At 34.9% G+C, this 72,089-nt stretch overlaps 1 protein-coding gene across 1 annotated transcript; it reads left to right on the top strand.

Moving 5' to 3' along the window:
* The first annotated feature begins 14,359 nt into the window (after positions 1 to 14,359).
* On the top strand, positions 14,360 to 55,366 carry LOC149556476 (structural maintenance of chromosomes protein 2-like). Its single transcript, XM_089830795.1, has 11 exons — positions 14,360 to 14,603; positions 14,761 to 14,867; positions 16,217 to 16,443; positions 47,493 to 47,625; positions 47,892 to 48,040; positions 49,673 to 50,534; positions 50,618 to 51,084; positions 53,208 to 53,303; positions 53,390 to 53,944; positions 54,195 to 54,648; positions 54,784 to 55,366. The coding sequence occupies exons 1-11, from the start codon at positions 14,551 to 14,553 to the stop codon at positions 55,089 to 55,091; spliced, it is 3,411 nt and encodes a 1,136-aa protein (XP_089686921.1). The 5' UTR covers positions 14,360 to 14,550; the 3' UTR covers positions 55,092 to 55,366.
* Positions 55,367 to 72,089: the final 16,723 nt, after the last annotated feature.

Raw genomic sequence — 72,089 nt, 5'->3', positions numbered from 1 at the left:
TCACCGTCAAGCTGTGGGGTCATCCCCTATTATTATTATTTTTAATGATATACAAAAACACACAATATAAAATCTAATGCATACATTAGGTGGGAAATGTTAGAATATAGATTATTTTCTATTATTTTAACAAAATAATTCAAATTAATCTAGATGGAGATTAGTTGTAAATTTTATTAGTTATTAAACCATACAATATTTAGTATATTAGTTTTAATTCATTTAGGTGGAGAGTTAATGATATTAAGCAATACTTATTATAGATTCATTTATATAAGATTACTTGAAATTCAATAGTAGTTGGTTTTTTTACTCATTGAAAATTTGAATATCTTTTTTAATAAAGAAAATACCATATAAGTCAAGGCATAGAGAAAATTGGCGAGCAGAGAGGGCTCTACAACCTAGCGTCTATAGAGCCCTCTTCATTCTTCCTCGTACTGGCATTAAATGGACTCGACCTCTCCATGGATCAAGAAATCAGATCGTATTAGTCAATAAATTCCAACAACCTTTAAATGTAATAATGGTATTCATTCCTCTACGAAGGCTAACAACAATTGGTCTGTTTCCTACAGCCACACTGCCTTTCATGCTCATTCTGATGTTCGTCATGGAAAACAGGAAGAAGATGCAAGGAAATAGAAAGATGGAAGAGGAAAAAAAAGTCTCCTTCAAACAAGCATTACAAGGAATCCACCATGTCCTAGTTGAAGCCAGGTTCATCAAGGAATGTTCATCCTCAATCACTCAACCCATCAGAAATGGAGATGGAGGTAAGGACTTGTCTTCACCCTTTTTCATTATTAAACCTAATGACCAGACGAGGGTAGAGTTAGATAAAGAAAAGAATAGGTTAAAGAATGTCCCAATTTTCTTTGCTACAATGGACCCTCTCAATTTACCTTTAAGGAATTTCCTTAATGACTGATTTGAAAGAGTATGGGGTCATAAATTAGGGCAATATTTTTCTTTTTAGTGTATGTTGCAGAAAAGATTATTTATAGTGATATTCTACAACCTTGACTACCAAAAATTTTGTGGTTGAGAAACAATTATAGAAAGTTGGTAACAAAGAATTTAGGGCATTGTCATGGTCTCTTGAATCGGTTAACAATGAAGTCCTAACCCTTGCCAGCCCAAGATGGATTACTATTGGCAATCTCCCCCTTTTGTTTGGAACTTTATTCTGTAATTTCTTGAGCCTTTTGGAAAAGCCATCAAAATTGATCATTCTAATACCCTAATCCTCATTTCAATCCTCCCTAGTGTAGATGCACTTGATAATATCTTATTGGATGATAGTTTCTCTCCCATTTGTTGCCTCATAGTTTACATGGGAGGACTTACTGCATATTATTTGTGTAGAAGGGAAGGGTACAAAAGGAGGGACTACTTGCTTCTTGCTAGTAAAAAACCCCACAACCCTTTCTCTGTGCCTCCCCCATCTCCACCGAAACTCAAGTCTATCGTCTCCTCCACCTACAAAGATTCCACACAAATATCTATTGATCTATAGGCTTCTCAATGGCTAAAAGATTCTAACAATCTTAGCCTCACTGGATGCTTTGAAGGATTGGTTTGTCAAGCTTTTAGAAGCTCCTAAATTACCAGATGTGCAAGCCTCCTTAAAAGATCTTGCAACCCTGCCAGATGTTCAATCCTTAGACTTTGGACTCCACCCGAAGCCCTCTAGTGCCATCCCACACCCCTTAAATGCTTAGCAACTGGCCTTGAGATATTTGAAGGAAAAGGGTAAATTGGTTGTCAAAGATTTGTCCTCCTCAATTCTAAATCCCTCCCCCAGTCCAAACTAGATGAGAAAAGAGGTTGTTTGTCCTTCATCAATTATCCCTAGGGCTAAAATCGGTTTGGAGAACCCAAAAATTTTGGATGCAAAAGTCCCTATTACCCCAAAGAGGGACTCTTTGAATAGAGAGGAAACACTTCATGATTATTCCCTCATTATCATCCTAGTCACTTCCGGTTTGCCTATTAGAGGTATAATAGAGGTGGATGCTCCCAATCTTGGTAGTGGTGAATCTACGGACACTCAATCTTCCTTGGGGGATAATTGTCGAGCTAGGGAGGTGTAACCTATTATCCATCAACAAGTTTCAGTGGGGGAAGGCTCCAAAATCAACAATATTGTGGAGGAGGACACATTTGTCTTCAGTGCTAAAAAAAGTAAAGACAAGAGGAAACAAAAGAAAAATAATAGCCCTCTCATTGATAAAAATGGAGAATTTGTAAGGAGGAAAAGGGGTAGGCCCTCTTAGATGAGTAGTAATACAAAGGCCTTCAAGATGGTTGGAACCATAATGACAGAATGCTTTGAGGGCTTTTAGATCGCTATGGAGACTAATAAATAATCACTTTCATGGACATGTCAAAACTAGCTTTGTGGAATGTTAGGGGTCTAGAAACCTCAGATCGAAAGTATATTATTATGAGATTCCTAAGTGGGAAAAAATATTGATATCATGTTGATTCAGGAGGTCAAGGCAGTTGGTTTTGCACTTGAAATAACTCTCAAATGCATATGGAAGGACATAGTTACCTTCTCAACTATGCATCCTAAGGGGAAGGGGGGACTACCATTTTGGTAGGCCTTAAATGGAGGAAGAAAATCATTAACTTGAGGGATTGTAATAGAGCCTCATGGGTATATTTTAAGGCTGATAACTTTGAATTTGACATTTTCTCAGTTTATGCCCCTAATGATCACTCTGACAAAATCAAGTTATGGCAATGGTTAAGCTTTGTACCAAACATCCCTTGGATTTTAGTTGGAGATTTTAGTGGAGAGGTCCCAAGATAAGACTGGTGGCCTTAAGTTCAAATGGAAAGGGAATGAACAATACTTTTGGTCCAGAATGATAAACAAACTCAATCTCATAGACCCCCTTGCTAATTTGAGGTATCAATTCTTGGGTATCTGGTTCACCTGGTCTAATTATCAGTGAGGAGACAAGAGGATTTATTCTAGACTTGATAGAGTCTATTTTGATAATAATTCTTTTAGTTGGACCAAGAACTTAGATAAAAATCACATCCAGATCCACCCTTATTCTCTCTCTGATCATCATCCTATTTTGGTTGAAATATTTAAACTTGAAGCCCCCCATTCTGGTTTCAAAGTCCCGAAGTCCTTTGCTCTCAATGCCTCATTGCTAGAAGATCAAGACATGCTTCAAAATTATATAGTGGTACAATTCAACCATTTGTAGGCATGTAAACCCCATCTTGAAATGGAATTAAATTTTCAACACTTGGCAGAAAATATTCAAAACCGTGGGGGAAAAAAGCCAAAGATGGTAGAGCATTGCAACTCTATTTGATCAACTCCCTACAAGTAGTTGAATCCTCTCTTCAAAGCCAACCCTCCAACCCTCAAATTATTGAAACTGTTACTAAAAGTAAGCATGACCTGAGGATACTTCAAATTGAGAAGATTCAGGGGGCCAGAGTCCTTTCTAGAGCTAATTGGTTAAAGATGGGGGACAAAGGTTCAAAGTTTTTCTTCAAAGTTTTGAAATTTAATGAAGCAAAAGAAAAAATTGAGTGTGTGTGTGAGAATGGTGACACCTACACAGATCCAAAGAGTATCCTTTGTGCCTTCACCAAATTTTATAAATTATTATTCTCCTCAAAAGATGTTGGTGATAACATGGTTAGAGCTAGGAGTAAGATCCAATCTATTATTCCTAAGAAACTATCTGAGATGGAGTCCTAGCTGGAAGCACCAATCTCCCTTGCTTAGATCAAAGATGCCATATCGACATTGGGCAAAGAGAAATCCCTAGGACCATATGGGATACTTATGGAATTCTTTAAGACTAATATAGATTGGATTAGCTCCACTCTCCAATAATTATACTTATTTTCCCTAGAAGAAGGCTCTTTGGGAAAATACATCAATGTAGGACTCGTTAAATTAATTCATTAGGGAGGGGATAAAACTCTAATTAAAAATTGGAGACCAACTACACTCTTAAATGTGTTATAAAATCCTTGCAAAGATCTTGGCATCTAGGTAAATGCACATCCTGCGTAAGATAATTAATCAAACTTAGACAAGTCTTGTCAGAGGCAGATATATCCTGGAGAACCTTCTTACTTGCTATGAAACCATGGACTGGGATAGATGTTTAGAGCAAGATATTAGAATGCTACTTAATTACTAATAGAAGGTATATGACCGGATTGAGTGGAATTTCATCTTCATGATGTTGAGGGCCCTAGGGTTTCCAGAAACCTTTCTTCACATTGTAGGTATACTCTTGAAGGATGCTAATGCTGCAATTGAGGTGAATGGGGCTAGATCATAACATTTTGCACTCTCAATATCTATCAACCAGGGTTTCCCCCTAGCCCCAATATTGTTTGTAATAGCTACACAATCCTTGCATTTCATTCTTAGAGACAATTCTCTTTCCCCTAAAGTTTTAGGTCTCTTCTTACCAAATGAGAATAAAATTTCCAATATCTAGTTTGTGGATGACACTGCCATTTTATTTAAATTGGAAGAGACAAATAAGAAGCACATGATGGTTAAATTAGACCTTTTTCTTGTAGCCTCAGGGAGAAAAATTTCCATCTCTAAATCCATCCTTTTGGGATGGAACCCAAAGCCTCCTCCTTGGTGTGTAATGCCCTGCCAAGGGACCCAAAAGAATTAACCTAAAGTTTCACTAAGTTTGCTAAACATTTTTTTTTTTTTTAAAGTAAGAATGTATAACATACACATCAAACACATAGTAGCGGAAGCAATAACATGTAATCATCGATAACCATACTTTGCAAGTTACATTTCTTAAGGATCCCAAGACGTTGAGTCACGTTTAAATTTAACTAATTCTAAGTCTAACAACTATCACATACATATGAAAGAATAATCAGAAAGTCCCATGTCCATAATATACATTTGATCCGAATGCCTCTTGGCAAATTAATTCGGAATGCTCAATCATCCACTGTACAAGTCACAGGGTATGAAAGGCTTAAAAGAATATACATATGTAAAGATAAAGATACGACATCCTCAAATTCATGATACAAAGTACCATAAAAATATATGAAACTATTCACCATACATGATACATCCATACATCCATAATGATAAAACATCTATCATAAAATCTAACCATCCATCATAATAATCCAAGAACATAGTGAAGGTAAATGCCAATCACGAAAACTCCAGCCACGGTGACCACAGAACGGATCTCAATGGTAAGAGTAAAAGCACTACCACCCGACTGCGTGGAACCTAAATGGTCCACTCCCACCGCGCTGAGGAGATAGTCTCAAGTCCCAAACAAGGTATCAAAACACAAAACACAAGTACTCTCTAAGTCTGGAAATCCTAAAAGTATACTAACTCAAGGGTTCCAACATAGATAGACATCTAGACCCAGAGGCACCACAAAGACACATAGGAAACCTAATATGCAAGCGGGAAAGTGTCATCGCAAAAGTCACGTAGAAGTTACCCGAGCAATCCCTTAGGAATCCCGGGTCCCTACCGATCCCTGCGGCCACTAGTATCCTCTCGTACTGACAAGGCATACTATGGAATGCAAGGTCGTAACCAAGCGTTCTTTCTACCCCATCCTAGTCTATACTAGCACTCAAGGCATGGGAGAGAACATACAATTATCTTATTAGGTTCATTTTCCCTTATTTAGTGTAAATGTTTTCACTTATTAAAACAACTTACAATGGGTTACTCCAGGCAGCCTCTTAGGGCCCCGATCCCCATTGCAAGCCACTTCCCGACACTACACATAGATAACCTACCCTAGGCTCATGAAATCATAAATCAAAGAATCATAATAAAATCACCTCAGTCCTATACAAGCAACTGAAAAACATCATAAAAGATAAGCCACAAAATTACATCAGTTCTTCATGAGCAACAGATAAGCATCCAATAATAATCATATGATCACGACAGTTCTCTATCAGCAACTGAAGGCATCAATGATAAATCACAAAAATCCAATGGTTCTCCAATGAGCAACCAGAAAGTATCCCAAAATAAATCACAATACTAATCAAAGACTCCAAAATGGTCAAGTCAACACATGACATCATCAAGAACATAACAAACACTTCAGTCCTCTCAACCGACCGAAAGCAATCCAAGGGTAACTGATCGAGACTCAAAAATGGTTATCAATTATAACTGATCGATGACTCAAAAATGGTTATCCAATATAATTGATCGATGACTCAAAAATGGTTATCCAATATAACTGATCGATGACTCAAAAATGGTTAAGTCAGGTATCTTATATACATACACTTCAACTTCGCACCAGGAAACTAGAAAGCAATAACAAATAGTAATCACAAACATGTCATAGAGCATATCAACACATCACCAGGGTTGGTTTTAAAAGATCGAGATCAAAACAACATAACATCATATTCACATAATCCCCGAGCCTCTGGTAACAACCTAGGACTGGTCAACGCTAGGACACACTCCAAAAAACATAGACAATAAAATAAAATAGTACAGATACAAAATATAGGTTTCATATTTTAGCTTGATTGAATCACATAGTTAAGTTGGATATAAGGTTTCAATTTTCGTTTTAGTACAAGTTTTCGATTAGATAAAAAAATTACAATTTTACCCTAGTAGTTACACCCATTTTAATATTCGAATAACATGTACAATTATCCTGAATTCTTATCAGGTCAATTACTTAAAGATAATAAGTTCGAGGGTAATTATTTATTTAATTTTATAATAATCATAGATTATTAAAAATTAAATACCCGCAGTCCCAATCATAATATTCATTGAATAATTATACATCTTTAATTGATTCTTATCATTAATTCTGACTTAACACCCTTAATAACCCAAATTACCTAAATTTAATAATTAATAATTATTAAAATTATAATTCTCAAAATAAAAATAAAAATAAAACTAATATTTATTAATTATTAATTAATTAAAAAATCTTTAAAATTATTTAATAATTAATATTTATTAATTATTAATTAATGAAGTATTATTAATAAATTATCATATATATAAATATGTATATATATTAAAATTAATAATTAACAAATTATATTAAAATAATAATAAAATTACAACTAAAATTAATAACTTTTAAAAGTTACTAACAAAATAAACAAAACTACCCCGTGCCCTTATTAAAGGGGGCGGCTGCAGCAACGATTCTGCTGCTGCCGCAACAGAGTACGCTGCATCAGCAGTTGTACCTACTGCGTCAGCAGCAGGGTCATTGTGCGGCAGCCACACATAAGGAGAAGGAGGTGGGGGTGTCACGGCCCCGCCTCCAAATTCAATATATATTTAAAAACAAATAAACGTTTTTGATTAAATTTATTAAATATAGGTTTATGAAACAAACCACTTTATTTATTTATTTATTTATTTATAATTTATTTATAATTTATTATTTTTTTGTTTTGTTTTTTTTTTTTTTAAATTTTAATCTAAAATGCAACCCTTTCCGATTACATCCTAATTTTAATCTAACAAACGAGGATTCGTGATCACTTTTCTAAACACTACGTACGTTGAATATATTGACAAGCATTTTACAATATTAAAATATTTAAGCTTTTATCATAGAGAATTCGGATCTACAATCCACAGGCACGAAGAAGACAAGGAATAGAGAAATTGCGTAAATAATCAACGATCAAAACACAAGACCCTACCTGATCCTGATGCTAATACAAAACCCTCGAAAAACTAGGGAGAATTTGCTCCCCTTCAATAACTTTCCTCTGAAGAACTTTCTTAGAATTCTCCTTCTGAAATTCGCTGTCAAAAGATGTCTTCCAAAATTCTTGTCTCCAAAAATTCTTTCCCAAATTCGTTGTTCTTCAAAAATGAACCCCAAAGTTGTGATAAGGAGTCTTCTCCTCAAATCGGGGCACTAATTGTGCATTCACCTGAGATGACTCTTTGCTCAACTGAGTTAACTCAAAATTATCTTTTATTAATCTTTGCTTTATCTTTTTAATGCATATTAAATGAATCATTAAATAACTTTATTTAATTTTTCCATTTGACTTCTATTTTTAATCTATATTACTTTTAAACCCATGCGCACTTTATGAATTTAAAACAACATTATAATTTTCTCTTATTTTATCTTTTAATTTCTTTATTTTCAACACATGCTTGCATTATGCAATCTTACAACTTTTAATAATTAATATATTTTCACTTTTTAATTTATTTTAGAAACTTAATTGATAAAATATTTAATTAACTTAAATAACAATAATATTTAGCATTTATTTAAAATTGGACTCTAAATATATTAATATTAAATTAAATAAATATTATAATGTTCTAAATTATCCTTAAACTTTTATCTCCAAATTTAATTCTTTTTATTTAATTAATTTCTCAATTAATTAAATATAATCAAATATTAAATTATCATAATAATCTTCTATTAAATTAAATCATTAATTAATCGTTTTAATTAATTTCTTTTATATTTAAACTCATGCTTAGATTATGCGATCTAGAAACCTTTAATAATTTAATATCTTTTCCACTTTTAATTTATTTAAGAAACTTTAATTGATAAAATATTTATTAATTCAATTAATAATAATATTTAGCATTTATTTAAAAATGAACTCTAAATATATATTATTATTAAATTAAATAAATATTATCACATTCTAAAATTATACTTAAAACTTTTATTTCCAAATTTAATTCTTTTTATTTAATTAATTTCTCAATTAATTAAATATAATTAAATATTAAAATATCATAATAATTTTCTATTAAATTAGATCATTAATTAATCCTTTTAATTAAACTTAATTAATAGAAAATACATCAAGGACTCATAAAGCAACATATGAAAACCCATCATAGAAGAACACATACTAAATCAAACAAAAAGGGTTATAATCACGAAATAACATCATTTGATGCATTCAGAGGGTACTTAACTCAGATACTTGTCCTAATTATCAATTAGGACAATTGGCTAAAGGGTTTAGGATTTGGACTTAAGAGTTTATCTCCCCTCTCTTACCATTGAGATAATGCGATAGGGTACGCTCATCCTGGCAATTCAGGGAAGTCGATACCCAGTACCTGCAACCTGCATAAAATTCACGCATGTACAGACATAATATTCTAAGCTAAACAGACAATGGCAAGAAGTGGTGCATCGTGCAGATCCTGACTAGCAGGTGACTACGACTCCCTTCCTTAACCACATCAGAAACACCATACATAAAGAAAACAAACACGCACACCATACACATGCAGTATGGGGTAAGTATCCATAAGAAAGCACGTGTGATAATAAACCATATAACTAATCATCATTGATAATTGAAAATATTGAATAATCATCATACATGCATGAAATATAGAGTACCAAGTCATCTCATCATATAATAAATTGAGTGTAAAACAACATCTAATAATCTGAAAGTAATGCTACTAAACATCAAGTATAACACTGGCCTAAAAGAGTTTGGCAATGAAGACTAAAATGTGACTTAGGGGCAGGCACTACATGGTGTAGCCAATTTGGTATCAACTGAGCCGGTTTGAATCATGTTGTGAAGCATCTTGGCACTCCCTTTGCCATTAATGATATGTGGAATTGGGTTAGAGAGAAAATTAGTGGTAAACTCAACAAATGGAACTTTATGTACTTATTGATGACAGGGATGATTTAGGTTTGCTAGAAAAATTTTTCTTCTTACTCAATATACTTCTCCTCGGCATGGCTCTTTAATATCAACCAATTTGAATTTTTACAAAAGATCATTTGAGACTTCCTTTGGCCTGATGGGAAGGGAACATGTAAAACCCATGCCATAAGGTGGGATTGGTGCACTAAAAGAAAAAGAATTAGGGAGACTGGGATTGAAAGACTTGAGAACTCGAGGTATTGTCCCAACAGTTACATGGATTGCAAAAGAAACACAAGGGGATAAACCCTGGAAAATCCTTATTAGACATAACTTAAGTAGAGGACACTTGTGTGGAGAAAAATGCTAGAATAACTAGAATATTTTGGATTTCATTGCCTTGGAATGTAAAACAACAGTTAAGGTTCCAATGTGTTTAAATCACTCTGGAAGAGTTGGAAAAAAGTGAGACCTTTGCTTCGTACTATTCAAAGGCTAGAAAATGGTAACATCCGGTATGGCTCTAGCTTCATTTGGTGGAACTTGAAAAGAAAATCTAAGCATCTAGCCCTTGTGCAAGGATGTTCAACGAAGAAATGGTCCAAGGCTAGAATTAAGAACTTTAATGATATTCTTAGTAATGGAAGTCTAGTGGAATGACATGAGTTAAAAACTAGATTTACATTACAAGACTCCCAAAGGAGAACATTTTGAATGATCAAAAGTGCTCTTGAAGCGTCTGGGCTTAGATTTGAATGTTGCACTATTGATTCTTGTTCTTTTTAGTTGAGGTGGCCTGACTCCTCCCCTTTGTACCTTGTCAAATCTAAGTAGGTCTATTCCATCCTCTCCTCTAGTTTAGTCATCCTTGACCATCTTAATGCTTGTTGAAATCTTTCCCTCACCCACAATGATTGGAAGAAATTTCTTAACCAGCTTTGGGCCAGACCTATTGAACCAAAAGTCAGTGTGGAGCAAAATGCTAGAATAACTAGAATATTCTAGATTTCATTGTCTTGGAATGTAAAACAGCAGTTGAGGTTCCAATGTATTAATTCACTCTAGAAGAGTTGGAAAAAGTGAGACCTTTGCTTCATACTATTCAAAGGCTAGAAAATGGTAACATCTAGTGTGGCTCTAGCTTCATTTGGTGGATCTTGAAAGGAAAACCTAAGCATCTAGCCCTTGTGCAAGGATGTTCAATGAAGAAATGGGTCAAGGCTGAAATTAAGAACTTTAATGATATTCTTAGTAATGGAAGTCTAGTGGGATGACATGAGTTAAAAACTAGATTTGCATTACAAGATTCCCAAAGGAGAACATTCTAAATGATCAAGAGTGCTCTTGAAGTGTCTAGGCTTAGATTTGAATGTTGTACTATTGATTCTTGTTCTTTTTAGTTGAGGTGGCCCGACTTCTCTCCCTTTGCACCTTGTCAAATCTAAGTAGGTCTATTCCATCCTCTCCTCTAGTTTAGTCATCCTTGACCATCTCAATGCCTATTGAAATCTTTCCCTCACCCATAATGATTGGAAGAAATTTCTTAACCAGCTCTGGGCCTGTAATGGGCACCCCTGGATGTCCCAAAAAAAAAAACCAATTTGCTGAAAGGAATTTTGTCAAACAGTTTGCATGCAACCTCTTATTTCTTCGTTTAATGTTTTAAACCCCTTATAACTTCGAAAATCAAACGTTTATTTGTTTGTTGTGTTTTGTGCATGGAATTGGTATCATACAACATAAACAAGAAAGAAACTACAATAATATGCAAAGTGGAAATGAACGACTGCTAATAAAATGTTATTTTCAGAATTCATAAAACCAAATACATGGCAGATTTAACAACTCACTAATTACTTCAGCAGTATTGACATAATACTCCAGCCCATGCTTTCAAACTTGTTGCTACAATACTTTGTCCTTCAATCAGTCCACTACCTTCATAATACCATTCCCTCAAAGCGGCATAAGCGTCGGACAAGTAGTGAAGAAGATATGAGCAAAATACTAAATCTGCTTGTAGCTGAAAATGCAACTAAACTGCCTGATAATGAAGCCAATAACAAAGAATTCCAAAGGCCAAACCCCAAGAGAATGACGTCTAGAATGTTACAAGAGAGGATAGACGTCCTCAAATGCCAAGAACGGAACTGCAACTCACACACCAATTTCTTCTCATATTCAACCTGTCTAATGAAGCCACAAATGCTTCCTTTTATTCAATTCCCAAGGGTCCGCTCAACTCATATGGGCAATGTGGGATAAAAGATGTGTAATATATAAAACATATATTAAAATACCCCTTATGTCTCCCTTGGGTACACATCACCAAAAAATAAATATTAAAGTAACACTTTAATATTTTACAATTAAATTAGACGTTACTTTAATAAAACTTCAGGCATTAAAATGTATTAGCAATCAGACTCCAAATAATGCGAGTGATAGCTCATCGGAAAGCTCTCACCGAGGAGTATCGAATCCAATCACCAAAATTGACCTGCACTGTGCCCTGCCGACTTACTAAAAATAGTAAGTATGCCTGAAATTGAGTAAATCAACTTCGTTTTGGGCCCAAACTGGAAATGACTAGGCCAAAACACTCCAAGATCCCATTAAACTCTTCGTTAGCCCTCGGGACCATGTAGAACAAGGCTAACGCACACACACTTGGTCAACTGCTAAAATGGGGACATTACATGGCCAAACATATTGAACCAAAAGTCATATGTTTTCTTTGGAGATTGCTCCTTCACAAGCTGCCTTTCAAGAAACCCGGAGGTGACCCCAACATTTGCTCTATATTCTCTCAACCAGAATATGTGGTTCATGTGTTCTTCCATTGCCCATTTTCCTAGGAAATTTGGCAGTTGTTTGGGCTTGTGTTGGACTCCAATTTTTTTTTGTTGAAAACATTGTTTATGGTAAAATTTGTCCCAACAACAAAGAACTTAATTTGTTCTTGACTATTCTTTCTTCATTTATACTCTAGTCTCTATGGAAATTAAGGAATAAAAATGTTTTTCAAGGTAAAGATATAATCCTTACCGAGTCTCTAAAAAGACTCATAATTGTTGATATTGTTGTGTAGGTAACTACCACATTCAAGCTGAAGGAGGTGTAGTTCAGGCAATTTATACAAGAAAGTAAAGAGCTGTTGACCAAGAAAGATCTGCATTATGGGTTTACCTCTATGAAAAAAAAGGAAGGAAGCAACTTGTGGGATGATTTTAATGTCCCCCTATTACAACTTATCAAAAGGATCAAAGAGGAAGGTACTTAGAGAAGAAAAGCATTTGAAAGGGAAGCTCCCCCTATGTCCTTTATGCCTTCCCCTATGCAATTCACCACCTTAGACTCTAGTCAGGAAGAGGAGGAGGCTTAACTTATAAGCTGAACATTGATACTAATGTTATATTGTATTATCTCTCTGATGGTTGAATAAACTTTCTATCATAGCAGATAGGCTATTTTTTCTTTTGTAGGTCCTAGTATGGTTGGTTGTTTTTTGTAACCTTTCATAATCTGTGACATTAGGGTCTTTGTAAAATTCTTTTTAGTACTTGATATGCAATAGTAATAAAGAAAATGCCATATAGAAATAATTCATAATTTGTCTTTTATATGGAAAAATAAATCTAGATTGGTTTAAGAAGATATTATTTATAAATTCTCTTAATTGACTAGTTTTGGAAAAGATTAGTTGTAAATTGTCACAATTGTTGAATCATGTGATATTTTAAGTACAACATTAAGATTTTTCAACAAATCTATTTTTATTTTCATTTATATTAAATTTCAAATTAAATAAATTGTTACAATTATATTATAATTAATTAATTCTAAAGTATTGAAACAAGACATGCCACTAGTAATTCATTTTAGAACAAAAATTATATTATAATTAATTCTAAAGTATTGAGACAAGACACGCCACTTGTTTTTAATATAACATTTAAATAGATAAAATTACTTTTACATGTTTAAAATAAATAAATTAAATATCATTTAAGTTAAAAAAATCATGATCTCAAAATATGAATAATGAAGTTAAAAAGTTAAAAATGTATCTTAGTAAATAATATTGACTCCCAAGTTAAACAAATTCTAACGTAATGTTATAGTTTTATATTACCTAATCATTTCAATAGTTACTTTAGATCAATTTCATTTATTCAATATTTTGAATTATCTAATTAACTTAATTTTCACATCATTACATAAGTGCTATTATTTCAAATTCTAATTCATATAAATAAATTAAATTATATTATATTTTACTAGTTAATTATTTTAGATGTTGCAAACATTTCAAGCTACTCCATCTACTAATTTTAAGTATTAATAATTAGATCAAATTATGTAATTGGCAATAAAATACAAAGAAAAATTTAACTAATTTAAATATTTCTTAGACAGGAAAAAAATAAATAAATATATATTTCAAAAATCATGAATTTAAAAAGAAATATCATTTGATTTTTATTTTTCGATATATCACATTTATTTATATTTATAATATTTAAATTTTATTTTATTTGATATCAAATGACACTTGGAAATGACTATTGTTTTGGCCATTCATTTATTAGGTCTCTAAAAAGATCAATGAATAGTGTTCAGAATCTAAAGTGTGTTAGTAGTGGGTCTTTGGCCCTTTCCTTGCATTCATGCACAACTCACTTATATTGAAAGAAATTCCGACAAACTAATTGCACTTTGGTGCGAGTACTATATATATATTGCCAAGGAACTGTCAACAGAGAATGAAAGGTGAATGGTTCAAATCCCGCGGACGTCAAATTTTCTCGCACTTTTTGAAAGCAGAGTACATATCATTTAAGTGCAGTCAAAACTGTACAAGTCGAAGCCATGGCGATACAACAACAATCTCCCTCGCCAGCCGCCTACATTAAATCGATCAGGTTCATATATTTTGCCTTAATTTTTTGAATTGATCAAACAAATTAAGTCCAGTTTGCCTTAATTTTTTGAATTGATCAAACAAATTAAGTCCAGTTTTGATATTATTCAATGAAAACTCTTCATGGCATAAACTGGCGCCAAAATTTTCCATTGCAGTGTACGCGGCTTCAAATCTTTCGGAGAAGAGCCGCAGAAATTCACGTTTATCAAAGGCTTTAATCTTGTTGTGGGCGCCAACGGAAGCGGGAAATCCAACATTTTAGGTGAAAGAAGAAGAAGAAGAAGGAATTGACGCGTTTTCACTTAGATTTGAGATTATCCTCAAGGATAGAAAATTATTAAATTTTTTCTAGAGTTAACCAGGGCTTCTCAGAGAAAATGCTTTTAAGACTCCGTGTTCAATTCCCTAAAGCCTCTTTTTCAATTATTATGCATCGTCGAAGAAGATATTGTGTCGAAAACAGATCTTTGTAGTTCCTGAAGCTTTATTTTGATTATTACGGATTGTCGTAGAAGAAATAACATATAAAACGAAAACAAATATTTGAGGTAGTAGAAATCACACAGGAAACGGACACGCGAGTCTCCTGAAATTCTCTTTTAGTTTAGCAGTAACTGCAGAAGAAGAAATTGTATATAAAACCAATATTTGAGCGAATTGAAGCTCTCTTTGAATTATTATGGATAATAAAGGAAGCGGTTATGTCGAAAACTGCTATTCAAGCTTTTTAGATCTCTTTTATACTTGTTAAGAATTTTTGCAAAAAGAAATCGCCTATAAAATGAGTGTTTAAGATTCCTGAAGCTCTGTTTTAAGCATTATGGATTTTAGAAGAATAATGTATTTAGAGAAATAAATATTGGAGCTCATTAAAGGTCTTTTGTAATTATCACGGATTGCAGAAGCAGCAATGGAGTAGAGAAGTGTGTCTGAACTCCCTGAATCTCTCTTTGTTTTATTATTGTGTTTTGCAGAAGAAGAAATTGTGTGGGAAAACCAATATTTAGGCTTCCTGGCGCTTTCTTTTAAATATTAAGGATAACGAAAGACGAAATTGCGTAGAAAAACAATGTTTGAGATTCCCGAAGATCTCTTGAGATTCTCGAGTCTGCTTGTAGATTTTCACAATCTGTAACAATATGATCTTTATGCTTCCGGAAATTGATCGTGTAAGAATTTTTCGATCAACATTTCACACAGTATGACCCGAAGTATTGAGTCAAGAATTCTTACACACTCAATATCCAGAAGCATAGAGATAATTCTCTCGCCTTTTTAAAATTATGTTGGATTTTGGAAGAATTACTTGCACGGGAAACCAATATGCGATTTCATGAAGCTTGTTTTTAATGATGACGGGTTCGGGTAAAAGAACTTGCATTGAAAACCATTATTCGAACTTCCTTATGCTATTTATTAGTTATCATGGTTTGCCAAAGAAGAAATCACATGGAAAATCATTGTTTAAGCTTCCAGTAGCTTGCTTTTAATTATTATGGATTGCGCGGGAGAAATTTGCATGGACAACCTATATTAAAGCTTCCCAAAGCTTCATTACTTATTATTGGGTTACAGAAGCTTGAACTCTGATTTCTAAGTTCCTACTTGCAGATGCAATATCTTTTGCTTTGTGCACCAAGACGTCTGCACTTCGAGTCCGTTATAACTCAGAGCTCCAGTCAACAGACACCAAGGAAGCCTGCGAAGTTGCACTTGAGTTGGCCATCGAGGGAAATAGTGGAGAAGAACGTGTTGTAATGTTAAGTGCTACAATAAATCCAGATGATTCCAGGCAGTACAGAGTTGATGGGAAGAACAAATCAGTTAAAGATGTCAAGGTAAGCTATATATTTTGTGTTCTGCACATTTTTTAAATTCAATGAGTCCTCAAAGGAGCAAATGATTGTCTCTGTGACATTCTATTGGTACCCTGAGTTATAACAGATTTTGGTTGAAGTAGGAAAATAAGTAGTTATTGGATTTCAAGATCGATTTGCAAATTTAATTTCTTGCTGCAAAAGAGTAATATTTGTTGGTGTAAATAGAGTCACAGCATAACTAATTAGTGGTAAACCACTTCCTAAGGTGAACTATTCTCCTTAAGTTTGCTTATTGGTTATCTAAATATTTGTCTCACCTCGTGGTCAAGAGATGTGCACTCACCAAGTGAGACACTTATGGTTATTTAAAGGTTTGTCTCACTTCATGTAGTTGAGACGTGTACTCACGTAGTGAGACACCACTTAGAAAAAATTATGCTATTTTTCTACACACTTGTCAAGTGTGCTCATAATTGTCACCTTTATCCAGGGGTGGTTAGTCATTGTTTACTACCTTCTCCTTGTTTACCGTATGTGGTAAATAGTTTAATGCATACAGGCAATAGACAAGAACATGTAACACAGTAGTACTCCTTTTATTATTCGCATATATGCCAAAGAGATTACATAGTGCTTCCCATGATGATTACCACAATGATTCAAAGTCCATTCCAGACGGTGTACATATACCATTCCGAAGGGGTGACTCAACCGTCACGCATCCTTCCGAATGCTAATCTACCCGTTGGCTATTTTATAACTTTATCGACAATATCGTACCCCCAAAAAAGAAAAGTCGTTTTTGGACGACAATTACAAAATATCCACCAATGCCACTTTCTCTGCTTCCAACACCTGGGTACACTGAGCCAAGTGTCACTGTACTGCCTTCAACTGGATGATCAACTCCTCCTGAGCTCTCTATGCATCCACCAAGACAGCCTCACATCCAACACCTACTCCAAGTGCCTCAAAGCATGTCACCCCTCTCGAAAGGCTTGCTCTGTTGTTCTCTCTACCTCTAGTACACAGACACTCCATGCCTGCAGTGGCTCCAGGTCTCATTAACTGGTAATACTTCCCATGACTGATAACTGAAGCGACTAGGGGTCTAGGGGGCAATGCCCCTAGCGAGGTCGAGAGGCAGTGCTCCAATACAGGGCGGGGTCGAGGGGGAACGCCCTCGCCGCCAAGACCAAATTAGCACTCTCAAAACCACACAAAATTCTATAGAATACACCATTTTTGTAATTTTCTTCCGATCTCACACTCTTTCTGGCAACTGCTTATGTTTTACTACCTGTTTATGTCTTTCCCTTCCTTTGGGCATCATGCATTATTCATTTTGAACATTTTTGATTTGTCGTCTTTTTTTTGGCTCCTTTCTCTGTATCTTTCTGCTGTACGGATACATCTTTCTCCTTTTCTCTTTTTGTCTTCTGCGGCAAAGGTTCTTCGGTGGCAATGATTCCCACTTTACTGTCCTAAACTTCCCTGGAAATATCTTGTTTGCGACACGGTCGTATGCTATGTTCAACCTGCTTCACATCCGTATCGACTATGCAGTTTGGTTGTACGGTCGCTTTCCCTCGTCCGTACGGTAACTCTTCTTCATCTATACAAAAGCTCTTCTGAAATCCGTATGGTGGTCACTTGGTTTGGTAGTTTAAGCTTAATCCTCCTGAATTTTGTACGGGTCGTATGGTGCCTTCACATATCCTTCTTGTGTCTATACGGTGCCTGCATGGATTGTGTCTGTACGGTGCCCAACCGTATAGTCCTTTTCTAAATTTGTACGGCGTACAGTCTATTTCCCCTTTTTTTTGTACGGTGCTTGTGTGTATTCCTTTCTTCCTTGCTTTCCATATGGTGTCTGACTGAGCTGTATGGGCAGTACGATGTCTTTATAACTCTTTTTCTCTTTTTTTTTTTCCTTCTTTTTTTTTCTTTTTTTAATCAATTGTTCATCGATGGGGGAGTATTCCTTTCATGTTAGATTCTTAACTTTGACCTATTCACTGTGTTCGATACTTCCTGTCGAGCGTCCATAACTTAATCGTCCCGTTATCACCCACTTCTTGTATTTTGTATGGTTCTACTCATTTGATTTTGAACTTTCTAGGTTTGTTTTCATTTCGCTCATTATACTTTAACACTAACTGGCCTGGTTGAAACTTATTTAATTTTAGGTGTTTATCATGCCATGCTTTGCACCTATTCTGTGTCACCTCTGTGGCCCATTGTGCTTGCAATCGTCACTCATCAAATTTATTTAAGTTACACGATCTCTCCCTCAGGTTTTCCATATTGCCCAGTTTGTTCTCAAGACTCGGTACCATAAATTCCATCGGCTGCCACTCCTTGTCGTCAATAACTGTATTCTTGATTTTAGAACCTTCACTTTGTACTATTGAAGTTTTTATTAAGCCCTTCCTCTTATTTCCTGTGCAAACCGTACGATGTGTTTGCCTTGTTGTCGGCATCTTTCTACTAATTTCGTGGTGTGGTGTAACCTTTTCTTTCCGTGTAGTCTGTTCACCGTGTACCATATGGTGGAATCTTTCCTTTTGCTGCCTTTAGCTTCAGCCGTAATCGCCTTTCCTTCTTCCACTTCTTTTTATTCCTTCAGACAATCATTTTCCTCTCCTTTTTTGTCGACCCTTAACATATTACAGCTTGGAAAGAGCTCGTAATCCTCCATATGCCAGTGGAAAAGACCGTTCAACGAGTCTAGCTCGTCCTCATTCAACCCTTCTTCTAGTGTCAATACTCCCTCTTCATCAGGTTCCATTCTCTTCTTCCCCTTGTCATCCCCTCTACCTTCGCCTTCAGAATCCAATGATGCTGCCTCTTCACCTACCATTTGTGTGTGCAGGTCAATTATGAATCTTTTGCCTCCGCGCTTCATTGATAGGGTATTCTTCTTCCAGTCATGCTTAACCCTTGCTTGTACAAGTCATCCTCGACCCAGAATGGCGTCATAGCCTCTCCTCTTCAGCGAGATGACGACGAAGTCGAGTAGGAACTGTTGTGTTCCAATAGTTACTAGTTGTGCCATCAGGATCCCGAGAGGTTTAATGCCGTGTTGGTCCGCCATTAGTAATTGGAATGTAGGTGGCCACAATGTCAGCTGTCCCAACTTTTTTCAAGTATCTTCTGGTAGGGCATTTACCCCTAAACCTCCATTCACAATTGTGTTTGAAAAGACCATTCCTAGTATACCCATTTCTACGATCGTCGGATGCCGTCCGGATGTGAGGGCTAGCGGCATTGGGTCTGCTGCACTTGCTCCACTTTCCTTTTCCCTTCCATGTTCTCCTAGTAGTTTAGCAATCAGGGCTATGTTCGTGAGTGTTGTCTATAGTTGAGGCATTGCAAGGATCAAATCATTTAACTTGATTGGTATTTCAGTTTGTAATATCTGCCTTGTGATGTTTTGTTCTGCACAGTTCCTCATTGAGGTACCGGTGGTGTCCTTCAATTGTGATTTCTTTGCCTGTGTTGCTTTCTCAATTTCCACCCGCGCTTCTTCCAATCTCTTCTTTTCTTCCGTCTGGTCGAGGTATAGTTTTGCTTGTTTACGAGTGATTGCCAAGACTTCTTCTTCGTCTGTGCCGATGTTGATCAAATTCACTCCTGATTTTGGGCACTTGGCATCTTCATGATCTCCAAGACTGCACCATCTACATAACAACTTTGATGCGTTTGTTGATGTACAATTCCGTACAAAGTGGCCCCACAAATTACATGCTCGGCATTGAACTGTTGGGCGGCTGTCCGCATCGTACTGAATTTGGCTGCAACCCCCATTATTATTGTTGGTATTGTTGTTTTCCCCTTTCTATTCTTTCTGTACCCACCCGAAGTGGCACCATCATTGCTTGTGTTTCCTCCCTCCTGACGCGGAAGCCTCCTGTGTCAGGAGCACTTGTTGATGCCCTCTTGTTTTCATATTGAAGGGGCATTCTTTTGTGGAATGTCCCATAATTTGACAGATATCATAGAATTAGTTTTTCGGGCAGGATCCCTTCGTGTGACCTTCTGTCTTGCATTCTGTGCACCATAACTCGTTTCCCTTCGTCTCTTTTTGCATATTCTTAAATTCCTTCATCATTCTGATCATATCTTTCTGGAGAGCTTAGACCTTCTTATTGTCCTTTTCGTCACCACTGTTATCTTCTTTCAAAGACGAGCCATCTGAGTCAAATGAGCTACTTTTCTTTTTTTTCGTTTTTGGTACACTTTCTAAGTGCATCGCCCGATTGTATGCTTCGGTGTATGATGATGGCGGCACAATCTTCATTTTCTTCCTTAACTCCGAACATAGTCCTTCAATGAACCATCTCTTTTTTAGCCCATCTGCCGGCGTACTTTCCATTTTATTTATTAATTTTTTTAGTTTTCTAGCATATACATGGACTATTTCATTTTTCCCTTGCTTTGTAGTGTAGATTTCTACTACTATCTCATTGTCGTCTCGCAACAATTGAAACTCGGTGATAAACTTCTTTTTAACTGCTGCTCAAGAAGTTAATTTTTAGGGATTGGCGTTGGCAAACCAATCAGTTGCTACACCCCTTAGGGTTGCTGGAAATTGTTGGACCCATTCATTTGTGTCGATTACGCCATTTGCCGTTCAAATTGCTTCGCATGTCTTACAGTGTCTGATTGGATCTGCCGTTCCATCACTATCAAACCTTGGCAATTTTTCCTTTGGTTCAGCCATTACTATTCGAGTTGGAGATACTTGTTGTGTGCCCATGCTGTTCTGCACACCTGCGCTATTCTGAACACCCGTGCTGTTCTGAACACCCGCACTGTTTCGGACAATCGTCTTATTTTCCATAGTCGTATTAATTGGTGAAAAAGGGTCTTCGTTAAGCGAAGTTGTCCGTTTCGGAAGTGTATCGCGGATGAAGAGTTTACTCCACTCTCGTGCTTCCTTGACACTTCGAGCCGTGCGAGTTAATTCCCTTCCGTCTAGATTCTCTTCCCTCGGCGTATATAGGTTAAGAAATTCCTCCCTTGTTTCTTCCACCAAATCCAACCGTTATTGAGTCTTTTCCAATAATTCCTCAGTGCTTCCATGTCTGTTGGCAATCTGTTGAAACCTCCGTCTGCGCTTGGCTTCTTGTGCTAAAATTAAATTCCCTTGCATCGTGCGTACTTCATCTTTTTCCTTTAGCTTATTTTTATTTTTATTTTGCTGATTCGGCATTAGTCTTCATTCCTCTGCCTTTGTTCCAGGTCCATGGGGCTTCGTTCCAGGTCCATGGAGTAACGACGCCAAGTGTTTACCTTATGGGGTCAATAGTTTAATGCATACAGACAATAGACAAGAACATGTAACACAACAATACTTCTTTTATTATTCGCATACATGTCGAAAAGATTACATAGTGCTTCCCATGATGATTACCACAATGATCCAAAGTCCATTCCAGACGGTGTAAATATACCATTCTGAAGGGGTGACTCAACCGTCACGCGTCTTTTCGGATGCTAATCTACCCGTTGGCTATTTTATAACTTTATCGACAACATGCTAATCTAACCGTCGGCTATTTTATAACTTTACCGACAACACTCTTTTCACTTGCCTATATAATCAAGCCTTCTATGTACATTTGAGTCAAATCTTGCTATTATTAAATGTCTGAAAATTTTTAAACACTTGGTTGCTAATAGCAAGATTCATATAATGGTAGCCCACCCAAGTGTGAGAGAATTTTTATTAAGCAGAGATTTAAATGAAAAGCGAGCAGGCTAGATAACTCATGTCATGGAATATGATGTTGATATACATATCACCGAATTCGTCAGAGGTAAGGGTTTGTGTGAACAATTGGCTGATAACATAGTTCAAGAGATAGAAAACAGCCAAAATTTGCTGCCCGTTAATAATGGTCAGGCTGGAAATAATCAATCAGCATGCTAGTTGACTGAAATGACAGATTATTTGCGAATAAGGGAGTGCCCTTTGACGTTGGATAGAGAAAAACGCAGGTATTTCAGGCTTCAGTCTATTCTTTATGTTTTGGTTGATGATGTTTTGTTTAGAAAAGACCATAGTGGCATGTTATTGCGTTGTATAAATGCCAATCAGACTAGTAAGATCTTGGAACAGTTTTATGATGAAGGGGGTCACTTTTCCCCAAAGACAACAACTTATAAAGTACTAAGGGCAGGATTTTATTGGCCTGATATGTTCAAAGATGCCCATATTTGGGCAAGGAAATGTCAAAAATGCGCTTTATTTGCCGACAAGGAAAGGCTGACAGCCTTACCTTTGCAACCAATCTTGGTTGATCAACCGTTTATGAAATGGGGAATTGATTTTGTGGGCCCCATCAATCCAAGTTCTAGTGCAAGTCATGAATGGATTCTTACAACTACTGATTATTTTTCACGTTGGATTGAAGTAGTAGCGCTAAGAGAGGCTAATGAATTAATTGTACTAAACTTTTATGATGATTTAATAACAAGGTTTGGGATTCCTAATTCAATCATTTCTGATAATGCTTTAGCTTTTGTGGGAGCTAGAGTGACTAAATGGGCATTAAAAAAGGGTATATATCTTAATACATCATCAAATTATTATCCTCAAGGTAATGGTTTAGCGGAAAGCACAAATAAGAATTTGTTAAGAATCATTAAAAGAACACTAGAGGAGAACAAATCTTATTGGCATTCAAAGTTAAAATCTTCCTTATGGTTGGATAGGATCACCCCTAAACAAATCATTGGAACATCTCCTTATGTTTTGGTATATGGGAAAGAGGCTAAATTGCCTATTATTGTTGAGTTTCCTTTCCTACAGCTTGCAGATCAGCTGATATTATTTGAAGAATAGTATCCTCTCAAGCTAAGGTACGCTAAATTGCTAGAGTTAGAAGAAGAAAGGAGTGAAGCATTGCAGAAAATAGAATATCAACAGTTATAGATGAAGAAGATTTTTGGTAAAAAGGCAAAGGATCGTCATTTTAAGGAAGGAGATATGGTGTTGAAGTGGGATGTCCTCGAAACAAGACCAGGCAACATGCTAAATTTGATCATTTTTGGGCAGGCCCTTTTCAGATAATCAAATGCAAAGAACACAATGCGTTTCAGCTTGCTACTCTTGAAGGAGATGTTCTACCAATCCTTGTAAACGGGATCCACCTCAATACTTGCTTTGAGGTATGATCTATCTTTTATTGGTTTTCTAGGACTAGGTTTCACGCTTTCAATAAATGCATTTGCATATTAGTTTAAGTTTTCCTTAAGTGTTGTCCAAGCACATGTCAGTTTGTTTTCTTTCCTAAGGTAGTTTCCTGTTTTCCTTAAGTTTTTAGTTTTGTCAAGTTGCTGGTTCAAGTTGTTCAAGTTTCATTTCATACCTACCCACCTCATTCATACATATCAATGCACGGGTTGAGTGCATACACCTAATCAGCACTTCACATGCATCTATATACACCTAGTGTCATAGCCATTTCATGTCATATTGTCAGTTTGATACTCCCATGCATGGTTGTCAACCCTAGCCATATGCATTCACATACGTCTACTAATCATCCGCATCCATCCAATTCATACATTCATACATGTATGCTTAAGATAGATAATTATGAAAATCTCAACTTTTAAAGTTGATACTTAGGTCTAATCATGCATGCCAATCAGTCCAATAAGAGTTCGTAGGTCTCATTAGACTCATTCGCATACATCCCAAACCCAACCAACAACTTTAGAAGTCGTGTTAGGTTTGGTCTAGGTCAAAGGAATGCATAAAGTTCAAACTCTCATGCCCAATGGATATCAAAGACAACTGGTCAAGTGTCTAGCAGGCAGACAATCAGCAAAGGTCGCCAAAAATGTTACTCAATTTTCACACATGTTCAAATAGAGTAAAACATACATGTTTATTACTTTCAAGTCATACTCAGAATTGCAAAAAAGAAACATTTTTCATTCATATTGAAATAATGGATAATTTCTTTGTATTATTCATCATGATGGTCCAATTGATATTTACAAGCATGAAATAAAGATGCTAAAAGTGAATTTCTCTCACACATTTGACCATGAGAGTAGTCCTTATCTACTGATATATATTCCTACTCTACGAAAATAAATAACATGAAAGAAGTATAAAGAGAGGAAAGGTCATGGGCACCAGTCATTGCCTGTAATGATTGGTCAAGTTGCATCCATCCGCTTCCATCCATTCGCTGCCCCGAACTGCGTCCCTTCCATGCATCTGATCCTTGCATTCATAAAAAGTGTTGTTAGAGCCAATGGATCTAAGCAATGCCAGTACCTCACTTTGCCTCACATTCACAATCCTAATATGCTACTCATCTTAGCAAAATAAAGACATACATCATCAGAGAAAGAAAACAATCACGATAAATGCTTTATTATTAACGTGTTTGTTTCCTGTGCAACACGATCATAACATATTGAATTAATTGTGTATGGCTGATTCATAATAGAAAAAACAAAAGTATTAAAGGGATGAGTCATTTTGATTTGAAACCTTTTGCTTTTAATTTTCAGTTTGTATTCAAAATTAGAATAAGAAAAGTCAAACATTAAAGGGACAAGTGGAATAGGCTTGAAACCTTTTGTTTCAGATGGAGTAATAGGGCTGAAAACATCAAGTTGCAGAAAAGAGCAATACAAGCGTGCTGAAATGTGAAAGCTACGGGAAAAGTCAGAGAATGCTAGCATATTGATTTATGGTTCTAAGTATAAGCTATAGTGTCACAAAGAAGATTCACAGTACTAATGAGCAAATACATTCTAAGTAGTGAACAATAACATAATTTATGTCCATATAAAAGGAGATTCTAGTATAGTATTTCAAATAATGATCTGGAGAAGATGTCTACCATTAGGCTTTGAGGGAAAGAATGGAGCTAAGTAGCTATGATTTAAATTAGATTGCAGAGGAAGGAACATGGAAAATCCTCATGATTAGATCACCAAATTATGATAAAAGGAAACAACAGAATATGTATTCATTTTGAGGACCCTCAAATATGAGCATGGCATCCACAGATGTAATAGAATACGGGAGAAACTCTTCAAACAAAGTGCAGAAATATGGACAGTTATAGTGCAGAAATATGGACAGTTATAGTGCAGAAATATTCCAGAATGGTGCTCAAAATGACAGTAAGCTCAACTTCATATTCCCAATGAATAACAAAGTAAAAGACACAGTTAAAAAACTAATTGTTTCACTTTGAACATTAAAAAAATGTGAAGGAAAAATGCTCCAGAATTACAAAATGGTAGAAAAAAGAACACCTACGAGATGAATTAAGCCACAATACCAGTATCAGTCATGACAATAGAGGGAAAAATGCCCAAAAACATATTATAAGTGATGGTTTCTTGTTCAACACAAAAGACCAGTGATTGTATACTGAGAAAGAGCAGACTGGCATATGTTATAGCCACCGCATATAGCAGTTAAAGGAACTAAGAAATGTGCAAAGCTCCCCATAAGCATATGAGTTACAGTGATAGTGTAGAAATATTCTAGAATGCCATGAAATTTCTAGCAGCAACGAAAACCCAAAGTCACGACACTATAGAAAACTTGATTATGGCATTCAAAGGTACAAAGAAAACAAGCAAAGTAAAAGACGACATATCAACCTTATGTAACTTAGAAGACCAGTAACAAAATCGTGGCTTACCCAGTCCAAAATGGTGGTTGCAACGACATTACAAGCAACCAGAAGTCACAACTACCAACTCCAATAAAGCACCAAGAAGGAGCCATGAAATCTCATGAAAGAAGACCTAGCAAGCTGTAGCCGGCCATGGCATCCCAACAAACAAAGCACAGATCTGAACAATTCACGGCGTAAGTGAAGAAAACACCAAAACTCGATAGCAATAACAAACAAGAGATAAGAACAACTCCAACAATCATGACTTCATGGAAATAGAGCCATGACAAGTAGAAATAGAGACAACCCAGCCAAAGACCTCAACACTAGCATTCACGGCACCAACAGAAAGTACAAGAATCACAGAGGAAATCTAGTTTTTTTCTCCATTTTCAGCTAGGGTTTCAATCTTATAATTTCCTTTATTCTTCCAAATGAGCATTTGAACGCCAAAACAGACTTATGTTTTACCTTTTAATCATTCCTTCAATATGTTTTATAAAATTTCGGGTCCGCACTTGTTGGTTAAGGAAAGGAATGCATTATTTATTAAAATAATTATATGTGATTTAATGTGTGAAGTCCATATTATTATTTTAATAAATAATTTATTATTTTTATTGGATTCTTGTTTAAAATGTAAATATTATTGTTTTCTAGTTGATGAATTATAAATCAACTAGTTAAAAATCATATTATTATATTTTAAATGCAATAATTAATTGTAAAGGCAAAGTTAAATTTGACTAAGTGTTGTCAAGAGGGAGTTGCATTCTTAAATGCCTAAATTCGAGGGTAAGGTTTCAGTTGCTATTTTTAGACTCTCAGATGAGACTCATGACTTAGGAGTCAATCACAGAGTATTTTTTGGCATTTATGGAGTCTTCCCGGACTTGTCTACATGTGTAATTGGTCAAGGCACAGTTTGGATTGCAAGTGGCATTTTTTTGGAGCTTTTAGGCTATTTTTGTAAACAATTTTCTCTAATTTTCGACCCTCACTTCTTGATTTTGTGGGAAGGTGGTGTTGTTTCATTATTGTTATATACCCCTTTTTGTTATAGAGAGGAGGTTCAGATTTTGAGAGGAGAGAGGTGCACATGTGATATTTGTCCTTGGCATCTTTTTCTCGAGTTTTCTAAGTTATTATGCAGAGATATTGTTATTTGGGTCTTTGATCGTAATACAGTTTTCATTGGATTCAGCTTTTGGAGTAAAAGATCTGGTTGTATGCTTTGTGGTGATTGATGTTATTGAGTTGTGTTTTATTTATAAACCTTTTGGGTAATGTCTCGTTTCACATCTTCTATGTCTAATATCTGTTATTCATAGGTTTTGAGTTGTGTTTCCTTAGTGATATATGTGATTGTGATTTATTTCCTTTCGTATGTTCATATTTTAACCTTCTCTTAAAGTATTTATGTGGATTAACAGTTCCTTCAAGCTGTGTTTTTGTGATTATCTGTTGAAAGTGTTCATTGTGTTACAAAATGTAACAGTAATTCACGTTATTATTTTTGGTATATCACCTTAGTTTTCATCATTTAGGTTTTCCATTTTCAAGTCTAATTCTTTACCCTTTTCCATACAAATTTCATGTCTTCATCAGTATAGGTGAAAATCATATATATCAGATAGGAACCGGCCTAGAATCCAGAGGTTTAATTAGGTCATAGGTTACCCACAGTCTTTGATTGATCCAATGTTTCTCCAAAATTGCATGAGGGTTTCAGGACTTAAAGCATTAGGGTGCAGATTTTGGAGATAACAGATATATTTTCTGTGTTTTCTAATCTTTTCAAGGTCATGAAATTGATTTTCTCAAGTAATTTTTCATGTCAATAGAAGAGGTTTCCGACAAAGAAGTTTGCAAGTATGATCTTACAAGTTGCTTGATGGAAAGGAGGTTTCAAAATAATGAAATATTTAGGAATGCATTTTTTACTGTAGCACTAAATGGTGTGCTTGAATCAGCAGTGGTAAATAAGGTTACTTAAAGTTTAAGGATGCACTTGAGGAAGAGATGTGCAGGTAAGAATAAATAATTGGAGATTGTGATCGTTATTTGGGTTAAATTGTGAATTTTTTTTTGCATCGATGTTTCAAGCCACAATCCATGAACTGTCCTAACTATAGAAGGTCTTCACATTCGTATGGAGGCTTCCTCTCGTCACTATATAGGCTGTAGCTAGAGCATAGTTACACCACCCTGGGGGACGAGGGGACGTTGGGATGGGGGGGACAAGTTTTCGGGCTAGGGAGACAGAGAGGCCTCAATTCGGGGACGATAGGGGGATGGGAGAGTGTGTGTATTTTATATACTATATATTATACATGTGGTACTTAAAATGCTAGTTATGAAAATATGTAAACAATATAAGACACAGAGATGTAAAATACTAATTTACTAAAATTTAAATAATTGAACATTGAACAATAAATATTAATATTTTAAATACTCGAATGAGAAAATAAAAGAGTTCTAACTTCTATTATATTAATATTAAATAATAATAGTCATAGATATTAAAAGTATGAGTATCTCATCATAAAGATGATTACATTGAGTAGCATGATATGATATTCAATACACCTAATAGATTAATAAAAAATGTTTTATTTGTTTAAACAAACTTTATATTTTTTTGGTTAAATAGGGGACCCTCAGCCATCCCTTAAAGAAGCCAGGGGACTTGTTCTCGTCCCCCCATCTCCACATGGGATGCCGAGATGTCCCCCATTTCCGCTAGTGGCGGTTGATTGGTAGCACCGCAGGAGACATCGAAATGGCATTCCCTTGTCCTCAATATGTCACCCTCTCCTAGACGTTGGGATTTGGGGGGGAGGGTGCATCCCCATATTACATTGGTTCAGAGGTAATTTCTTGTCATTCAATTGCCTTTACACACTTAAGCACAAACTTCCTACAATCTTATTGTACACTATTTGCTTCAAACTACAACATGGAATCACATACGAGTAGTACAAAAGTTAGAAAATTTGCTACAAAAAGCACATAAGTTTGGGTTATTAATTATTAAATAAGAGATAGCGAGAGTAACTTTTGGCAACCCAAGAGAAGCAAGAGGTACTTACAAAAACCACCAACAAGAATATAAAGCTCAAAATCTTCATTCTCTATCAATTTCTAGAATGACGAATAGTAGTAGCACTAAATCATAGAAGGTAATGCCTCAAGTGTAGCACAAAGATGAGATAATCACAATAGGTACTCTCACTTGCGAGAGTTTGAGTGAAAACGAGTGTCGCACACAGGGTAGGAGACATATGAGAAGCATGAAATGGAGGTCTTGAAGCATGTAGAGGTTGATAGGGCAATATAGATGCCTATCTTCAATTTAAGAAAATTCGAACCTATATTAATGCCATGGTGATATGCTACGACAAACATACCTATAAGATAATGGTGCCCTATCACGACCACTTCGATATTACTATATCATTCATGCCAACTAAGTTCACACTAGAATATAGAATACCCTCTAGTAGAGTTAAAGTTTCCAAACCATCAAAAAAATTGCCATGTTGAAGAGGGTGTATCGCAATGATCTAACACCCAAGGAGTGGGACAACATTTGGAACAACAATAAAGGCGTGGAGAAAACTTTCAGAGTGACATTAGAGTGGAAGTGTACCATAGACATCATGAAGAGTCTACTCAAAGATAGTCAAGTCTATGATATAGCCGCATGGATGATACATCTCATCATTAGGATAAGAAACAAGAGGGTATGTAGTTGGGTGTCACTACTCTCAGGAAGTGATCCATGGTTTCTTCACTCTACAAGTGTTTATATATGGCAAACTTGCTATTGCCTTATTCTTTGATGCCATATCGGTCTAGGTATCACTAGACAGGTGTGATAATTACCAACCACTCAGTTGTGTGGACTCGTCTACACTAGTTATTTTCTACTGGACTTGTTTGGATACTCTTAGGAAGAGTTAGACAAATGCAGTTTCTAGAACTACTTCACCAACAAGAGTTAGACAACATAAGTGGTGCAAAAGCAAAAGGCACACTATGTCTTTGGCGAGTGAGAGTTAGAGGACATAACTCTTGTGGCCATAGGGGGATATGAGGAGGATATCAAGGAGAATGTCAAGACAACTATCTAGCCAACCACGTCAGTGGTGGTGTTTGAGCCACCAACATTGACATTACTGCCACCAATAGTTTATGGGAGTCTTGGTAGAGTAAGTTCCACATTTAGCCCCATTGATAGTAGAAGTGGGGGTGTCACCATCAACAACATTGGAGGTGCCATCATCAAGGGAATCGGCGGTGTCACTATCACTAGAAGCACTATCGTTGCTAGAGCCCCATCAAATGAACCAACCTTAGATTTACTAATTCTGTGCCAATTGAGAGTGTGGAGTGAGATTCCCACCACCATTAATTCAATGTTATAGTTTCTTGAAATTCCATCAAAGGCCTTGCCATTGCCATTTGAGTTTCCATAGTTACTTTCATAGGCCACGACAATGATAGGAGAGTGTTGTGCATCTGTGTGTGTGTGTGTGTGTGAGAGAGAGAGAGAGAGAGAGAGAGAGAGAGAGAGAGAGAGAGAATGGTGGAGGACTTACCTCATCAGGAGGCATTACCAAGGCCACCCTAGGAGACTTCAGAAGACATTGCCAATGGCATCTGCACCATTACAGACACTAGTGCATATTGCAACACTAGTCTCTCAGCCAACATTGTGGTTTGGTTGAGCAAGTCGAATTTACGTGGTCCCATGAGAATAGTCAACTTTATATTTGTGAGTTGGACAAGATGGATACCTTTTTGCGGAGGGTAGAGGAAGTGGTCAAAGATCTTGTCTTTGATCATGATCCTCTATGGTGCATGTTGCAAAGTGGATCCTTGGGTTCATGCAAATTGAGTGCCACAAGGAATTCTTTGAGTTCTTTACATTGAAAGGATGACTATAGGTGGAGACTTGAGAGTTGAAGAAAGCATTGTTGGGTGGATATTTTGCAACCGATAGTTTTGGGTAAAAATCTAGTCGCAAAATAGGATGACCAGCCATAGCGTGTGAGACAGAGTCTCTCCTACCTTAAAGGGAAGGGTCCCCCTTCTCACCGTTCCTTGGATCAACTCAAGGTAAGCAAGAAGTCAAGAGATTTTTATAAAATGGGTGTTACCAATATCCTTTCTTCTTATCTTTCAAGAAATAATCCACTTACTTGTGGAGCGAGTAATGGGTAGGGTGAATCTCTAACTACACTTCTATCAAGAGCTGGAAATAGTGATACCGATAGACCTTCACTAACTCAAAGGCTAGCTGAAAATGTACCAGTTTGGCTCTAAATCCGGTCGTACTTCTATATGGAAAATCTTTACAATTAGGGCACAAAGACTCCTAGAAGTAAAAATAACTTGACTATTTGGTGAACTAAGAAAGAATAAGCTACATACAAAACTTCTAGCTATACACTTTCACAATTGCTCTTGGTCAAAGCTTTGGCTTCAATTACTTCTTAACTCTTTTCTATTCAATTCACGAGATACAATTACCAATAACACAAGATAACATGAATCAACGACAACTTGGATGAATTATAGACAAAGCTTACAACTCACACAAATAACAATCTCACTTAATCAAAGTTAAGTCTCAAATGCTCCTTTGTATTCACTTTCTCTTAAAATAGTGCTTACACAAACAAAGTTCTGCTGGCACAATTTCTTCAAAGCTCTCTTGCATAAAGATAATGATGATTTTACAATGAGGGGGCACTCCTTTATATAGGCACAGTAGTTGAGAAAAAGGTGGAGGAAAAAGTGAGAGCAACTCAACCAACTTTGACCTAGTCTAACTACAGAAGAAAATAAAGGGTCACATGCAACTCGCATTATATCTTTTTACATACATGTATCTCGCATTACATGTAATTATGTTTTTTCATGTAATACATTCTTTACAATTACTAACAAGAAATAAAAACAAAACAACAATCTCAGAGATTGTTTCTTAGTGCCTTGAATTTGACAATGATGTCACGCACTGTGGGAAGATCAACAATTTCCATAGTCTTTATTATGGCTTCAACTCTCATTGCATTTTCATATGTTGATTGCACAACTTTGGAACTTGTTGCTGTAGTATCTTTCAAGTGTTTTGTCAAGGATTTATACAAGAAAAACTTGTTCATCGTATGTGAATCAAAATCTTCAGAATCTACATCAGCATTGATCCTGATTGTATATTTTGAATTTACTATCTCTGCTGCAATAAGATTACCAGATTCATCAGTAACACGACATCCCATTTGTTCTAAATTACAAGTAACACTTGTTTCAATTGCTTGACAATCTCCAAAGGCCACCTGCAACTTTGTGATTAGCTTCCTTAATGTCTCCTCTTTATAACCAATGAACCCTTGAAATTTGAAGAACATTTCACATGACAGAAGAATGTCACATGAGACCAAGGCATCCAAATCGAATTTCACCATTTCATCCCAATCATCAAGGATTTTCTTCAAGTTATCTGCTTCCTGAGTCAAAGAAGAAATTAAGTTTTGCTTCATTTCATTCATCTCTTTGACACGCCTAAGAACGACAAATATCTCTGTGATGGCTCGAACTCCTTCAGAAATGATTTCCTCTATCCAAGACTTTGCGGCTTCAATCAACCTTCTCTCTTTAGACGTGTGAGACATAACAACAACACCTTGAGAAGATTGTTTTGGGATAACCTTATTCAAATGAGAGATCTGTTTCAGCTGATTATTTTTTTTCCAAAGCTCATGATTACTCTTTGATACATTAGCAAATGCATCTTGAGCATCTTGCAAGCAATTCAAATGTGATTGCTTTCCAATTTCAACCATAGTAAACTTGTAGTCAGAACGAGTAAGCTCCTCAACAGGTTTATCTACCAAGGGCTCAACCACCTCAACAAATTTGGTTTTATCAAAATCAACCCAAATTCTACAAACAATTTTATCTTTCAAAGATTTGGATTTAGTCTTCTTAATAGGAAGATTGTTAGGAGGAACAACCACTTTCCTTCTCTTTGTTGTTATTTTACTCAACCATGTAGGCAGACAGAAACTTTCATTTGAAGAAGTAGGTACAGTGGAAACCATTGGCATTGATCCAGATTGTATATCCGTAGTGACTGAGCAAGATTCAATCTATACTGCTGAAGGCATAGGAACATGTTGAGAAGACTCCGTCATGGAAAGCTCAAATCCTGTTAAAGATGTATCAAGTTGGGAAACTTGACCACTGGTAAGAGTCAAAAAATCTTCAAACACATCTGCTAAGTGATCATATTGTTCATGTGCAGAGATGTGAGGAGCAACAGAGGAAATAGGAAGAGCCATGATATTGACCTCCGAAATAAGAATGGAAGGAGTGAAAACGGTGGAAAATGAATCCACATCATCATCAACCTCATGCAAAAAGGGCTCTTCATGTATAGAAGACGTACAAGCTTGTGCAAGCTTTGGAGGAGATACGATCATGATTTCCCCTTTTTCATTTGAATATTTTTTCTCAAATTCTATTTCCAATTCTTCTTCTGATTTTTCCACTGATTCTTGAATTGGTTCAGGAACTTAAAATGATTTAGTTCCTTTTTTGCCCTTCAATTTGAATTTGAGGGAAGCCTTGGCATCAAAACATGAGGCACTATCTTTCCCTGTAATCTCCAGTTGTGATTTTCTGCCAGGGGGACCAAAACTTTCACAATCCAAACCCATCTTAGGATTTACTCTTTTAAGGCCTTCACTTTTCAACCATTTGTTGGTGTTTACTAGGATGGAATGAAATCTGTCCATGATAGATGTACTTTTGTTGCCATTGGATAGGGAAAAGGGCACTTGTTATCAAAGCCGGCTTGATGAAACTCCGGATCAAGGATGTTGCCATCATCTTCAACTTGAAAATCTGAAGGGATTTCCAACATGTTAAGATCAATTATTTGCCATAAGGTTAATTTGCAGTAATCCATCTTCATGATGTCAAGTTTCGTCCTCATATCTATACAGATGTCTCAGATGCGATGAACATGAGTCTCGACTCTTTTCATCTAAGAATTCATCTCTTGGTAGTCAAAATCAAATCTGACCTTGAACTTCTTCAAGGTAATCAATTGCAACTCTACTTCCATTTTCTTTGCTTTAGGCACATAAATGATTGAATAATTGCCAATAGCCAAAGGCTTAGCTAAGGTAATGTCAAAACCTGGCCTATGCAAAGTATGCTGATCACACTGCACATTCATGAGTTGTCTAGCTAGCTCCATTAGGATGATTCGATCTGTAACATACCTAGGTAAGGTATACGGCTCACCTTTGAAATATCCAACTCTCAAGTATGTGAAAGTGGGAAACTGAAGAAAAATACAGCCGTATTGGTTCACCTTCTCTCATGTTGCATTAGATACTCTTTTGATAGACAACTGCTTATCAAACAAGCACCAGAAATGTTTGAAGAAGGCATCTTGGACTCTTCTATAGTGGAATTTACTATTTGCCAAAGTGATTTAGTCATAGTAATCCCAAATACGAACTTGAAGATGATCTCCTTTGGTAGAAAGACTAGAGAAAGATCCCATGACAGCAACAATGTAAACTAGATAAGTATCCACGTAGAAGGGTATTGATGTTCCCACTTTGCATATTTGCTGGCAAAGTGCAGTACTAACGAGTTCTCCCCAGAAGATGTGTTCTTTATTCTCCATAATATGAAACATGAACTTATACATCCATGGCTCAAAATTAGTAGAATCTTTAAGGCCACAAGTCCGACTGAGAAGGATGATGAGATCCTTATACTCTTGTTTGAAATTTGACTAATGAACGGTCTTTGGCCATTTGGAGAAATTGCTTCTTTTATTGTCTAACCAGTAAAGGTTGACATACTTCTGATAATTACCCTTTTGCTCATTCTAACAGGCCAATGATGATCCTTTAGTCAAATCAGCACATTTTGATTTATGCGGAACCTTGAATATTTGTTTTATAACCTCAGGATCTAGGCTAATGATAACCTTGCAGTTAGCATCTTTGATAGTCTTCATCTTGGGAGTAAATTGCCGTGCACATCCATAAATGAAGTCAGATTCTATAGTTGCCATAGGAAACATAGATACTAGATGAATGTTGCTTCTCCTAATGCGCTTCATTTCATTACTAGCTAGAGCTTCAACTCTTTGTAGAAAATCAACCATGTTCACATGACCAATCTTTGTGTCCAACACGTTATTCAAAATAGATATGACTGAAGGAGCTGCATGAGCCAATTTCTTATCATAATGATATTTCATTTTTCCTTTGGATTTGGATGGCGAGAACATGTTTTGTGCTTGCGCTACAACACAAAAATTCCAACACACAAATACATCATCAGAAGGAATCTCCATACAAGTGAATTCTAGATCAGCAGTAAACATTCAAAAATTGATTGGGGACTTCACAAATCCGACAAAGTGACTTCAAAGAGAAAGCATATGCATAACCAATGGAACAGAAAGTGAAATGAAATGGTATGACAGTGAGAAAATGGAATGGAATGAGAATACGTGAAGGTGAAATGCATGGGAATGCGTGCAAATGAAAATTGCCGATTTCAAAAGTGACTCAATGTTTTCAAGATATTAGTGCATGAAAAATGAGTACATGTAAATGCAACATGTAACGGGAGGTGGAGGGTGAAATGAGATGTGAATGCGGGTGAAGGATGCACTTCGCATGTAAGTGCGAATGAAAGATGAGATGGAAAGCATGGAAAGATATGGAAATATGTATTTGCTCATGGAGGTGCAAATGCATATGGAGGAATGGAAATGGAAAATGGAAGTGAGATAATGAGTTTTATAGTCACTTTTGGTGAAAAGGAGAAGTCAAAGTACATGGGAGGTGAAAATGACATCTTTTTGACGTTTCAAAATGTGACTTTTAATCAAAATCAAACCTTTTTGATGCAATTACATGTAAGACTTTTCGTGTAATCGTGTCATGCGAATGAAAACGGAAAGTGAGATGAGTGAAAATGGAAGCGGAAAATGGGATTACATGCATATGCGGATGCCGAATGAGATGAAAATCATCTTATTGCATTTCGTTGAGTGAGAGATGAAGTGTTCTGACGTGGAAACGAAACGTGGAATATGATGATGCTTTCACATGTAATGAAGCAAAAACAAGTTCTTGGGAAAGAACTTGCAATTTCTCGAAGTGGAGAAAATTGACAAGTAAGCACAAAACACAAAACACAAAAGAAACAACGCACCTTTGAAAAATGGCTCAAATAAACCAAGATGCAATGCACTTCAACACTCAAAATCGAAATTGAGACTTGGGAAATAACCTAAAACATGAAAATGAACAAAAACTTCATTTTTAAAGGAAAAATGCACTTTCCATGGCAAAGATTTTCACAAATGGCAACCATCAAATAATTTCATGCATAAAATCAACAAAATAAGCATGAATTTAAAGCAAAAAAGAAAGAGTCCATTTACATGTGCCAAAAATGAAGGGAAGAGATGCTCCAATATTTGAAAAATTCTTCCCAAACACTTAGACTTTTTCCAACTTAACAAATTCGAATGGGAGAGGGCAGCAAATAAGGAGAAGTTGTTAGTAGATGCCAAAATGTGCCCTATTCATGCTTCATATTCCAACCTTTTTGGGTGTTCATGCTTGTGAGACGTTTTTGGCAAAAAATGTTTTTCCTCATGTTGCAAGATCAAAACATTTTGATCATTAAACACCAAAATGTGAACTACAATGCAATGTAACCTCCAAAATATGCCAAATCAAATCGATTTGTTTGGGAGGAAAAACATACATTAAAAATGGATTTTTTTGCAAGTTTCTCCAAAAATGTGATCTATCATGAAGCTTTCAAAAACATTTTTGAGGTTAATGAATCCATTTTAGAAGCTAGAGAAAGCATTGCCAACCAAAAAAATCTCGAATGGAACAAATCTCATGCAAATCCATTGAGAAAATCTCAAATTATGATCAAAATCGGGTTTTTGGAGGGCAAGAGCATGTTATTCTTCAAAAACGGACCTTTGGAAGCTCAATGCATATGCTAAAAACATGTCTTTCTCCAAAATCGGACCTTTTTGGGTCACATATACATTTTAAAATATGCATCTCTTCAAAATCACACTTTTTGGGTGCCATTACATATTTTAAAACATGCTTATAGGTAAAATTGGACCTTTTGGAGGAGGAAGCATATTTTAAAATGCAACTCACCTTTTAGATGTTTAAACATAAAAATTTCATTTTTCATGCCATAGCATCAAAAAGGTTCACTTATGATGAACTTTTGATGTAATGACATCAAAAGGTCCACCAAAGTCCATGTAAAGTCCACTTTTGATGGATTTTACATGCTATTGCATATAAATGTCCACTTATGAAGACTTTAAGTCATTTAATTCACTTAAAATTATAAAAATGTTACAAAATGGGTCATAAACAATATTTATTTATCATATTATGAAATATAAAATATAAACATCATTTTAAAGTAATATTTAAATAGACATTTGATTTAAAAAAAATAAAAATTGAAACTATATAGTTATATAGTTACTTTAAGTGAAAAATTAAAAAGTAACTCAACTTAAAATTATAACATAAAGTGCACTATAGTCACTTTAAATAAAAAATTTAAAGTAACTTAAAAACATAACAAAAAATGAATATACGATATCTTTTTCAAAAAGTGAATGTCAAATTGAAAATCTAACATCATATTTTTAATCGTGTTGTTGCCTCTAAAATGTCCACTTTTGAGCTCCTAAAACGGGCATAACTCTTGACTGGCAACTCTAATTGACCTCTAGGTGAGACCGAATTGAAGGGAAAAATGAAAGGCACAACATGAGCAAAACCAAAGGACTAAAAACAAGCAAACGCAAACTCAAAAGAAAAGAATGGACTATGAAGGCTTCAAAAATCAAGTAAAGGCTCGACAGAAAGCAAAATGAAAAAGACTTGACAAAGGCCTTCAATAAAACAATTTGATATATGAATTGAAATGGATCAATTGATCAATATTAAACAATTAAATATAAAATTCAAGCTTAGAGAAACATGAAACTAGCTTGAAAAAGTTTCGTGTTGTTACCAACATTTTGTGGTGACAAAATGTAGGACAACAAGCATGACAACCTCCATGGCCCCAAGTTGGTGGTTGCCAAAGTCAAGTTCTTCATGCACTCCACGACATGGAGTTGTGCTTTCAAGAACTATTTCTATGGTGTAATCACCTCCTAGTTGCACTTGAGGAGTCCAATGTAGTGAAGGACAAGGTCACCCAACAATTTGAGTAGGAATGAAACACCCTTTTTGAGTTGGCAGAGAAAAGCAAGACACAACTTAGCTAAGAACACTTTGGAAAAAATAGTAGTGGAATCGCAAGAGTGGTAAGCTTAGAAAGAATTGTAAATGACAAAGAAGACCTATCAATTGGTGATCACACAAGAAGGATTGAAGGCATAAGAGGAGCTGAAAGAACCAAGAAGCAAATCATGGGGGAAGCCTATATGGTCAAGGCTTCTAGGGAGTGGGAGATGGTGGCTAACTAGTGCCTTTAGTATCAATCTAACCTGGCTACTTTGACTCTTTCAGCTCTAGAGACATCTTCTCACCCCTCTTCATAGTTTTTCTACTTTGTATTAAGCCCCATTTGTATTCGTCGTCTAGAATACTTAGATTTTTTTGGTGCAGGGCTGATGTAGACTGTAATTTTGGCATGTTGTTGGAAATAAGCTTAGTTACTGGTTTGAGTTTGATTTGAAATACGGGTTCAAATAACTGGTTTGGCGATATGGCAAAATTTTGGAAAGGGTTTTGGGTTCGTTTGGGTTCATTCATACCAAAACATCTAAAAATTATAAAAAATTATGTATATACATATATATGAAGCCTAGAAGCATAGAGTATCATAAAATCATATGATTTAATCATTTGAACAACAAAAACACCAAAGGCATAAACTTTAAACATTTTAGTTGTAATCATAGCATCATGAATCAAGATCATACCATCATATATTTCTTTTTTCAAGTTCAACATAATAGACTCAAAACATTATAATTAAATCACGATCCATGAATCATAGCAGCAAGTTCAAGTATCATTGTTTCAAGTTCAAGTTTCAACTAATCATAATGTATAAATTTTTAAATATTTATCATATTCATCTTCATCTTCATCTTCATCTTGTTCTTCTTCTTCTTCTCGTAGTCCTTTTGCATATACCTCCTTGATCTACTGAATACTCTTTGCAATCTTTTGTAGCATTAGATTGAATGAATGCACTTCAACCAACAAACCAACAACTCTACAAGTCTTTGCATTGTTCGTTATGACTTGGACAACGTTTCTTACACCCACTTGTTCAATGACCACAATTAGGATATTAGCAATAAATGACTCATCTTTTACTTGTCCCTCACAATCCACCGCTTTCAAAAACATTGCCCATTTAGGGGACACCGCCAAAACATTGATCAACAGACGATTTCTAGCATCTTTCCATCCATTTGAAACAATTTTGACCCCTGTCTCAATTCATAAATCCTTGATGGGATTCAATTGCTCATCAATCAACTTGACCTCGTCATCCAACAAGGTGGTTCGTACTCTCTTAAAATCGGGACTTGAATACCCTGCAGGTGCTTTGGTAGCACTTCTCAACATCCGCTTGAAATATGGAGAGCGAACAAGATTAAAAGACAACCTATTTGCATATAAGCATCTTGCCACATCAATTCTGATTTTGAAATGTAGTTTCAAGTGGCCCCTTTCTTTTGTGGCGAATGGGTAATTCATTTTGGGAATCAAGGGCAGCTAAGGTAGTATAGAAGGGTTGATTTTCTATCACAACAACTAGGGTGGATTTCATTCCTTTTGCTCTTTTATTATTTGTATTGCCATCAATGGCATTTTGTCTAAGTTCATCTCTCTCTTCAACTTGCTCATGCTCTTCAATAGATTTTAATACTAATGAGTTTGGCATAGGTGCAATTTTTTTGTCCAGGACATTTCTTCACTCCTCTATTAGGGTATCCACACAAATGACCCACCACACGATAATATGAACTGTTTCTTTCTACATCACAACCCTGACATTTCCAACAGAAGCCACCACCTCTTGGAAGAGTTTGTATAATATCCTCATACTTCCACAAAGGAGAATCAGATTGGGGTTCTATTCTTTGTGGGATATTGGCATTGCCTACTGAGGAAGATGTGAATCCCTTTGAAGCTTCTTTTCCAATGATAAGAAATCATTTACATATTGACATATTGTTATTGAGAATAAATTTTTAGGGAATATAATAGCTAGATCTTATTGGCAATAAAATACAATTGAAAAAAATAAAAAGATTAAACAAAACATTGAAACAAAGCAAATAGAACAAGAAATTACCTCTTCCTGTCATTTTATTCTTGCAAAGATGTCGCAATGAAACACAAACACTTCAATATAACTCACAATCCAATCTTCCAACTCCTCGCACAAAATTACTTTTGCTCAATCACCCATTTGCTCACAAATCGCCTATTTGCATACCACAAATGATGTTAGAAGCCAAAATAACCTATTTACATTTACTTATTAGGGCTGCGGAACTCAATACATTATCAAATTTGTTATAAAAAATGACTTAAAACTCATCCAATGCCGCAAATTCAACTAGGTTCGATTTTCTAGACTACAGGTTCGAACCACGCTCTGGGAATTGGAACCCTGACCAAATTTTGCCCAAACCAAACTAGTATTTCGAGCTGGTTCAAATGTAGGCAAGGTTCTTTGGGCAAAACCATGAATGTGGGTAACTATGGAAATAAGTATATTAGTTAGGGAATAAGTTGCTGATGTTGCCAATAACTTTCGAGTGGTTGCCAAAGGTTGGTACTCTTGAACAACCGGTCTAGCTCTATCTATGCAATCACTTTCTCTTGAAAGGTAGCATTGTCTAGATTGTAGACATTATATTTGTAACAAAGATAATATCTTTCTGCCATCTTCTTGTGATTATTACTTTATATCTAGTATTTTTCTATGGTATGTTCTAGTACACTATTTACTCTGTGTAATCAAGTAGTTCTCTTCTGAAGTAAACATTTACTGCTAAACCCCCCATGAAATTCATGTTTCTTGCTTGCATCCTTCGACTCACATGCTTATATTGAGAGTTGTGAGTTTAAAGATGTGAACCTGCTTCCTAACTATTGCAACTGCAGCCAAATCATTGTGCACAGTGCACACCATCCACAAACACTCACCATTAGTTGTTTATGAAGACATTCATTTTCACTTCTGCTTGGGTAATCTAGAAACATTTCCGACTAGCAGGATAATTTAGACTTGACAGTATGTTACACTATTCTATGAATTCTTGACTACATTCAGGGTATTGTGACAAATCATTTTGTCGTAGTTCACATCTTTGTTGAAGTATTTAATTAACTTGACTGAAAAGGTGTTAGATTAAATGTCTTGCAAATATCCTTGCATGTGTTTATGAATTTCTTAGCACATCATGGCTTTCATGATGAGTTGTTTTCAAGTTTTATCTTAGTTATCAGTTTGAGTTCGATTTGAAATACGGGTTCGAAGAACTGGTTTGGCGATATGGAAATTTTTTGGAAAGGGTTTCAGGTTCATTTGGGTTCGCTTGTACAAAAACATGTAAAAATTATACACACGCACACACATTATGAAGCCTAGAAGCATAGAGTATCATAAAATCATATGATTTAATAATTTAAACAACAAATACACCATAGGCATAAACTTTAAACATTTTAGTTGTAATCATAGCAGCATGAATCAAGATCATACCCTCATATATTTCAATTTTCAAGTTCAACATCAAAGATTCAAAACATTAAAATTAAATTATGATCCATGAATCATAGCAGCAAGTTCAAGTATCATTGTTTCAAGTTCAAGTTTCAACTAATCATAATGTATAAATTTTTTTAATTTTCATCATATTTATCTTCATCATCATCATCATCATCATCATCATCATCATCTTCTTCTTCTTGTCCTCTTAGTCCTTTTGCATTAGTTGACTCAACAATAGAGCTAAGGCCAATGGGATCAACACAAAAAACAATAGTATGGGCATCAAAATCTTCAAAGTCTTCAATTGTAAGCTGAGAAGCAAAAACATTGAAGTCCACCAACTCTGCATCTCCATCCTACCTCTTTGTCTCCCCCTTCTTTGTATTCTTTAGTCTTGTGTGACAGGAGACACAAGTTGTAATGCACAAACACCAAGTTCTTTGCTCTTTTTTATTCCAACCTACTGCGCTTCACTGAATGGATGAAAGAATATGTGCACCAATTTCTCTCTGAAGTGAATGAACTAGTAATCTATGAAGACATGACATGTAAACAATTAAAATAAAATTTAAATTATGTATCTTGAATCTTAGAATTTCTAGCAATTTATGAAGATATAGGAAACTAATAACATTTTTTTTAGACAAAGGAAACTTATAACATTTAAAAAAAAAACTTAAACAAACTTGTGATATCACTTTGATTGCAAGGGGCTGCAACATTTGGAATCTTTGGCCATGGAGGTATCACCAACTATGAGCATCCTTCGTAAATCGATGATGAAGAGCATCATTGCTTAAATTTTTTGCATCCACAAACAGTATGAACTCATTCGTAATAAAATCTCACTTTTCATCTTTAGGAAAGAGTCTTTGAAATGCTGCCTTGTATCTATTAGACACTTCTATGTCTCTATAGGGTGGTAGCCTTCCTAGTAGATCAATGTACTCAGTGCTATAGTATTTGGGTGTCAATGCATAGGTAAGCAAATGTAGAGGAGTGGTCATTTTGTTCCATCTTTCTATAACAATTGCAAGCAATTGTTTTAAGAAGGTCTCTTGAGGATCTTGTTCCTTTTCATTTACAATTTGCTTGATCTTCTCAAGCATTGAGTCTATGCCATCATAGATCTCTCCAAGGCAAGGCCTATCCATGTTTGCGTAGCTAAGCATGATCATAATGTGTGTGGTGAGATTAATGAGATATTCTACACATTCCCACCATTTTTCATCCAATATCCTCTTTCTTATTTTGGTTGCCCTCTCAGTGTTGCTTTGCCACCGTATAGCCCAATTGTTGCTGATCACCATATTGGTAAGTGCCTCTTTCACTTGCATATGTTGTCTCAAGACAATTACATTTGATGCAGAACGTGTCTCAGCAACTTGTAACATAAAATAAAGCAAAAACAATACAAATTGTTAGATACTTGATAAAAAAATACACATCATTAGATAATCAAAAAATTAGAAATCGCAAGATACTATTTTAAAAAAAATTAACTAACTTGAGTTCAAGTTTACTTACCTTCAACAACTCCAAACATGAGAACATTCGGAATATCCCTCGAGTCATGTGGGGTTTTGTGATGAACATCTAGATGTCCTCAGCTTCTGCATACACCTCCTTGATCCACTGAATACTCTTCCCAATCTTTTGTAGCATTAGATTGAATGAATGAACTGCACAAGGTGTCCAAAAAATATGTTGGTATATCTCTTCAACAAACAAACTAACAGCTCTACAATTCTTTGCATTTTCGATTGTGACTTGGACAACATTTCTTGCACCTACTTGTTCAATATCCTCAATGGGATATTAGCAATAAATGATCCATCTTTTACTTGCCCCTCACAATCCACTACTTTCAAAAGCATTGCCCCTTTAGGGGACACTGCCAAAGCATTGATCAGTGGACGATTTCTAGCATCTTTCCACTCGTCTGAAACAATTGTTACCCCTATCTCAATCCATGAATCCTTGATGGGCTTCAATTGCTCATCAATCAACTTGACCTCATCATCCAACAAGGTCGTTCGTACTCTCTCAAAACCGGGACCTGAATACCCTGGAGGTACTTTATTAGCACTTCTCAACATCTGCTTGAAATGTAGAGAGCGAACACGATTAAATAACAACCCATTTGCATACAAGCATCTTGCCACATCAATGTCGGCAATTTCCCTACTCTGATTTTGAAATTTAGTTTCAAGTGGTTCCTTTCTTTTGTGTTGAATGGCTGCTTCATTTTTAGAATTAGGGGCAACTGAGGTATTATAGAAGGGGTGATTTTCTATCACAAAACTAGGGTGGATTTCATTCCTTTTGCTCTTTTCTTATTTTTATTGCCATCAATGGCATTTAGTCTAAGTTCATCTCTCTCCTCAGCTCGCTCACGCTCTTCAATATATTTTAATATTAATAAGTTTGGCACAAGTGCATTTCTTTTCTAGGACATTTCTTCACTCCTCTACTAGGGTATCCATACAAATGGCCTACCACAGGATAATATGAATTGTTTCTTTCTACATTGCAACCTTGACATTTCCAATGGAAGCCACCACCTCTTGGAAGAGGTTGTATAATATCCACATACTTCCACAAAGGAGAATATGGGGGTTCTATTCTTTGTGGGATATAGGCATTGCCTACTGAGGAAGATGTAGATCCTTTTGAAGCTCCTTTTCCTATGATAAGAAATTGTATACATATTGACATATTGTTATTGAGAATAAATTTTGAGGAAATATAATAGCTAGATCTTATTGGCAATGAAAGACAATTGAAAAAAATAAAAAGATTAAACAAAACATTGAAACAAAGCAAAATAGAACGAGAACTTACCTCTTCTTGCCATTGTATGCTTGCAAAGATGTAGCAATGAGACACAAACACTTCGATATAACTCACAATCCAATCTTCCAACTCCTTGCACAAAATTACTTTTGCTCAATCACCTACTTGCTCACAAATTGCCTATTTGCACACAACAAATGATGTTAGAAGCCAAAATAACCTATTTACATTCACTTTTTAGGGCTGTGGAACTTAATACATTATCAAATTTGTTATAAAAGATGACTTAAAAGCTGTCCAATGCCACAAATTTGCTCGGGTTCGATTTTCTAGACTGCGGGTTTGAATCACCCCTGGGAATCGGAACCCTGACCGAATTTTGCCCAAGCCGAACCAATATTTCGAATTGGTTCGAACCCAGGCAAGGTTCTCTGGGCAAAACCACAAATGCGTGTAACTAAGAGTTTTATCATTCATTTTGATTTTTTTTCAGTTGGCAGAAAAGAGTTATTTTCTCATGAGAAATGATTTTACATTGTTTAATAAATTAATGGTTTACATAACAAATGAGAACCTGGGATTTTCCCGTTGAATTTTATTTTTAGAAGGTTTAAACTTTTAACATCTATTAATATCCATGATTCAAAAAGAGTGAGATTAGTTTCCTGTGCTCTGGTTTGTATACAACTTATGTGCCATACTTCTGCTTGTTTGTTTTATGAGTACATTGTTCTGAATTTGATTTTTACAGCAATCTTCCATTTTCTAAATGAATTTGAAATTTCTAAGTTCATCAAGGTTTTCCTATTGATGTTTCAAATTACTGCCATGACACTCATATTTGTGTACAAGATCAAGTCTGGAGTAATGCAGATCGTTTTATAATGTTCTGGCGACATACTGCATTCATTTCTTCTAAAGGAGTCTTTTTTCTTGCACGACTTTAGGTTATAATGATAGATAATGCTGTTGATCCTTATTTTTTATAATATTCATTTTTGGCCATATATAATATTCATTTTAGTCATAGAGTTTATGTACAAATCAATTTTATCTATTGGTTAATTTGATAATACGAATCATCATTACCTCTGTATAACATTTTTTTCAGCTATTTTTCCCTTTCAGAAAAAATATTAAATTGTGAAGAAAAAAGTAGTTTAAAGTGAAACTACTATTAACAGCCCTTAAGCATATATAGATAGCAATATCTGAGAAGATGCAGGTTGCAGATTTAACAAAGTAGAAACTGAAAGCTGTGCATAGAGGAGAATAAGTGTTCAGAGAATCATCTGTTTGATCTGCACTATCTGAAGCCAGCATTAATAGCAAAGCATGCTACATGATGATGTTTTAACTTACACACAGTCCGAGAGTACAGGGATTGAAACTTATTCGTCTTGAAAAACTGAAAAAGATGCTTGAAAAAAATAAAAAAGGGAAGCAACCATTAGCGTGGTGAGTTCAACCAACCCGTGGCACCAGCTTTATCCTGCATAGAGCTGTCGCTCCAGTGATTTCTTGAGCACAACATCCTTTAGCAACCACATGCACATTGCTATATCCTTCTGTAGTGGCCCAATTCCTGGATAGCTCTTAACATGTCTGAAAGGGTATTATGAATACATAAGTAGATAAAAAATTAATTCTCAGGGTTTGGAGCTAGTGCACAGTTTATAGAGATTGATTGATGCCTCATATGAAAGTCATCGAAAGTATTATTTAAGTCATCAGCAGGAATCATGATCCTTAGATGTTGAGGGGTTTCAGTGAAGTGTTCCGTCATACCTGCCATATTGCTTTATGAATATTTGAATGCAACTTTTATCTTTGTTTATTTTGTTAGTTCATAACATTACCATGGCTCTTGAGATGGCAACTGCAGTAATTAAGATTATTGCACTTGTTTCCATGTGGAAATCGTGTACTCCAAGGTCCTCTCCTATTGAGAGACCCTTTAAAATGCCAAACCATGCATCACAACTTTGTTCAGAGTTTTTATGAGGATAAAATTGAAATGTTGGTATTTTTTAAAGGAAAGGTACCATTGAGGCTTTTCTTCAACCTTTAGGTGGATTTCATACATTTTTCTGGGATGAAATCTTTACACTTCATTATGCAGGTTGTTATTTAGGTTGAATTTTTTTGAAGAAAGTGATAGACATTTCAGTACCTTCATTTGGATGTTAACGGGTTTGTAATACTCATCAACTTCTAGACTTGGCCCACTAAGCCCTAATTCTATATTAAGGTGCCCCTTAAATTATAAATATTTCATGTGTATGTCAACTGGGCTGTAGCATCTTAATAAACATTATTTATTTCAAATCTTTGATTGTTCAGGAAATTGGCATACCCAGAAGTTTATTCCAGATCATCATCTAGGCAAGTTTTTCCATTTTGATTCCTTCTCAAATATTGGGGTTCTTGAAATCATTGGTACAAGTTCTTTTTGATTCAAGGTTGAATGCTGTTTCTAAGATTGAGCTCTTTAAGACTATTTTGTAAATTGTGTGGTTATGCATCATTATTCTTGTTCAGATCTAGGATTCCTTGGGTGCAAATATGTTTTTAATTTTTATCACACTTTGTTTGATTTAGGAAATTGTTAGTGGCCGCTGAAATCAATGTGTACCCTTTGCTTTCAATTTAGTATATAACTCTAACATAAAAAGTCATACTTTTATTGACTCTCAAGGTGCTATACAACTTTAACATAGAATTTTGTACTTACAGGAAATACTACAAGAGCTAAGGCTCTATCTTGAAGGAACGGGTGCCATAGTTCACCAATCACAGGTCACAGAATTAGTCGATGGCAACTCATTGAAGTTACTGGCATCCATAATCTCCGAGGCATCAGGTGCAGGTATGTTTCCTAGTCAAAAGGCAGCAGTATCATGTTTATGTTACAGACCTAAAATATAAATCAACTTAAAACCTTGATAGAAAGCGTAGCCTGGGAAGGATTATTTATTAAAACATACACTTTTGAAACAAAGAGGTACTTGAGGATACTGGTTGAGATGCTTTTTTCTGTACATAAGTTTGTGAGCAGGATTATGTTATTTGGTTGTGTGTTTCTTGGAAGTAATTTAATGGGAAGTTGAAATCTGTTATGCTGCATCCAAGCAGGCAGGTGGAATGCAGAAGTAGAAAAGGCCCAACAGGAATTGAAAAAGACAAGGAAAGGCCTTGATGAAATTCAGGAAAATATAGTTTTGCTGGAAAAGATAATTGAAAAAGATCAAACTTCTCTGAAAGTCTTATCTAGAATAAAACAGGTAATTCTTGATCTTGTCCATTCTTTGTAGTTCAAGCACCAATATCAGAATTAACCTATTTCCTGCCAGATAATCTTATAGAAGCTGTCCAATACTTGAAATGCTTTCCATACACTTGCAAAGCATGGAATTTATTTGTGTTGTGAAATAATACAATGGTTATCCATGTAACAATTAGCTTTAAGTTAATTCATGTGGATGAGTTTTCATCATTACTGTGTGGAATACAAAGAACTATTCTACATGACTGGAATTTTGCTTTGTAATCTATTTCAAATGGGTTCTTGATTCACATTTGATATGAAATTGGTTGCTTGTGCAATTTTACATAAATGGGTATTATTTTCCTCTACTGTGACATAGTAGGTTGGCATGTGAGTTTCTGTGTCAGGAAACTTGCGTTATTTTTCTATATATCTGTCTATTTGCAATTTTTTAAATATAATGTGTGTATTGGCAACAGTGAATGTTGCCTGTAGTTGATTTTAATTTTGTTTGCATCTGCCTATGATTTACCCTGTAGTTCATTGGTTTCATTGCAATCCATAACAATTAACTTTATTTAAATAGCACATTATCCTATTGGTATCTCCTTTCTTATTCATCATAATTTGTAATTATTTGAGTACCTCTTTTACTTTTGTTTAGTTGGTTTCTTACAGTCAGCTATTTTGCCAAAGTTTTCTCAATGACTTTCCTTTGCTCTACAAGCTCAATAATTTCTATTTGTTTCTCTTTACATCTTGGCTTGTCATATTCCTCATTTGAATCTTTATAAAGGTAAAGGTAAATTTAGGTTTTATGGTCAACACTAAACGAGACACTTGTTTGGTTTTTTAGATACCCCTTGTGGAAGCTCTCAAGATGATTGTTTTTTATTTTATATATTATTTAATGAAGGTTGGTAATGGGGGGCCCTACCCTTCACATGGGGGATACTGCTGTATTTAATTCTCTCCCAATGGAGATAACATCGGGCTTACAATTATCTTGCACTTTTTTGGCTTGAATGCCGCACTACTTATTTCCTCTCACAGGGAAACCACTCCTCGTCAATTCCCTCCTATGCACCTCTAGCTTGAGTGCTAATTTTTCCAAACCTCTAGCATGGTCTTTAAGCTTGAATGCCTCGCCTCCTGAGTATATTATTAGGAAAAAGAAAAAAAAAGTGGAATGTACCTTGAGAACATGGTTTAAAAAGAAAATTATCAAAAGTGATGGATAGTGGCACATGAATATATATTATTTACGAAATAGAATATTGATTACAATTACATGTACCTTTTTTTTAAAACTACTTTTAATAACATTTATAAAATTTGAACATGGGTATGTTTGCACCTCCAAGGATCATACCTGAGCTGAACAGATGTCTGTAATTAAGATATTTGAGCTAGTGTAGATGCCTCACCGAACTTATTTTGATCTTATTAATTTTGTCTATGAGCTATGTTGTTGTATGTATTAATGCTGCATGCAATCATGTACAACACTTATCCAGCATGCCATTACACAAAAGATCAAAATTCAATATGAACATCAGGCAGCTAGGCGTTTTGTTCAATCCTTCTCCTTAGTGTACATCGTGGATGAATTTTTTGCTCAATTGTTCAAATCTCTTGTTTTATGCAGCTTAAGTCAGAAGTAGCATTTATTTGCAGTCAGTTGCGTACCTTTCTGTCAGAGGAATTACTATCCTTAAGAAAAGAAATTGATGCAAAAGTGGGTCAATTGAACTCTGAAGAGTGCAGGATCAAAGAGCAACAACTTATTTTGGAGAAAAGAAAAGTACATATCAAGGAACTAAAAAATCATTTAAAATTACCCTCACTGAATCTTGAAAGTGAAAGAGTCCAGCTTCTTGATACTATTGCTATGAAGGAGGAACAGAAATCTATGTATGAGAGAAAGCTTCAAGCTGCAAGGGATGCACATTTGAGATTGGGGCATCTTGAGCAACTTTTACATAGTCTCGGGGAGAAAGTTTCTTACATAAATCTGCAAATCGAACAGAAGCAAGGACTTGTGAGTAGGCTTCAGAGTGAGAAAAACTCTTCAAATGCCAGGGCGTCCATTCACTTCTACCTAGAAGAACTAAAAGATACCATCACTGCATCAGAAGAGAAAATGCAAGAGCTTTGCACCCAGCGGCTAGTTATAGAAGATTCCTTGAATTTGCTTTCTGCCAAGAAAGAAACAATGGAAAAACACCTTATAGAAGAGAAAGCGAAGTTTACCATCTTATCTGATTTACTTTGTTCTTTTCAAACCAATGATAGTGACTGTAGGAAGAAGGCGTTAACTTATCAGAAACAAAAAATTGAAGGAGAGAAAGATGAATTGGAAACCAAACTTCGCACGATAAGTGCTGAACTTGGAATGTTAAATGACAGAGAATCATCTTTGCCAGCATGGCCATTGCACTCGTGTTTCAGGTTTAAGAAGGGACTTGAAGAAAGTCATAAATATTTTCTAGCTCTTAATATTATCTCAGGTAACATGTCTTCATTTTGGCATGAGAATGATGTTTATTTTAGAAATTTTGTGTGGCTTAGTTCTTAGTAATTTGTGAGACAGGATCATTAAAGAAGACATGCGTAACAGAATCAACAGAAGCAGCTGCAGATTTGTTACGAATATGGGAGAAGGCTGGAAATATTTCTAGATTTGGTCGTATCTGGCCTCTTGATCGGCTAAGGATTGAAGATAGGTTTCATCAACAAAAGAAGGCTCAGCAGAAGTATGCTGAAGGAAGTGTTATTCTGCCACTTGAGCAAATAGACTACAATACAAAATTTGAAAAAGCAATCAAGAGAGTTTTTGGAGGTTATGTTATATCTTCTTCAGATGAAGTTGCTAAAGATTTGATCCTGCATCATGGAATTTGGAGTGTTACACTTGATGGCAAGGTGAATCGATCAGGATCTGTAACAGGAGGATGGAGGGGCAATGCAAAGAGCAATTATATCCAAATTAAATTCGAGAATGACCATTTTCAAGCCAAGTTGGATTCTGTCAACACTATTCTCACAAGAGTACATCAGGTAAAGCTTTTGCTATTATATTATAGTCTAAATATATATTTAGTTCTTTTTTTTTTTTCCGTTTTTTGGATTTCTTATTTGAATGGCACTTCCACTCTGCATATTTTTCTCTTTCGTTTGGAAGAGCTAGTATATAAACTTACATACTGTTAAATTTATTAATTACTTTTCTATCAGTATTTAATTCCACTATTTCAAATCCATGAATGTTTCCTGCAATGTGGGGAAAATGCTCCCTTAAGTGTTTGCCATGGATCAAAATTTATTGTAGTGGGTGTAGGAAATTAAGGATCTTGTTAATAAGTTCTAAACTCCTTAATTATAATACAGTAAAAGGAAATGTGAGACTTCATTTTGGCCCATGTTGCTGTTTGAAATTTCAATTAATGAGTTAAGTTTATGGAGTTTTATATGAAATTCATATTTTCTATGATGTGACAACTCTAATATATGTATTTGCAAGATATGGCACAAGAAGACACATTACTAATTAGAGATATAGAATCATCGTGCTTTAACATGAATTCAATGTTTTTATATCTATGTGATCTCACCTAAGACATGCAGAATGCAACATTATGTACACTATAGAATTGTTTTCAACTTACTTCCTTGTGAGAGGATGAGAAAGAATAACTCTGGCTTTCCAGTAGATGAGTATACAAGGATAGGCATTGAGTTTATAGATTTAAAAGAGACTGCGGTTCTTGACAATTATCAACACTGTTTTTTTATCCATGTGATCTCACCAAAGACGTGTAATGCAACAGTCATGTGCACTGTAGAATTGTTTTCAACTTACTTCCTTGTGGGAGGATGACTAAGAACATCTGCGACTTTCCAGTAGATGAGTATACAAGGATAGGCATTGAGTTTATAGATTTAAAATAGTCTACGGTGCTTGACAATTATCAACACTCTTAGGGGAGCAATTTACTTTATATTTCCATATTCCCTTGTTTCATTAGTTGTTGCTTATCAAATTTAATTTGCACCCAAGGCCTTTCTAATAAAAGTAATGTTGGCTCCATGTTGAATGATTTGAACTGTTTCTTAACTTAAATTTCCTTTTTTTTTCTCAAGTACCTCATGAATAATGAGACAATGAAAATAAATAGCATCATGGATGCAATAATAGGACTATTAGTATTTTTATCAGTCAACAAACAGGACTTTTTGCTTGTAGGGGTGACTTGTGAAGCTGACCAGAAAAGGATAACCTCACCCTACAATCCTACAAGGGTAAAAATTCACGACTTCCACATTTGAGCAACATGCATACAAACACAACTGAGGTTTTTGTGCATTTGAGATTTTTTTAGTACAATATTTAATAAAACAGTATCTAATATCGACAATAATGATTAATTCTCTCAGTTTCCAAAGTGAACGGAATTTGGTAAACCTCTTTATTATGCTACAGATTGGGTTGATGATGTCAGCATTAGTTAGAGTGTGATGTCAGCATTATTTATAATTTCCCAAGTTTTTGGTGACTAAACCTTGAGTAGTTGAATTACAATTATCCATTTGGTTTGCCAACTCAATCCCAATTCCCTGTTACGCAACTATGGCTGTAACAGCATTGGGTACCAATTTGGGATGTGAATGTAGGATCTATTGTAGAGCTAGTGATGCTGGGATGAGTGATACAGGGTCATCTCTGGCATAGTTCATTGCTCCATGTGACTTTTGTTTTTGATGACCTGTATACTGTTCCACGAGTTTCAGAAATTAAAAACACTTTGAAGATTAAGGTTGATTTGCTTCCCTTACTTATCACCTTTATTTGTAGCCACAGTAACCAGACTTAGACTTGGCAGGTTGATTTCGGACTTGGACTCAGATTCAGACTTAATGATTTGGAAGAAAAAACATATGTAGATTTTCCAATGAAGAACATGTTTTATCCGATCGCTCTCCTATTAATCAGCTTTAAATTTTAAAAGCATAAAAAGCTAATAAAATACAAGTTACTTTGATCTCTATATGTGCAGCTCACAGTTTGCAGATAGAGTTTCAAATATTTGGTTTGTTTCCTCAACCTTTTCAACCAATTAGCTTCTTTGTTTCATTGCTTTAGGTCACCCTTTTTCTAATAGAGAGATTATCTCTTATCACAGGAACTCGAAGAACTTGGGCTGTCATCACTCAATTTCGAAACTCACAGGAGACAAAAAGAAGATTTACACCAAGAGATTAACAATATCGAGGAGCAGGTAAGTTCCTTGGTTTCGAACTTTGTTAATGGTGTGAGGATTTTTTAATTTTTCTTTTCAGTTAACGGGATTCGTTTCCTTTGTAGATTAAGGAGCTCGAAAACAAGATAACAAAACAGAAAATTGAGCTTGAAGAGAACCACAAAATGTTTGCTTTTCTTAGCAGTGACAATGAAACAAGCAATAAGAAATTGAATGAAATAAAACAATCAGATCATTGTATTGATACTGCAAAGGTTTTGATATCAGCACTTCAAACAACAAAAAATGATGAGTCTGTTCTTCAGGGAATTCTTGATGAAACATTGTTTAAACAAGAAAAGGTCAAGATGAAGAAAATAGAGTTGCAGAATGAAGTTCTATGTATTGGTGAATTGGTGAAATCTGTACATGCTTATCAGGATGAACTTCAACTGCATGCACAAGAACTTGCAAACATTGAAAACAAAATTGAAGAGGTTAGGAGAGAAAAAGAAGGCAGGTGCTCAGATTATTCTGCTGAGACAGCAGCTGTGGATCGTGACAAAGTAGTCATTTCTGAAACGCAGGGCAATATTCAAATGCTGAGAAATCGCATTACACATCTACAAGAAGATGCTAAAAAGGCTGAGAAAGAAATTGAAGCATTACCGCAGACACAGGTATACTTGAAAACCATTGCTGAGTAAGACTGCATTTCCTTCTTCCATACCCTTGTCCCCAAAAGTTGAGAGTCAAAAATGAAAGGAAATATCTTCAATTTTTTTAACTTGAGAATTGTGACTTCAAACTTGCTTCAATTTTTAAACAATCATAACTGCAGCAGATGAATTCACAAGCAAGAAAATTGATGAGCACTTAAGGTTTCATCTCAGTAAGTACCCTTCTAACTGATGATACATAACCTTGCAGGGAAATCTCCCTTCTCTGGTTAAAGAACGGATCCTGGATAAGAGTGATTATACTCATAAGAAGAGAAAACTCAATATCATAATGGAAGAGTTAAAGAAAATAAAACCACAAGAAAAACACTTTTCTCTTGATGAGCAGATTGCTTTCAATGAGCAGATTGGAAAGCTTGAACTCTTCAAAGAGAGATGGACCTCAATATCAGAGTCTATAGATATCTTGACAAAGGGCATTGAAGATACCAAAAGCAAGGTGCAAAAAGCAAATGAAGCTGCTTATCAGGAAATTCGGCAGTCTTTTGTAGAATGCTGTGAGATGTTCTTCCCGACAAAGGGGATTGACCTAACCAAATGTGGACAGCTTGTGGAGGATGGAGTGAAAATTTCCTTTTGCAATAACAAGGAAGGATCAAAAGATGACCGTGATGGATGGAAGAGCAACCTAGAAGAACTCTCAGGTGGAAGCATTTTCTTGCCTTTAACTTTTTTAAATGAGCAGTTTGAACTAATGTTTTGACCTCCTCTTGACATCACATAGTACTGTCTCAAAATAACCTAACAATTTTAGACATCTTATCTTTTTCACAATATAGGTGGCCAGAGGACCATTCTAAGCCTTGCCTTCATTCTAATGGTGGCAAAATTCAGTCGATCATCTGTTTATCTTATGGATGAGGTGGATGCAGCATTGGATGAACAGAATCAACAAAATGTGGCAAGACTGCTAAAAAGTGTTATTGGGCAAGATAATCAAATAATATGTGTCAGCCACAATATTACCTTTCAGCAGTACTGCGATAGAATTATTCAAGTGAGCAGAGCCGATGGAACCACCAAACATGTTCAAAGTCACACTATTAACAAAAACAAAATTTCAAAGAAGGGCAAGACACACAACTAAATAATATGCAAGTATCACAGGAAGTGTCATCCTGTGAAGTGTAGAGGAAACTAACGCCACGGTTTTGTGCTCCAAACATTATAACGAATTGTTTCTCTGAACAGCTCTTATTGTCACAGCATTGTTCCACTTTCAATGATGTCAAAAGACAACTGATTATAAGTTTCCTAGAAACAACAATTGCCTGTAACATAGAAAATTTTAAGGGGTTGTGCAACTATGCAAATTCTAGAATACAGGTATTAAGGGAGTAATAAATGTTTGATTCACAATAATTGGTTGGTGGGAACAAGTTTAAACATTCAGCATGATGAAGCCGAGCTCAGAGAAAATTATACACCTTAGAAAAACATGCATGAAGAGAAGTAGTAGCAACATTATTTCTGACAATCTTGGATGGAAAATTAGTATTATTTTGCATAAGCACTTTATCCTTTTCAAGAACAGAATACAGCTGAAAGCAAGGTGCCCAGTAAATTATAATTAAAAAACCAAAATTACAGAAAGAAGAAAATTCGACACATGCATTGAAAAACTTTACAGCAAGCAGAAAGTTCAGCACACGCATTGAAAACTAAGTTGACATTATGTCAAACTTAAATGGGAAGGAATTCAATACAGAACTGTAGTCCTGCCATGAATAGTGTAACTGAGGGTCCAACCATAATAATGTAATTGAGTACATCTGCTACCTTTTTTTAAGCTAAAAATTTGACAACTGTTGCTATTGTTTCTGGATTTGATTATGTAACCTTTTTCGTTATGCATCAACATTTCGATCACACTTTGTGATCCATCATCGCAATGAATAAAAGAGAGCATAATGAGGCTCCTTGTTTTCTCTTTTATTCATCCCAATGATGGATCACAGAGTGTGATCGGAAATGTTGAAGAGCATAATGAGGCTCCTTGCGTTCTCTTTTATTCATCCCGATGATGGATCACAGAGTGTGATCGGAAATGGTGATGCAAAAAAAAAAAACTACACAATCGAATCCAGAAATAATAGCAATTGATTTAATGGATTCTAGAAATCTGCTTTTTCTTAAGTGACAAAAGATCAAAATGCCCATTACAAACTCCAAGATGTTTGAAAAAAATGAGTGGAATACAATGAGACCATTATCAACAAAATAGTAAGCCAGCATATGCCTGGGTTATTTATGGTCTAGAACAACATGAAATAATACAATGGTATAAGGCAGAAAAAGGTTGCAGCAATAACCTGAAACCTGAAAACCAAACTCCATTGAGAGGGCGATAATACCTGGAAATCTCTATATTTTTGTTATAGTATAAGGAGAAGCATATATTTTTATTTGCAATGAAAAATCACTTGCCTAGAAAATCTGAGTTAATTAATAAATGTATTTAATTAATGAATAATTAATTTAGCTCTAGACTTTGGACTCAACAAATTAAATTATTTAAATCTTTGAATGAGCATAAGAATTGAATAAGTTATGTGCTAGTAGATTTCCACAATTCATCACATAGAGATAACAATTTTTGGCTTTGATTGTGTGTAAGTTTTTGCATCGATGTTTTGAATCACACTCCATGATCCATCATTGCAATTTTTGTTTTTTCATCTCTTCACATTTTGATGATGGATCACCAAGTGATTCAAAACGTCAATGCAAAAGCTTATACAAAATCAAAGCCAAAAACTATTATCTCTATTGAATAAATTTTTATATAGATATCTTTGTATAAGTGTAATGAACAAAATAGTAAGCCAACATATGCCTAGGTTATTTATGGTCTAGAACAACATGAAATAATACAATGGTACAAGGCACAAAAAGGTTGCAGCAATAACCTGAAAACCAAACTCGATTGAGAGGGTGAGAATGCTTGGAAATCTCTATATATTTGTTATAGTTTAAAGAGAATCATATATATTTTTATTTGCAATGAAAAATCACTCACCTAGAAAATCTAGGTTAATTAATAAATGTATTTAATTAACCAATAATTAATTTTGATCTAGACTTTGGACTCAGACAAATTAAAATATTTAAATCTTTGGATGAGCATAAGAATTGAATAAATTATGTGCTAGGAGATTTCCTCAATCCATCACATAGAGATAACAATTTTCAGCTTTGATTGTGTAAGTTGCATCAACGTTTTAAATCACATGCCATGATCCATCATCAAGATTTTTGTTGAATCAGTTATCCAATAGTTAAAAACATTTATCCTCTTTAAACAAACTTAACCATTCAACCAAAGTAAACGACAACTATAAAGATGCACATAAACAATTACACCAGATATGTTGACTAGGGAAACTCTTGATCAGAGGTAAAACCCCAGTGGGAATGATGCCCACAAGATGATGTACTAATATAAATATTCTTTGTTAGAGGATGGACCCTATTAGGAGCCTATTACAACATTTAGTGCAAAGAATCCCTGTTAGAAGACTTTGAATCCCCATTAGGAGATTCCAACCCTGTTCGGAGTTGTAGAAGATAGTTGAACTCACTGTTCAAACAACTTCAAGATCAGATCAATAAACCCACTATCCAATTGACCTTGGTACTATTCCTTTCAGAATAATAGATGTGAAACAAGCTTCTACTTCTTCCTCTATCCAGTACGTTAGACTTCCTCTTCCTCAGACCATGTAATCAGATTTGGAACTCAGTTCTCAAAAACAATAACCCTTAAGGTCACTTACACACATAGGTAAATCACTTTGCTTCGTCAGTGCTCTGCTTCCTCAATAGTTCACAAGTCCCATGTATTTTATATATGTTAAACATAGGAAAATATCTTTCCTTTATACCATGCCCAATAATAAATCCTTGAGTCGGCTTCCCACTTAATTAAAATATGTCAATTAAACGAATACACATTTAATTAATGTTGTTGGCTTACAGTCATAGGCAAACTTTTACTTGTGCGACTTTTGTACATGCGCATTCTTTGACATCATCACTGACCAGTATATTGTCTCCAGTTAACTGTGCAACCTTTCATTACATTTTTTATGAAATGCAACAATCACACAATATGAATTGCTTTCCTAATACTCTAATTCCACACGGTCCTCTGTAGATCAATAATATCTTCCGTGTACTATCAATTTGGGTTTCACACACTTACCTTTGTAACACACACATACTGTAGTGTACTTTGACAACTGCGCATCAATAGATGAGTAATGTATTGTTTTTAATATAAAGATCACAGTCTGTTGTTTTGTCAGTCTTCACAAACTTACTACAATGTTGTCATCAATGACAAACAGTCATGAATACATCATATCAATGTTCTGCAATGATCCCCCATAGTGATAGCATCAACATTCATGCTAACAATCTCCTCCTTTGGCATTGATGGCAACATAGATGAAAAACATCTAAGTTCCAAGAATACCAAGTAAACAGATCTATCAATTCTTGCTTCATTTTCCTCAAGCAAACATCATGCATCATGTTCTCATTTCTTCTCCATAGAATTTTTTTCATGTCACTCTCTTCCCTATTGACATCAATGTCAAAGGTTAAGGTGTAATATACAAATAGTTCAATTGCTTAAAGATACAATAACCTATTAGCACGACCACAAACCGGTCTGTTGCTTTACAAATTTTGTATATAAATCCATAAATAGCTCAAGTGTCTAGAGACACTGTTGCATACTAATTACCAATTATCAAGAGTCATTTGCTAACTTTGTGCATCACAAATACTCCCCCATTAAGGAAGCATCAACATTTAGTCCAGTCTAACAATGGTGTTATGTACCCTGGACTAATGCACTTTTGCATCTTATATTCTAAAGTAGGCAAGGGCAAAACCCCAAGCATACCTCTTAGGTATTCAAATGTGTCCTTTGGTAAGGCCTTTGTGAAAATGTTTGCAATTTGTTCCTTAGTGTTAATATATTCCAGTTTGATTTCTTTCTCTGCAACTTTCTCTCTCAACACATGATACTTTATAGAGATATGGTTAGTCTTAGAATGCAAAACAAGATTCTTAGACATGTTTATTGTACTTATGTTATCACAGTAAATGATAACAGGTTCTTTGAATGTAATTCCGTTATCCTTTATCATTTGCTTCATCCATATAACTTGATTATAGTTGTTTGCTACAGCAACATATTTTTCCTCTACAGTACTTTGTGAAGTGCAATCTTGCTTCTTGTGAGCCAAAAAACTAATCTTCCACCAAGAAAGAATGCCCCTCCACTGGTGCTCTTTCTATCATCTATATTTCCTGCCCAATCAACTTTAGTATAAGTGCAAAGAGTAAAATCATTGCCTCTGTCATACCAAATGCCATAATCAGATGCCCCTTTCAGATATCTGAATATCCTTTTTATTGTTGTGTAGTGATATTTTTTAGGATCATTTTGAAATCTTGCCACAATTCCAATCACATTAGCTATATCTGGTCTACTATGAGTTAGATACTGCAATCCTCCAATCATAGATCTATACTTCTTTTGTTCAACAGAAGGTGTCTCATCCTTGCCAGATAACTTATGACCAGTTACCATAGGAGTTTCAACAGGTTTACAATTTTCTAGTCCAAATCTTTTTAGCAAATCTTTCAAATACTTAGTCTGAGAAATAAAGATACCTTCTCTGTTTTGAACAAATTTGTAATCCTAAGAAATTTTTTATTCCTCCTATCATACTCATCTCAAATTCATTTTTCATATCTTCTGAGAATTTGTTACTGGCTTCATCATTTCCTCCAAAAATGATATCATCAACAAATATAATGATTATCAACAAACCATTTTCTATTTCTTGTAGGTACAAGTTGTTGTCTATTGTTCCTTTAGCAAATCCAAGCTTTGCTAAATATTTATCTAACCTTGCATACCGGGTTCTAGGTGCTTGCTTTAATCCATACAAGGCTTTCTTTAATCTACAAACCATATCCTTCCCTTCTGTCAAAGGAAAACTTGCTGGTTGCTCAATATAATCTTTTTCTTCAAGTTCTCCATTCAAAAATACTGACTTAACATCCATCTTATATACCTTGAAGTTTTTATTTGCTACATATTTCAAGAAAATTCTGACAACTTCCATTCTTGCTACAAGTGCATATGTATCCTCATAGTCTATTCTTTCTTGCTGAGAATAGCCTTTGCATACTAGTCTTGCTTTATTTCTTATTACTTCTCCTTGTTCATTCATTTTGTTTCTGAATACCCACTTTGTGCCAATCACATTCTTGTTCTTAGGTCTAGGAACTAATTCCCATGTGTCATTCTTTATTATCTGTTGAAGTTCTTCCTCCATTGCTTTCATCCAATGATTATCCTTGATTGCTTCATTTGGGCTCTTTGGTTCTACTTGAGATATTAGACATAATTCTTCATTGATTATGCTTCTTGTCATTGCTCCTTTTTCTTTACTTCCTATTATCTGATCAGTAGGATGATTTCTTATCATATTCTTATTTCAGGTAGGAGTTGCTACTTCAACTCTTATTTCTAGTACTGCGTTCTGTTCTCCTCTTATTTCTTTAGTTTGCAAATTATTCTGCAAGTTATTGTTAGTCTTGAGAAACAATTCATTACATCTGTTGGTCATCCCAGAATAATTATCTTCATCAGAGTTATAATCCATCATCTTTTCTTTGGTGCCAAACTTTTCATCTATTTTCACATTTGCACACTCTACTATAGTTTTTGTTCTATAGTTGAAACATCTATAAGCTTTACTTTTTAACAAATAGTCAAGAAACATACCTTCATCGCTCCTTGGATCAAACTTACTGATATCATCATCTCTTTTGATGTAACATTTGCTTCCAAATATTCTGAAATATTTGACTGATGGTGAGTATCCAAACCATAACTCGTAAGGTGTTTTCTCCATACCTTTTTTTGATCTGTACTCTATTCAGAGTGTATACTGCTGTATTGACTATTTCTCTCCAAAATGTCTTTGGTACATCTTTCTCGAATAACATGGCTCTTGATGCTTCAACAATTGATCTGTTTGTTCTTTCAGCAATCCCATTCTGCTTAAGTGAATAAGGTGAAGATAGTTGTCTCCTGATTCCATGCTCTTCATAGTAGAAATTGAATTCTCCTCCTCTATTAGATCTTAAGCTCTTAATTTTAACTCCAGATTCATCATTTACTCTATTCTTGAATATCTTGAATTTCTCAAATGCTTATGATTTCTCTTTAAGAAAAGCTACCCACATTATTCTGGTAAAATCATCAACAAAAATCATAAAATACCTTTCTCCATAGAATCCTCTTGTTCTTGAAGGACCACTCAAATTTGTATAGACCAATTCCAACTTCTCTGTAGTGCCAAACTTCTTGCTAGGAAATGAAACTTTCTTTTGCTTAGCCAAGATACATTCCTTACAAATAATGTCAATGGGTTTAGTGATCTTAAGTAAATCTCTCACAACATGTGTATTATTGACTTTCATAATGTTATCAAAGTTTATATGACAAAATCTTCCATGCCATAACCAACTGTTGTCAACGTTAGCTACTAAACATGTTATTTTGGTGGTGTTCAACAAAAATACATTACTTCTGGTTCTTGTGCTAGTACCAAGCAATTTTCCTTCCTTGTCCTTGATGATACATGTGTCATTACCAAATTGTAATTGGTAACCCTTGTCCATAAGTTGTCCAACACTTAGCAAGTTATGTTTTAGTCCATCAACAAAGCAAACATCATCAATATTTGTTTTACCATCAAGTGTGATAAATCCAATTTTTGTAATGTGATAGGTTGCATTATTCCCTACTTTGACAATCCCTCCATCATGACTTCTGAATTTGACAAATTTGCTCATATCACCAGTCATGTGATGTGAACAACCACTATTAATGATCCAATCTTTTCTTTCAACTTGTGAGAGCATCACACTTTCTTCTATGATTTCTTTGTCAATATCATCCTCCTTTATAGCTACGAAACTCAATTCATCTTCACTTATGCTTTGATCAGATTCTTCTTCTTCTTCATTAACATATAAGCAATTTCTGAATTTTCTAGGTCTAAATCTTCCCTTATACTTCTTTTATCTTTTAGGACACTTAGATGCATAATGACCATATTCATTACATGTACAACACTTCAAGATATTCTTGCCATCTTTTTCTCTTTTCACAAGAAGAGCCACTCCTTCTTTGATCTTATCCTCAACTGTCTTGTTGATGTACTTTTGTGTTCTTTGCTAGACCAAGTTAAATATTTAATTCACTAAATGTTGTCTCAACTTTTGCTAATTCTCTAGATTGTTTCAGATCGAATTCTGCAACTTTCAATTTACCAAACAATGTTTCTTTGGTGAAATTATTAGTACAGGGTATCATGAGCTGAATCATCTGTGTTATTGTTTTGAAAGGTGGTGTTAGACTTTTCAAGATCTTCCATATTACTTCATCATCCAATTTCTTTCCACCATGAGATGTGATTCCTGCAACAATCTTAGATATTCTACCAATATAGCTTCTTATAGATTCATCTTCCATCATTCTAGCATCTTGAAATGCACAATGCAAATTTTGTAATCTAACTCTTTTTGCATGTGTATCACCCTCATAATCAACTTCTAAAGTGTTCCAAATTTCATGCGATATTTTGAATAGTTTTACTTGACTATACTCACTTTCAGGTAGAGCTGACAATATTGCTTCTCTTGCCCTTATGTTGCACATAAATACCTCTCTCTGCTCCTTGGTACAACTTTCAAGATTGTCTTCTTCCGCAATATTCTTAGATGCCTTGGTTACAAGCCAATATCTTCGGTTCATGCACAAAAGATGAGTCTTTGTCTTATCCTTCCAGCTGTCATAATTGGTGCCATCAAATCTACAACTTTCTGAACATGTTTACCATGGATCTCCCAACGCTGTTAAACTTTTTCTTCAAGGACCTGAAGCTTTGATACCAATTGTTAGAAACAATAGTCCACCAAGATAACTAAGAGGGGGGAGGGGGGTGCGAATCAGTTATCCAACAATTAAAAATATTTATCCTCTTTAAACAAACTTAACCATTCAACCAAAGTAAACAACAACCATAAAGATGCACATAAACAATTACACAAGATATGTTGACTAGGGAAACCCTTGATCAACCCGGTGGAAATGATGCCCACAAGATGATGTACTAATATAAATATTCCTTGTTAGAGGATGGACTCTGTTAGGAGTATATTACAACATTTAGTACAAAGAGTCCCTATAAGGAGACTTTGAATCCCTGTTAGGAGATTCCAACCCTGTTAGGAGTTGTGGAAGACAACTCAACTCACTGTTCAAACAACTTCAGATTCAGATCAATGAATCCACTGTCCAATTGACCTCAGTACTATTCCTTTCAGAATAATAGATGTGAAACAAGGTTCTACTTCTTCCTCTGTCCAGTACGTCAGACTTCCTCTCCTCCAGACCATGCAATCATATATGGAACTTAGTTCTCAATAACAATAACTCTTAAGGTCACTTACATGCATAGGTAAATCACTCTGCTTCTTTAGCGCTCTACTTCCTCAATAGTTCGCAAGTCTCATGTATTCTATATATGTTAAATATGGAAAAATATCTTTCCTTTATACCATGCCCAATAATAAATCCTTGAGTTGGCTTCCCACAATTAAAATATGTCAATTAAATGAATACACATTTTATCAATGTTGTCTTCTCGCAGTCATAGGAAAATTTTTACTCGTGCGACTTTCATACATGCACATTCTCTAACATCATCATCGGCCAGTATGCTGTCTCCAATTAACTGCACAACCTTTCATTACATTTCTGATGAACTGCAACAATCACACGATATGAATTGCTTTCCTAATACTCTAGTTCCATACGGTTCTCTATAGATCAATAATATCTTCCATATACTGTCAATTTAGGTTCCATGCACTTACCCTTGTAACACACAAATACTTTAGTGTACTTTGACAATTGCACATCAATAGATGAGTAATGTATTGTTCTAAATACAAAGATCACAGTCTGTTGTTTTGTTAGTCTTCACAAACTTACTACTATGTTGTCATCAATGACAAACATAGTTATGAATACAACATATCAATGTTCTACAATGCTCCCCCATAGTTATAGCATCAACATTCATGCTAATAGTTTGTTCATCTCTTCACATTTTGATGATAGATCTCCAAGTGTGATTCAAAACACTAATGCAAAAAATTACACAATCAAAGACAAAAACTATTATCTCTATTAAATAAGTTTTATGTAGATATCAATGTATGAGTGTTATGAAGTCATTTTCTAATATCATGAATTTTTGATATTTTTCATTGATTGGAAAATTTCTATGCACATTGTTTGGGTTCATTTTCGCTAGGGAAGAGTTGATCTTGTGGGTTAATCTAAACCAATTCAATGAACCCTCACATGGAATAATGAGAATAGAAGCTAAATATAGAAGAATGAACTCAAAAAAATAGCCCCTAAGTGGGAAAACATATAGATGCATGATAGATGTTGCAAAAATAAATGCCAAATTGTAAGGATATAAAATGTGTCATGAATGGAAGAATTAACAATTAGGATCATAATTAAAGAAAGTGACATGAACAACACAATACATGTTCAAAGTCTCTGATTATGATAAAAGTAAGCTTTGAAGGCGGCTCAAAACCCTTTTAATGTGATTCCAAAAGATTTTCAATATAGATCATCAACCAAAACTGACAACAAATTACAAAAGAAAATAATTGATTGAAAAAAGAAGAAAACAAGACGGGACCAACCGATGACCAACCAAAAGCCACCATGCCGCTAACACGGAACACAAAAAATAAATAAAAAAATGAAAGAGTTAGGCTAGGTTCTTTAGAATCTCCACAACTTCCTCCCCAAGCATGTTCATCCTCTGCACCACTTTTCTCAACTCAACAACATCCTGGGGTAGAAGGGAGCTCTTCTTTCTGGTACTTGATCTAGTCCTTTTGCTTGGACCTTCAACCTCCTTTGCACCCACCTTCTTGTCCAGATCCACATCCCCCATGTTCCATTCCCGACAAAATCTCTTCAACTTGGTAACTAGTGCATTTATATTCTTTGTGGTAGATTTGATGATCTTGTGGTTTTGATCCATTAGAGTCAACTCACATTTATCAACTTTGTTGTTCAACTCCTCAATTTTCCTACCATAATGCCTCCTAGCCAACTCAATAGCTTCCACATTCTTTGTAAGCCAATCAACTAGCACATTCATTTTAGTCTTAGTCTAGAGAGCACATGTAGTAAAATCCCCATTTCAGTGCTTGGGTTTAGTAGACAAGTTGAGAATAGCGACCCTTTGAGTTGTCGAATCCTCCACCTTAGTCTTTATATCTTCAAATATAGAAGAGAGGGCTCTATGCTTGATGTTGTCTTGCATTTTGTCACCACAAAATGTATGTAATAGTATGAAACATTTTAAACCTAGTTTTACATTTCTCTGAGTTCGTTCATTATTTGATTGACTAACATTGATCAACCAATTGACTCCAACTAATATAATGAATCCTTTTACTAAAGGCTTTCATCAAGTCTTTTTAGTTTTTCTATTTGTTAAGCCTATGCTTGATTTTTGAAGCCTTTGCGTCCTTTTTCTCATTTTTTATTGGCTTTTGGTCTTTTAATTTTTCTCAAGTCATTACTTTCAATTTTCCCTCTAATTTGGTCTATCTTAGGACTTAATTAAAGTTGGCAATCAAAAGATATGACCATTTTAGTGCCCAAAAAATGAACTCTCTAGGTCCAACTACATGAATTAAAATATCATGTTATATTTTGAAGTTGATATTCACTTTTTGAAAAATATAACATAAATTCACTTTATGTTATGTTTTTAAGTTACTCTATCATGTTAATTTTTCACTTAAAGTAACTATAGAACGTTTTATGTTATATTTTTAAGTTGAGTTGTTTTTTAATTTCTCACTTAAGTGACTATATTAACTGTATAGTTTGATTTAATTTTTGAATTTTAATAGCAAATATTATTTTTTGAATGACATTTGCACATTATATATTTATGTGTAGTGTAAATATCATTTATGACCCACTTAAGTAATATTTTTTCAAAAATTATATTAGCATGTGCTTTAATTCATCACTTAAGTTGTGAATAGCATGTCTACAAACACATTTACATGAAAATATGTAATTGCCTCTAGAGACCACAATTTTGAACAAAAAGGAAAATTTTAAACACATAAAACATTTAAATACATGTGTTTTAAAATATGCAATGACTCTCCAAGAGTGACACTTGCATATTCAAGTGTTTTCAAAACATGCAGTGACCTCTAGAGAGTGTGATTTTGCACTAAAGGTCATTTTCGAACATGGTTTAAAATATGTAATGCACTCCATAGAGTGCGATTTACACTTGGAGTCCAATTAAATGTCTTCAAAACATGCATATGCACTCCTAGAGTGGGATTTGAATAAGACTCCATTACATGTTTTTAAAACATGCAATCTCTTCCCAAGAGTGTGATTTGCCTTAAAATACATGCATATGTCTTCATAGAACCCCAATTTTGAAGATTAAAGAGAAAATTTGATGCACATGCCCTTCAAGAACACATTTTTACTTGAAATCTCAAGATTTACCCTTTCCATGGTGTGAAATCTCTCCAACTAGGGTCATTTTTGCATCTTCATGCATTTCCATGCATTATATGTTTGATTCCTTGTGAAAAATGACTCATTTCATGGTATTTTGAGGGCATGTCTTTAACAAGAAATGTCCAGATTTGGAGTGTTAAAACTCACGTTTTTGCTCAAGGAGAGGTCGTTTTGGGGTTTTCATCCAATCCTTGCTATTAGGAAGCACATTTCTGCATTCCAAAGTGAAAACAATTCAAATTTAAGCTCCTAGAGACCACATTTTTGTCAAAAGCAGGTTTTCATTAAACATTTTGCCAAAAATGACCCATGCATTGGTGACTAAAGACCACATTTTTGGGCATATCCATTAAAAACGACTCTTCCTTGCTCATTTCAAATTCATCATTGCAAGGTTGAAGAGGTCAAATTTTGATTTGATAATTTTCAAAGTTAGAGTTTCTTTCTCCTCCATTTAATCTTCAAGTGGACATTTTCTATTTTGCTCATTAATTTATGCTTATCTTGCTATTTTGATGCATGTTTTAACTTGATGTTGCACACTTGTTGAGGAAGGGAGTCGTAGTCACCTGCTAGTTAGGATGTTCATGATGCACCACTCCAAACCATTGTCTATTTAGTTTAGAATATATGTGTATGTATATGCATGGATTTTATGCAGATTACAAGTACCAAGTATTGACTTTGCCAAGATGAGCGTACCCTATCGCAATATCTCAATGGTAAGAGAGGGGAGATAACTCTTGAGTCTAAATCTTGACCTTAAGCTAATTGTCCTAGAAAGTAGGACAAGTATCTGAGATGTTTACCCTTCTGAATTCATCAAGTGACGTAAATTTGTGATTATAGCCCTTGAGTTTGATCTAGTTTTCAATACTTTATGATGGGTTTTCATAGTTCGTCTTGTGGGTCTATGGTGATTTTCTATTATAATTAAATTGAATTAAAAGAGTATTTAATGATTTAATTTTATAGAAAATTATGAAAAAAATTTGATATTTAATCATATATAATTAATTGAGAAATTAATTAACTAAAATAATTAAATTTAAAGATAAAGTGATAGTTTTAATTTTGGAGAGTAATAATATTTATTTAATCTAATAATAATATATTTAGGAGATCATTTTTAAATAAATGTTAAATATTATTATTACTCAAGTTAATAAATATTTTTATCAAAAACATCTAAAAAATTAATTAAAGAGAGAGAAAAATAATTTAATAAAGATATTTTAAATACTAAAAAGTGTTCATGAATATTTAAAATATAATAAAATATTAAAAGATAAAGATCAACAAGTCTTCTTGCATGATTGCACAATCTAAGCCTTAAATTTAGGGGAGAACTCTTTATCAGAGATCTAGAGCTCATTTTGCAATTATCGGGTTTTGGAGGAGCAATTTCAAAGGAGGAGGTTTTCCAAAAAAAATCAAAAAAATCTTGTGTGCTTCGTGTGTTGTCGAATTAGCATAAAATTCAGGTAGAATCTTGTGGTTAATTTGCATAGTAGATTTCCATTCTTCAATTTTCCTATCTTCTTCATGTCTGGTTAAATATGTTTTCAAAACTTTTAGAATTGTTTGAAACCCTTGTGATTGAAATTTATTGTTTTATGTTCTTGATTACGTCTATATCTTGGTACCTTTGAGTTATATTGCTTTCAGGTTTTCCTTGACCTAGATGTTGGTTTTGACTTTTGAGTTTGATATCCTGTTTGGGACTTGAGACTATCTCCTGAGCACAGTGGGAGTGAACCTTCTTGGGTTTCATAAGGTTAGGTGGTATTGCTTTTTACTTTTTCCATTGAGATCCGACAGTTCGATGTTGTGGCTAGAGTTCCCTATTTTGTGTCTTCTTTCATTTTGTTCTTATGTACTTTGATGGATGGTTGTACTTTACTGTTTTTGGTTTCATAGATCTTACAAGATGATGTAATCTATTTTTATGATGTATATTCTTTCAGCCTTTCATAACCTATGACTTGTACAGTGGATGATTGTGTATTTTGATTATTGCCAAGTGGCATTCAAGATAATTGTATATTATATAAATGGTTTTGTACTTGTAATTATTCTTTGATGTGGATTTATTATATTTTGGATTTAGTATTAATTAAACTTAAATGTGATTCAACGTCATGCGATCATTAAGAGATGTAATCTGTTTATGTGTTGCTTATGTATAAATATATGTTATTGCTTTTGCTATTTTATAACTGTTGTTATATTTCATCTTTAAAAACAAATGTTTGGCAAACTTGTGCAACTTTAGGTTAGTTCTTTTGGGTCCCTTGGTGGGGCGATACACATTTTAAAGTAACTTTCTTGTTGACATGTTTCAGTCTAAGACTAAAGGTACATGTTTCTTTTGTGCTTATTTTTGTTGTTTGTTTTCTTTCTTTATTGTTTTTCTTCATTTGGAAGGAATTGCAAGTTCTTTCATAAGAACTTGAGCACATTTCACTTCACTCCATTTGCCAACTCTTTGTGTAAATGCATCATTTCATTCCACCTTCATCATTACATGCCATAGCACATTGCATCTCATTCTCCACATACAATTACATTTAATCTCACCCTCCATCCACACTTACATGTAACCTCATTCTTCATTTCCATTTACAAACATTTCCATCTTCTGAACCTAAATATATGTTTGTTTTACATGTAATTCACTTTATGTGTAATGACATCGAGAGAACCCATTTTTTACTAAAGTTCACACTTTTAAAGTCAAAAGTTATCATTTGCATGCATTCCCATGCACCTAGCCTTCATTCCTCAAGGCATCTTTATAAGAACCCGTCATTTTCCCATATGCATTTACATGACATCCATCTTCCCAAGTTCGCGTGCACTTTCCATATCACATCCAATTCGTTGCATATGTTCCATGAGTATCTAATCAATACTTTAAATATACTATTCCTTAGAGATCAATTTTGCCAATATTCTCATGCAGTTAGAATCCATATCTTCCAATGATGGATACAATCCCATTGAAACTTTCATGTTGCAACAACTCAAGATATGCCAAAATTTCCATAAAGAATGAAGACATCCAGTAAAGAGGGCATGATTTAATTCTCAAAGAAGTGGTAATTCATATGGTCTCCATTTTTTAAGTGGTTGTCTGAGAGCCTAAGTTTGTGTGGGAATGTACCAAGCACTTTGCTTCATAAAGAAAAGAAAAAAAGAGAGTTAAAGGTGCTAATAGAAAGTTGTTCCAAGCTTACATTTGAAGACCATCGAGAAGGTTTTCAAAGTGTTGGAGACTCTAGGATGTGTCAATCTACAAAGGAGAATTCATCACATTTAGAACAAGAAAAAGCTTGATCACATCAAGTTTTCAATGACAACGAACAATTCATCAAAGAGAGTTAGAGGCTATCAAAAGATGCAACATCATGATTATCAAGGTGAATGCAGTGGCACAAAATACAAGAACTCCCATCCTGTTATCATCCAAGATAGCATCGCCAAGTACACGACCCTTCAGAACAATCCCTAGGATTGTTTCATTTCTCTTCTATCTTTCTTCTTCTTCTCCTTTCATGTTTGTAAAGAAGAGGATGTATTACATGATTTAAATCTATTTTTTTTAATTGATAACTTTTATCTCTTTTAATTCCACAATCAAATTTTTTTTTTGACAAAAGTGGACTAGCCTATATATATTAAAAATTGGATTCAAGGCTCATTCGGGAAAAGAATTTTGAAAGAAAACCCCAAATCATTATTAATACATATATATTACAATGAGAATCCATTGTAATTGACCAAGATGATATACACATATATAACACCTACCAAATGATTATAATCATTAATTACCCCCTTTTGATCTAGATACATCACAATCTTTCCTATCCCAATCTACCGATTCATTGATGGAATGAAACACGTGAAAAACATCTTTCAGGGAGAAAGTACAAATCTTGTCACCTTCATGACACATATTTCCTAATAGATCAACAAGTTTATTTCCTTCACACAAAGTATGAGAAATAATGCATTTGTTGAAGGAGTCTATTAAATACCAAATACGGTCCATAATATGAGATAAGTATTGACACAAAAGTATGTGCCCTTTCTTGTGGTATGTCCCTCAAGTGACTTTGTGTAACATGGAAACAACCTCCAAGTGTGGGACTTGTGCTTTGAGGTTGAATCTCCAAAGAATGTTGGCTTCTTGACTTTTAGGATGTATCTAAACTACTACTTTGAGGGAAAAGAGAAAAGGAACGCATGAAAATAAAATGTTGAAGGGAAAATGGGTGATGCGCCAGATTAAAATGTGGTCACAATCTATGCATGTAGATACACATAACATTAATAAAATACCCCAAACTACATGGATCTTAACTCTAATTCACACTTCAAGGATTCATATGTAGGTTACAACAAATGAGACCTTGCAAGGGAAAAGCTATTCATAATGTGATACCCATGAACAGATTAACACAAAATTTTGATTTAAAAGATAAAATAGAAACATTCAACACAAGACAAAACATGCACAAGATAGTTAAATGGTAAGAAGATGAAACATGTGTTTCTATTAATGCAAGGAAAAATAAGAAATTTACAATCACAGAGCATAATGTTGATGTAGAAGAACTAGAGAAGAGCCCCAAAAAGTGTTTACAAACTTGCCCTTATAGATTAGGTGTAACTCAAATGAAGCATTGTAGTTAAAACTTCAACAAGACTAGAGTTAGATTACAAAGAGCAATAAATGAGAATCGGAAAAAATAAAAAAATAAAAAAAATCTAATCATGAAATACAACTTAAATGCAGGAGCATCCTATGTGTAAGAGAAATCTTGCATCAAACAAAAATATTTCATTTCAATTGTTTGAATAAGGGTTGTCTTTATGCAGAGTTGTTTGTGGATGCTTGCTACTTAGTAAGTCAGTCATACGAGCCTAGAATGTCCTAATTTCATAGGTGGATGTTTATCTTAGATATATTAGCCTGCTAGTTGAGGCTCAGTTCCATATCATGAGTATTCATGGATTTATTGTGGATTTTTGGTTTGCAATTTTGTTATAAAAACTTTAGGCTCACCATTGAAGGCCTAAATGTGCTCAGGTGAGTCCCAAAAACTCAATGAATGGGAGCTTGCACCGATCTAAGTTTGTAGATCTGAAGCTAAAGTTTCTGAAAAATGGTTATAATAGCCAATTAGATCAACAACTCAAGAGTTATGGCCTTCTGAAGTTGGGCCAACCAAAACATCCAAAATAAATGTCAAAGGTGTATTTAGTTGACTATATATGTATTGTTAGGGTTTTTTGGCCCTAGGTATTAAGTTTGAGTGTGTAGAACCTTCTCGGGCGGAATAAAATGGCCTATTTAAGAAATGTTTGAACATTGTCTAA

The sequence above is a fragment of the Cupressus sempervirens genome, chromosome 5 (assembly GCF_028749045.1).
Source record: "Cupressus sempervirens isolate cs-2001-9-10 chromosome 5, ASM2874904v1, whole genome shotgun sequence".
Lineage (NCBI taxonomy): Eukaryota > Viridiplantae > Streptophyta > Pinopsida > Cupressales > Cupressaceae > Cupressus > Cupressus sempervirens.
Note: the sequence above shows the minus strand (reverse complement) of the source record. Positions and strands in the feature narration are given on the sequence as shown.

Excerpts from the sequence above, each read along its gene's own strand:
- LOC149556476 (XM_089830795.1), top strand. The coding sequence starts at position 14,551 with ATGGCGATACAACAACAATCTCCCTCGCCAGCCGCCTACATTAAATCG. Across the intron at positions 14,604-14,760 it reads GCCTACATTAAATCGATCAG|TGTACGCGGCTTCAAATCTT; the intron begins GTTCATATATTT and ends TTTCCATTGCAG. Across the intron at positions 53,945-54,194 it reads AAGCATTACCGCAGACACAG|GGAAATCTCCCTTCTCTGGT; the intron begins GTATACTTGAAA and ends ATAACCTTGCAG.